Here is a 72,089-nt window from a genome sequence, read left to right as displayed (position 1 = left end):
AATTTTTGTGCAATGGTATTTTCTATACATTTTTTTTTCTGATATGCAATGCAGGACGAAATCCGCTTTTTAATGTTTATATTTTTATGCATCTAAATAATAAATATTAGGACCTAATAAAATTCGTTTATGCCCATGTGATATTATTTTGCTTCACTGCGTCCACCCATATATAATATCTTTGCAGCATATACAGAAGGCTAAGTTATTAAACGTTAATAATCGGACTGGCGTAGGTGAAGTGAGAAGAGACGAGTGTTACTTTTGTGATTTTTACAGGATTCTGGCAATCAAGTCAAATATTAAAAATATTCTGGGAGCTAACATCCTGCGATTCAAAAAAGTAAAGTCTTATGGGTTTTGAAATATAAAGAATATGGGATACTACGAGACGTGTCAAAGAACCCAATGCCGCTTTAGAGGTGGAGCTAGAAGAGCCGGTGTTTTATTTCATAATGCGGAGCCACATTCCCTCACTGAGGACGTTTCTTTAGTGATGGACGGGTAAATTTGATGCGTGGGAGTGCACCAGAATGAGGTTTTACTCCTGGATTGGTGGGAAATCCTAAAAAAATAACTTCTTAGAAATATGGGTTATATGTGGTAGGGGAGAAGGAATAGGTGCCTACTCTCTGCTTGCTTAGTTGCTGCTTGGCGTAATTCTAAACATAGTAACCACAGGATTTTCCCAAAGGTGACTATCACCATGGCAGGTAAGTAGATGCGGAGTGGAAAAGGTGCCCAAGCAAAACTAAGTCGGATGCCATGGAAAAAACAACTTTGGCTAGCCATGAGTTTCTAGGAATAATTCTTGTGATAAGAGGAAGTTGAGTCAATGAACATTATAACGGGGCGAACATTATGATTCTTAGTTGAAAGAGAAAGCAAAATTTGTATTGTAATATTTTCCTTTTGTTAAACAATGTCATTGGTCTATAAGGTTTAAAATATTAAATGATATAATTAGAAATATATTATAGCATTTCCTACCGAACATAATTGCTTTGACATTAACATTGAGAGTGCAGTTCTCGATGTAGCGACGATGAAATTCTTGGCCCTGCCACGGTGCGTTAAATCCAATGACGTAACTTTTTCATTAGAAGCATATAAAATGTAAACTATCAACACTATGCAAACAAAATTAAATATCTAGATGAAGAATAAAAAATATGCTATTGAAAATTTCAAAATGATCCATCGGAATGGAAAATTTTTACACCAATTTTAAAACCACGAGCACCGCTAAGGTACAGCGAATCCATATGAGGGTTAACGACCTCTGGCGACTACTATCACATGCCTCATGAGTGTGGAGACATACAGATTGGTGAAACTGGAAGAACTATTGAAACCACAATGTCAGAGCACAAACGTTACATAAGACTTAGATACCCTGAGGGATCTACAGTAGCCAACCACTGTATCGCATACAATCATGCCATTCTGATTAATGAAGCCATATTTGTCATTTATGCAGATGGATATTGGGATTGTCTAAACAAAGAGGTGATTGGAATAGGACTCTCAAAGAATAGAATTAATAGAGATGCAAGGTTTCAACCAGAGCAAAACATAATGAAAGGAATGGGAGGCATCACCTTTCTATGGGAAAATTAGCAGGATTTTACAACAAGGACCTAATCAGGCGAAAAAGATTCGTGTTTAGGCTTTCTGACATAGCAAAGACTTTTACCTTGAAAGTAGACAAAATGAAGTTCACCACTGGAGTACTCAATGGAATGAAACACTTTTCTGTCAGAAGAGTAGTGACGTTGTACAAAAAAGATTGACTTACATAAAAATAGATAAAGATCTCAATGGTTTCGCGATATACTGGGCAACTGGAAAAGTTGCACAACAGAAACTCGCACATTTGAGGGTGACTTCCGAAACAAATGCATACATACAATCAACGAAATCCTAATTTTGTCATACAACTAAGAATTTTACTCAAATAAAGGCCATGCTGCTCCTAGATGAGAATAAAACTTACCACAATATTGGCTCTGGGTAATTGGCAGTCTTGCACAGGAATGTATATTTCAGTCATTTGAACGGAGCATGGAAACTGTGAAGTTTCTTCAATCGTCTCTCGAATACATTCTTTTGTGCCAGCAGAAGATCCCGCATTGTCATTGGCTGCCTCCTCTTCTTTGATGATCTGTGCAGAAAGTAAAATTTTGAGGCTGTATATCTCAGATTGGACTGGATAAAAATCCACGATTTTTACACATTATGTAGTCCTTTGTGATAGCAAAGTGAAGTAAAATATTCGACAGTGAAAGGGACATCCATCCTGCTCTTAAGAAACTCTATGAGGAAAACATGTCAATCCTTAATAGAACAAATAACAAAAAAAAGGAAACCAGTGGTGAGGGCTTGCCTCCCATTCATCTACACTACATCCAGTAAATTATCAAGAATTCTAGGAATAAATCGAATAGACAATCAATAAGCCACCTTGGAAACTAATGATGTCTAAGAAAAAAGACAATGACAAACATGGAATAGGGAATACTTAAACAGCAACTTCAAGTACTGTACTTTAGCATAGAAGAAGGGCTCACCTTAGTTATGAAAACATGGAAATATTAGATAAGGTTGTTAATGGGTTGAGCAGTGATGAAATGGATAAAGATATTTGTGCTGTGTGTCTGGAAGGAAACAAAACAAAGCTGCTACAAAAAACTTCAAGGACACTGTACATCGTCCATGGCAAATTGTTTATAGTGATGTAATGGAGCCTATTTTACCCATATAACAGTGTTAATATTGAGGGCTAGAAAAGCCCAAATATGTTGTTTACGTGGTCTCCCCTTGTGAGTAAAATTCCAAGGCTTCTTCAATAGGGTAGTATCCTTCATCAAAGAAAATGTAAGGCATTGATTGTGATTCATTACCCACCATTAGTGTACTCATAATATGTATAAAAACTATTTGGTTTTAAAAATTCCTGTTTAGAAAAATGTTCACGGTCAATTTTAACCTCAATTGAAAAAGGCCAGATTGGCAGCCATGCAGTGCCACTCCGCATGACGTCACAGGGACCTAGATGCTATTCGAGTAGATAGGAGTTTTACATTGTCTGAGATTACCAATGCATATTCGGTTTAAAAAATCCCTGTTTAGACAAATGTTCACGGTCAATTTTAACCTCATTTGAAACGTATGCATGTGGCTCAGAGCTCAGGGAAACCTCTCTTACTAATCACCTATTAAATTGCCTACGGTCGGAAAGTTTCCTTCGTTTGATAGGTTATTAATAATCTTTAATCAAGCCAGATGCTACCAACTAGCAGCCTGCATCGTGGCACTGCTCATAGCCTCGCACAAAGATGGCCTCACTTGGTGGCAGCCAGAACCAACATGACGTCACACGGGCTTTTCCCAGCATTCATACTTATCCGTCACGTTTTCATGCACTTAAAAATTTCCACTTTTCATTTAACCCATTAAAGCCCGGAAGATTTTTACAAAATATTTTACTTTCGCCGTTTAAATTATGATTAGACATCATATCTAATGGAGGAAAAAATGTTTTAGAAAATCTCTAACATTTGCAAAGTACTTAATCCTATGCATATCTTAGCCTCCAGATATTCACAACCTCCTCGATCATATAGGATTTAAATGTTTCATTCATCTTTGAGCGTGTCAAGAGGTGTGCCTACGTGGCAGGATTATCACAAGTTGTGCGATGTGATGTAACAAAGGGTAATGAGATAATGTCGCAAAAGATTTGTCAAGACGCAACCAAAAGTTGCACTATGGGGCTCAGGCACATGCTATGCCCCTTTGTATTTGCTTTGGTTGCGATCCATGCAGCCATAAGGAAGCGCAAAGGGGGACATACAAATGATGGGAAGAGACGCACGGATAATCGGAAAACACGGATAACCCAAACTTTCACATCAATGTATTGTAATGTTCATAATTTACAGAAAACAAACAATGTATTATTATTGATGACAAAATTCTGTTATTTTAAAGTGCTTCCCTGACTCATTGAGAGCATTCTTCACCAGTTCACAATCTTTTAAGCGGTGATCATATGGTTGTACTTGTGTTTTTAATGCTCTATATAAGGCCTGGTTGCAAAAACCACACATCCATGATGTCTGATCAAGGAAACAGAAAAGTGGTTTGAAATAATGCTTCAAAACCACTGCTCGATGTCTGAAGTTACACTGTCAGGCACCACGCCACGTAGTCGCATCTGGCACAAGTTTAACTGTCTGCAATTGCAGCGGGACTTTTATCCACGATCATGAAGTACGGTCGTGTGCTGCAAGGCTTGGAAAAAAGGACTTTTCACGGACACTTGGAAAACAGGAGAGGAAAAATCACGGTACTCCCGTGATTGCAGCTAGCTCGCTATTGCTTCCATTTCGAAGGGGATTCTAACAGAAATAATATGCTTGGTGTATCCTAGTATTAATGAAGTTATTCCGATGATTTTGCATCCAATTTTATTTTTTTATAAAGGTCGCTGAAAATATTGAGCAAGAGTGAAAATCATGCACGGATAATCCACAACACAGATACTGCAGCCGGATAATCGGTAGTCTGCTATATTTGCAACCTCCTTGTACGCATTCCTTTTTCTGACACTCGACATGCCCCTTTTCCGTCCCTGTAATCATCTACAGAACTGCCTTTCAGCCAAACAAAAAGGATGGACGCTAATAGCAATTGTAACGCCATGCTTTTAATCAGGGAAGGACGGATCGAGGACTTTTTTCTGATTCCGATCGGATCCTTGATTTTCGGAGCCGGATCTTTCGGATAGGACATTTCTGATCTAAATGCATTTTATTTCATTAAATATTGAGCAATAGTGAAAATCATTCGTGGATAATCCGCAGCCGGATAATCGTTAGTCTGCTGTACTTAGTCAACTATAAAAACTATGTCGAATAGGGAGTATCCCAAACTCACCACCTTGGTTCCGGCATCACTGCATTCATCCCCTTCATCCGAATCGCTCTCCAGCATTGGACAGAAGCTCTCCTCCTCATCGTCTTCCTGAGATTGCTGCTTCTCAGGAAGATCGCCTTCGGATCCATCCGCCTCCGCACAACCTTTGAGGGCCTGTCAATGCACAAGGTATTCAGCATTTATTAAACTTCAACGAGTTCAAAAACCACACCAAAGGTTTTTTGGATTGCCTCACGGGTGAACCGGAATTGGAACTCCTTATTCGACCATTGGTGGATTGGCAGCGGTTTCTAGAACCATTTTCTGGATAGGTTTCTTCTCTGTGTTTGACTAATTTTAAAGCTTCATATCCTCCAGTTACCTCATGGTTACCTCATTATTTTCAACAAATCTCGGATTAATTATCAAAGTGACCCATTTATAAAACATTCGAGCATGATTTTGAGAGAATCTGTGGATTATAAGTGGAATTTGGATGAATGTTTTTTGAAAGAGGTGAAATATTCTAGCGGATATTTAGCATTGTTGCGTGTATAAGGTCAAAAGTATGTGTTACATTGGTGTATGAAAGAAGGTTTCATTGCCCAAAATCAAAGTCAAATTCATTGTTTTTTTTTCTGTAAAATTATAAATTTCTTATTATTTCTTTTTGGTGTAAGTAAAAATAAAATTATGCATTAAAATTGTATTTTTGCAGTAATTTTACATATTTTTCAAAAAATTCATCGTGCGCTGACCATGGGGTCCAACTACCGTTGTGCCTGCCTCACAAAAGAAGCTATAGAAATAAAGACGGAGGGAAATAAATTCAAATTACATTCTGAATACTTCATCAGCAATATCTCAAATTATCATCTCACCTGCCTCACATTAAAAATACTTTCTTCTGCTAACCTGCCATGTGAGTACAAAAGATTTATTTGGAAAATATACATTCATTCAACCTTCAACTCTTTCCAGATGGTGGAGTTTTTGCCTTAGCATTACTGCTACACTGAACCCAAAGAGGCTCTTCAGTCCCCTTCGTACAGAGCTTTTTTGCAGCTAATTCGTTAAGAAGGGTCGTTTGAGTGGAGTCGCAGAGTAGTGAAACCGGATTAGTGGAACTTAAATCATTATTGGGTCATTCCATGTCAGTTCATCCAGGCATGACACCCACCGACTCGTAATTTGATGAAACTTTAAAATTTTCATCCTTCCATGTAGGAACAAAACAGTGTAAAATATTTCTTGTCCATCTCTTATACTTCTTTTGCGACTATTTGAAGTTTGGGTGAAACTGCAGTTTTTCAATGAATGCGGTCTGGAGAGGCACTTGTATCTCCAGAGGGAAAAAATTTGTCTCAGCCATAGTTTTCATCAGATTCAATATGAAAATTTACAGGTTTACTATAGAAGTCATGAGGTTTCCAAAAACTATTTGAAAAATATCCTAAGAATGAAGAAACCTAAATGTAAAGACATATTATGCATTGAATAGGATAAAAACTGCATACTGTGAGAGACACAATATACTCCAGAACCAATGAACCAACAATGTATGTAGTCATAACAATGGCACAAGAGAACTTGGTCAAGGAAAAATACAACACTGTGATGTTTAGATGATTAAATAGTAGATCTAGACAATGATGACTTCGTAGCATACGCCCTAACAACTGTAGACTAAAAGTAGCATTGATAAGTAAGTCCAAAGCCATGGTTTTATTCCACCACAGTGTGATAAATGTTTGTTTGTCAACATTAAGGAAGCTAATGTGATTAATATTCTACTTTTTAATTTGCTCGATTTTTTACGTGACTTTTACAAATGATAGTACCTACAGAGGGAGATAATTTGTCTCAGCCATATTTTTCATCCGATTCACTATAAAAATGTACAGGTTTACCATAGATGTCATGAGGATTCCAAAACTAATTGAAAAATACCCTTAGGGATATAGGATATTCTCTAAACTCAAATGTTTCACAAGATTTTAGAAAATTATGCCTCAAAAATGTGGTTCTATAAAAAATCAAAGTTTGACCTGAGGCAATATTTGAATAAAGCTATATTATTTTTTCAAATACATATTCCTTAACCTCTTCCCTACGCAGGGCGTGATTTCACGGCCTGTATTTTTCGAAGCAAATGGCCATAGGCCGTGTTTTCACGGTTTCGCGGTCAAGAATGCCAAGTGGGTCCCAACCGTCATTAGGGTCCCTCGGCGCGAGAGGTCCGACCCTTTCCTATTGTCCGTGTGGGGATTACCTCGGCCCATTCCGGCTCTCAGTGTCCCACTCAAGGAAGGTGCTCATGGTCACTTATTTGTTTATAAGGTGGAATAACTAAAAACGTTCATGTTGCATTTATTGAAAATCAATGCGAGGAATAACATTCTGTATGTTCTGCTGATTGGTTCCAAATTTTAAACGGAATTCTAGCGTTCATATTAACGGAGTTGATCATCACCTAGAACAATTTTTGGAGACGCTAAGGTTAGATGTTTAATTGTTATTTTTATAACTTACTAGCAAGTTTATAGGAGCGAATTTGTAATGATTTACATCTAAAAATATACGTTACTCTGTAATTACATTCTAAGTGTACATTTGCGGTGAAATTCGACAGAATATCCGATTTAACTTCTATGAAAAAAAGCCCTCGTAATGTAATAAAATTTGATTCTCTCAGTTCTTTGTCGTGAGCCAAAATTACAGCGGCTATTTTTAATAACGTCTTACCAACCTTTAAATACAAAGGTATTATAAACGAATTTTGCTATAAATACTGATTAATGCATATCCTAAAAATTTGTAAATTTAATGCACCAATAGGGAATGTTTTACGTAGACACATGTTGTGAGAAGCATTCCATACCAATGCAGGAATAAGAACTGCTCTACCCAGGTAATTACTCTCATATTGTAAGTACTCTCATTGGTGTAAGTATTGTCCTACTGAAATATGTACGTGGAAGATGATAACCTCACTCTTCTCGGAAAAGCTCATTTGGCAATGATATAGTGCCGTTTTGCTGAAAACCCTAAAAATAACCGTAGAACTTCGTTTAAAAGTTCTACAGGCATTGCAAAATGAAAGGAATACATTGATGAACTGATATTTAATGCAACAGCAACAATTAAAAAAATTAAAATTGCACTGGCAATAAAAAACTGACCGCAAAAGTACGCCGGGATTAGCTGCCTTCGGGGAAAAGGGTCGAATTATATTTGCCCAGTTGCCGAGGAAAGGGTACCTGGTCAGTCCCAAGCCGAAAAAAAACTCCGTACAGGGCAAAAGCAAATTCCCGCGAAAGAGCTCGGCGCGAAAAGGTTAAAGTATGACCTATAAAAATAAAATTCATTGCTTTTTGCTTGTTTTGTTGTTAAAAAATTTTTTTTAAATAAATCCATTTCCACAACTCTGGCAGTCAGTGTTGGGTTCTACTTCAAGTGTGATGAAATGCTTGTGTTAACTGTTTTCTTTATCTAAGTAAATATTTATGACATGAATCTTGCACATAATAAGTTCCAACATTAAACCATTTTTATGTGCAGGTTGTTTTTCTCCCGATAAGAAAAATACACTTTTGAAACAGGATATTTTAAGGAATTCATAGCACTTAGCCATCATTGCTGGGGGTACCTTGATTTTTGCTTTATAGAACACATCAAAATACTGGATGCATGTGAATACAAGTTAATTTTCTCCATTTTGTATAGACAAAAACTTCACGAATATGTTTCACTCAATGAATGTTGTGCAACTTATAAGAATAATGAGAGAAGATACATAGTCTAAACTTGACAAGCATTTACTCTAACGAGGATTAGACATTAACTTGTTGCTGTATCTTCTTTGAAGAAAAGATACTTTTTAACTTCATAGTGGAGCGATTGGAATATGGCAGCAATGTAACCACATATTTTAGACCTGAACAGGGTTCATTGAACAGAAAGCGAAAATGAGCTGAGTAAGCCCTGCCACTTTCACCATTCGTACAATGTAGTTTTTCTCTCAGGATGCATCTATTGTTTGCCCTTTGTCTTCCTCAGTTGCCCTCCAACTTTGTCAGTGTGAACATCAAGTTTTTTTTCCAATAAGTTCTGTAGTTAATATTTGTGTCCATCTCTAGAAACCAGGTATGTAAACCTTAAGGAAAATATTTTGACAAAATTTGTTATTTCCATCTCAGTTAACAATCATTTTTCACTCTCATATATTGATTTATCATTCAGGCTGATGTCTTTATAATGGCCTAGTATCAAGATCTTGGTAACTGTAGTTGAGGAGAACTTACAATTAGTGGTATAGAGTGCCATAAACTTGCTAAACTAAGTGAATCTCCTAAAATTTGAAGAATTAATTACACTGGAAAGAGAAATGATTGAACACAGGCATGGAATAAGTTCTGGACTTCTTTAGAGTAATTGTGAGCACCAAAAAACCTAATTTTTAGAAAAAAATACACGGTATCAAAAAATTTGCTGTGATCCATTTAAATGTCATAGAAAAAAAGGAGTAAATCACTACAAACAGTAACACCAGCATTTTCATTCACGATAAGTAGCATACTAGAAACTGTTAAAAGAAATTCCGGGACAAAAGATACGTGATTCATGTAGAGAAAAAGTGGATAAATACATACACCATACATATTGAAGAAAACTGTGGTATTTAAGAGCTTATCCCAATTGCTGGCAGTGATGATAGCATTGTAGATTTCGACAAAGATTGATTGAAAGAAAAGTATTGGAGGAAATAAATTCATCGTTCAAGGAAATGGATGTGTCTCCTTTGAAACTCCATGCAGTTGCATCTCACAGCAAATCAATGTCTCCTAAAGGTAACTGAATGTTGCAACTTCTATTCTGAACAAAAAGGCTTGCAAACTATTGGATAAAGATTTCCTTCCAAACCATGATTCAAAAGTTGTTGATAAAGCAAGTGATACGGATGTGCTAGTGGGGTTACTAAAAGAAAAACTGGTGACAGCAGGCAGTCAGGGAGAGATAATTCAGATACTAACACTAGCTCTTACTTTGTGGAGCACGAAAAAAGTAGCCACCGGATTTAATGTTAGTGAATATGGAATGCTATACCAGATCCAAGGAGGGGCAAAAACATAGAACAAACTACTGTGGACTCAGTTCAGTCATTTTACCAAAATGATGGGTATTCCTGCCTTATGCTAGGAATGAAAGATAAGATGAGTGTGTCCAAAAATGTCTAATAAATATCTAACAATTAGCAAAATATTAAATTCATAGTGGAAGAGTCTCAAGACTATGAACAACAGCAGCAGAAAATTGAGTCAAAGTATATAAAAATTAGTTCATGTCACTAACTTTTGACGTCTTTTGGTAATCCATTTGAATTGCAAAACGTACAACACCCCATACAAAAGTGGTAAAGAAGGACAAATCCCTAGACCTTGTTTTAAACTCCTGTTCACTTTCATCAAAATATCCAAATCTGATCTGATTCCTGTGAATATCAATCTCTCATAAGGAACAAGCTATGTTGTTAGACCATGCTAGCAGCTGCATCATGATGTCATGGTCATGCTATTAAACTGTTCCAAACTCAACAGTACTCCGCTTAACTCTCAATTCCTAATCACACATCTACTCTGTCATGAACAGAAGTGAAAACTTTGTTATATTATCAAGAGAACAATAACTGCTCACCAATGTGAAGACAGTTTGCTCACTTGCTTAGTAAACAAATTTGAAGTGTCACTTAAACAAAAAAAAACCATTCATTATTACGAATAATTAATTTTAAATGACTCACTCGTGAAATTGTTCTGTAGTTGGTCATTATTGATCAGGTGAGGGAGAATGGTTTCGGTTTCTGCTGAGAGGTGTTGAGAATATTCAACAAAGGAATGATATTGTGCAGTAGAAAAATAGAACTGTACAAGGCACTAGTGAACTCACCAATTCATCAGTGGCTAATGGATCTGATATATCAGTTGAAATTCCTGTTGGATCTGATGTGTACAGCACAGGATAATTCCCTTCACTGAGGTCACCTTCGTCCTCGTCTTTCACATGAAACTAGGAGAGAATAATGGGCTTCACTCAATAAAAGGAAAACAATAAGAACCTAATTCGATAATAAAAAAGCCTCTTTTGCTTGAAACCACTTCAGCTGGCCAATGTAGTTATAAGATTCTTGCCACTCACAGATCAAACTCCAGAATATCAACGTTCATCTAAGGAGGGGGAGTTATATCACAAAGGGCATGCGGTTTGAATGAGAGTTTTGGTCACTTAGAGCAGAGGTAAAACAGCTGGAACGACAGATCGAGGTCCCACTGTACATTGAATTGTCTTCATCTTTTGTTACTCAGTCTTATAAAGAGGTGCCACAAGAGTTAGAGCTCGATCCTTCATTGAAATGAAGGAGGAAGGTGGCTTTAAACAAAGAGAGGGCAATAATGAGACAGAGCCCAGTTATAGCTTAGACAAATGGCTTGAGCAGACATTTCACATAGTTATCAACAAGTCTACTCCATCAGATACTCTATCCGAGGATTTCCGGTGTTGTACAAGTGATATTGACAGAAAAATATTAGTGTGGTTCAGCTTTCTGCCTCATACATTAGAACTGGAAAAGACCTCAACTAACAATGGCATTACTGTGAGTAACTGCCCATAAATATACTCATTTTTATAACAGGCATACTCTCTTTCTTATTGCAACTGAGAAATTTGTATAACTGAAGGTGGTTCAAATCAGGTTTCAATGTGTACTAGAACATAACTTACCAACTCATTGTCCCTGGGCAGTACCAAGTCTGGCACAGGAAGGTATATTTCAGTGGTTTGGGATGAGCAAGTGAGCTTTGAATTGTTTTCAATCACATCTCGAGTGCAGCCCTTAGTCTCCACAGAAGGCCCCAAACTGTCATCACCTACCACTCGTTCTTCGAAACTCTGCAGAAAAAGTAATAGAAAAAACAATTATCTCCTTAAAAATACATATATGGGATGCTCTTAAGCAATATGAAGAAGGATGTTCAACATACTGTCCATGCTTTCATATAAAAATAGAGTGGTGTCTGCATGCCTGTTAATCAATCACTAAAAATCTATCTTTCCGAATGAAACAAATTCTCACAGGTAGATCCCTAATATCCTGAGTTACTGCAGTGCCTTTTTTAAATTAATCTGGGACCATAGTAGCTGGCCCTTCACTGCAAATTATACGATAGAGAATAGGGATCACTCAGCGGTATCATTTTCAATTTTTTTTCAATTTATACGAAATCAAAGTAGAGAATGAGGATACAAAATTTTTGCAGTTCAGAAAATGAAATGACCAAGTTTCTGATTCTTACACTTCTGATTCTTACACTTCTTATTCTTTCTTCTGAATTCATAATTGTCGTATAAGTGGCTTTTAAAAGGCCAAAATCACTATTTATTCTTTTCTGGAAAGAGAAGTAGAGGAAAAACATGTTGAACATATTTTCAATGTATTTATTATTTTCTAGACCTTCTGCTAACATTCAAGTACTAACTCTGGAAGAGAATACTCATTGAAATACTATGTCATGCAAAAGAAAAAAAAAACTCAAAATCATTTTCTCTTACATAATTATTTCATGAAACTTTTTTTAAATAAACCCTGATATTATTATCCATAAACTTGCAAAAACAATCATGCAACAACTATGTAATACGCTCTAAACAAAGTTCCTGCTGTTATTTAATAGATGGATATAGCACTGACAGATGGTCGATTTTGAAATATTAGTAGCATCATTACTCAAGCCTAGAAATTTGGTAAACAAGCTGCTCAACCACCATGATAAATTTGTCGGGGCAATGGATACTTAGTGTTGTGAGAAAATTTCTGGGTTTCAGCCAATTAACCATCATTTGCATGAGCAGTTGATTTCCTTCCGACATTAAAATAAAATGGGATAAAGTGCATCAAGAACCCTATTAATTTAACCAAGATGCTGATCTATGGGAGACAATGTGACATTATTGGTATCACTGCTTTAACGACGGTCATTTCAATGACGACAACTGTCCATGTGAAGGAAGACCAAATACCTTCAAAGAAACAGAATGGGAGACATTGATTGAGGAAGATCAATGCCAAACTCAAGAAGAGTATGCTTTGTAGTTGGAGTTACCCACCAAGCCATTTCCGAGCGATTGCATGAGTTGGGAATTTAATATTAAGCAAGATACTTGGGTTCCAAATGATTCAAAAGTGATACCACAGCAAAAACTGCTTGACCTAATGCCAAACTTAGAACATTAAACATTAAAACCTATTTGGAAACACTGTAAAACAAAGGCTGAACGCACCAGCCAAATTCCCCAGACATTGTACCATCTGAATATTATTTTTTCCGTTCCATACACCTCCTTCAAGTTGGTAGCCCCAAAAAAATTAAGAATGCAATAACCTTGCCAGGCATGCATTGCATATATGCATGCATGCAAAGGTTTTCCCATTCTATAGTATTGTGTAAGGTTACTCGGGAATTCCACTGGGTCAGATTCTCCAACTCCATCTAACAATCAGCCAAAGTTTCGGTGAACAAGTTGTCCATCGTCATCAGGGCACCTGGTACATAGAAAATTGAGCCGAGACAGAGTTGAAGAATCTGACCCAGTGTAATCCTGGGTAACCTTCTGCACACCATATCCTAGGCCAAGATTTTTAAGGCTGTTATATAGGATAATCATCTCCGTACCTACAAAATGCATTTCCCAACAATGGTAACAACAAAGGTACAGGTAACTTATTAATACTAAGGCCATATTTAAACTTAAACCACAGTATAATTTAATATAATATATAAAATATGCTTGTTAACCACAATACTAATAGAATACTTCCAAAAGTATCAATGCATTTTTAAAAACAGAATAGTGTTCATCTATAAAATTATTCAAAGAAACAAACAATTTCATTAAAGGCACGAACAGGAATGATTTTAGCCACATATTTTGGGATCTAGTTAATCAAAATTGATGTAAATATTAAAATTATATTCAAATATTGGAAAATAGTATTTACAAATTAACTTTACAGCTATAGAAAAGATATATCACATCAAAATTCCTAAATCTAATTTTACATTTTTAATGAAAATATTTTCATCGATAATTTTTGCGCACTAAAATTAATTTCTAATCCAATCTTGCCTTTGTGGCACAATATCTGCCACAACAAGCAGTAGAGAATATCGGGAATAATCCAAGAACGCCCAAAGCAGCATTCCGCGTTCGCCATAATATATAAGCAAGCGATATCCGCCAACAATCATTCAGTCAGTGAGTCTGTACTAGGGAGTAAGAATAATCGCTTCACAATAGAAACGACACAAGTGCGTCATTTAGCGTATGAAAGTACCTATTATTCAGCGTAGTAAATCGCTACACCTTCATTGTACCCACCATCCATTCATATAAGAAGCCTTCAAAATAAACAACCAATTTCTGAAATTTTGCTAAGATGTTTTTAGTTGTACATAACCCTAGCCTCATGAGATCATAGTTAAACCTAAAGAAGAGGTCACCAAAAAGAAATATAATATGTTTGCATGCACTCGGTACTATATTTAACAACCGATCCACAAACTATTTTCAAGTTCTCTCACCTTCCATTATTTAGCAGGATATGGTCAGAGAATTCTTTGTTCTTAAAAAAAGGAGTATGGTAGAGGAGTCATTCCATGTCAAATCAACCAATATTTTGACCAAATGACACCCAACGACTCGGATGTTCATGAATCATGCCATGGTCATACATCCTGGCTTAACTAGAGATTGTGTACAATTTTAGCCTCCAATTGTCAATTGTTAATGAAATATGAACAATTGAAATTTGGGAGTGACCCCCTGGAGTGCCGCAACGCGCAATCATGGTGATTTTTATTTTCATTCATAACTCCATTCCTGGGAGATGACAAGCCATGATTTTTTTTCTAAAGCTGAGTGTTCCATAATGATCCCACGATTATCATTAAATACTCACTCCATTAAGTCATTCATGCAGTGAATATTTCATCAACAATTGACAACTGGAGGCTAATATTGTACACAATTTCTAATTATACCAGAATATATGGCCAAGGCAACTTTCAAGAAAATCCGAATCGGTGGGTGTCATGGCCTGGTAGATTTGAAATGGAATGACCCAGAGCCAAGTGTGTGGATTGCCTTTCTACGTTGATAAATGGTTAATTTAAATCCCATTCTTCCCGAATATTATTGTCTAGTAAACACTAAGTTTTGCCAGAGGACATGTCTTCAGTCTATGACACTGAAAAACCAACTGCAACAGAAATAGCATCTTGCCAAGGGCTCACATATAGGGAAAAACCGTTTATGGGATATTGGACTTTTCCGTGTACCATGGACGAGGGCCTTCCATGTAACCTTTTATTGTAGATTAACAAAATGCATGCTAAATTATCTTTTGACCGTTAATCGAAGTACCTTTTTCGTTAGTATTCGATTTAATGGCCACCGGTAGTTCTACAACATTATATTTCTCGAATTGTGTCACCATGAAGTTAATCGATTACAATTTAGATTTTATCCTTAAAACTACAAACCATAACTATTTCATTCCGCAAAATTTATCTTTCTACATTCCTACTGTAGTCGACAAACACCGAAGAGTGTTACCTTAAATCTGCCATACCGATACTACGCCAGTCATCAAATAAGAAAAAAGGATAAGTACTCACCCTGCAACAATTACTCTGCAAACTTTTTCTAAGAACGGCGTCTGATTCTAAACAAATTTTTTTGAAGACGCTGAATTCAGTAAGTTTCTTCAAACACAGAGGACACATGGTAGTGGGCAGGCCATCTCCCACAGCAATCTGAGGTATTAATAAACAAATTATACGTCAACAGAAGTCGTAATTATCTTGGAAAAAAAACAAAATGAAGTAAGCACCAAAGAAGATCGATTGCATTTGATATGCCACTCACATGTATGCCGACTAAATCATATATGGCATCCTTTACAGCTATATTGCATGCCACATTCGAAGTGAATATGTTATTATAATAATCATGATTTTTCCTACAAAGTCTGCAATTCCTTCTAGAAGATTCCGTGAAAATCCCGCAGGTGCGACTCATATTTTCACTTCAAAATCTCATTCACTGTTTAAATCAGGTATATCGACAAAGACATCATCTGCTCACCGACAAAGATCTCAAAATCCCACAAGAAAACTACATTCACTACGTTGATGTTTGAAAATGAAAATGCTTATGATTATTATGCTTAACGAAAGGATCAACGACGCCAACAACAAACAACAATCGCCTTAGAGACATTTCACGACTCAATAGCATGGGCTGAGAATATTTTCATCAATTTATGACATGATTGTAAATCTTACGAACACAACATGCACGAAAGATCCATTAACAATGTTTATTTGATAATACAAGAACATGCAATCAAGCCTCAGTATAGAATCGATGATATCTAGTTGCCATTTTATCCGCAAATAGCACACCTATAGAACAGGCCAAACATCCGCGTTTCAAGATAATTTTCTTTCCATTTGAAAAAATAAAGAGGCAATTAATACATATTCTTCAGTTTTCTTCAATTTTTTGTTTAATTATAATTTATGTTTCATTAATATTCAATGCTTAGGCCAGAAGCTGAATTTAAGCCCGACTTCAACTTCCACATTGTCACAGTTAATGTAAGGCCTTTAGATATGAAAAAGGGGAACAAAATATCTTGAACGGTTAACTATAAACATTATTAAAATATTCATGTTTAAAATTATGATAGAGCTCAATTATTTATCACTCGTCGTTGCAAATACCTCATTCATCGATTGTAGGCCTACTGCGTACGTTATCCTCTAGTGCTAAAAAATACAACTAAAATTCGGTATCTGAGCTAAACCTTGCTTATTTGATCTATTATAATTTAGTGCGTCAATAAACATGGAATTCGTTGAAATATACGCTGATTACTCTGCTGCGATGTAATTTCTTTTTGAGGTCATATTTAAATGTGAGCTTAACACGCCCCTTATGTTAGTAATTCAAATGTATTTGCATTGGTGTACGCCATGGAAATGATCGTAATTTATTAGGAATTGAGAAATCACCGAGTGCTTTGTGGATGCTTTGGTTGAGGAGTGAACTGGTTTAGAGACTGTATTAGTTATTGCTGTAAAACCATGAGTGCTACCACTGGGAATTACTCAGAGTCTCTATACAGGAATTCCGAGGGCACCCCGTGCAGACTTTGCATGAAGAAAAATGATTATTATTATAACATATTCACTTCTATTGTAGCAAGCCAGATAACTGTAGAGGATGCCTTATATGATTTAGTCGACTTAAAAGTAAGTGGCGGGTTACATGTTATCCATTTCCTTACCTCTTGTTGTATTTCGTTCTATACATGTTTTCCACGGTACGTCTGAAATCTCTTGCAAATATTTTCATTCCTTTCTTAGGTTACTGTGGGAGATGGCCTGCCTGCCACTTTATGTCCACTGTGCTTGAAAAAGCTCATCGAATTCAACGATTTCAGAAATATTTGTCATAAATCGGACGCAGAACTGAGAACATTTTCGTCCAGAGATTACTTCAGGGTGAGTGCTTGTCATTTTTTTCATTGGAAGCCTCGTGTAACTTCCACATGATGTTAAATCATTCTCGCAAACACATATTAACTTGTTCGTGATTATGTATCGTGTAGCCCGGTTATGGTAGTTTCAATTTCATATCGACGAGAATGAAATATTTAGTAATATTATTGTAGTTATTGGGTGAACTGGTTATAACAATAATTGTAAAAAGTAGCTTAATTGCGTATTTGATGAATCACTTGCCACGACGGGCAAAGGATAATGCTTTATGACTGTGACAAACTGGTACATGCAACGTTTGCTTAAAATCACTGTGATTAGGGATCAAAAGTTAATGGAGCATTAAATTTGTTACTGAACAATTTGGTACTAAAGGCCCTTGTGCAATGATCGACTGAGCAGTGAAAAGGTTCCAATGTCCCAAATATTGTTTCAGAATTAGTCAATCCTGACGAGGCATTCGTTAACTCGCAGTTGGCAATGGTGATGAGTGGAGTCGTTTTTTATCCTTTTGGTATAACTAAGTGATTATAATTCAATCTAAGCCAAAAAGTGAATCATTTGAGTTCATCAATGACCAACTCAAAATAGATATGAACATGAAATTTTTCGTGGAATGTTTTCAGTGTATTTCTTTTGCTTTTTACCTCCTGTATGGTTTTAAATTCCAACACTTACATTTAAGATAATGTATAGAATCGTACTTGCGGACTTCAAGAAGTTTATTTACCATTTTTAAGTTTTAATACACGAAGATATATCCAATGGAATATTTCAACAAATTGATATAAAATGTTTAGAACAGGTTAGGAAAATTTAATTTACATACCTGGCTATTTAGTGTACTTGTTCGTTGCAATGTTACTATTTATATACAATCGTAATAACATATAATAGAAATTGGAAGAAAGAGATAGAAACATGAGTACAGGACGATGACACTGGCGTGGAGATGGAATGAAGGCCGAAAACACATGGAAAAAAGTTCACCTGAACCTGGAATCGAACCATGGACCTTCTGCATTCAGGGCAGATGCTCAGGCCACCAAGCTATCCAGGCTAATCTAATCTCCAGTGTTTTCGGTGGGGGTTTATACAACCAAATCCCCCTAGGTCTAGCCCCATGAGTTGGCCAAGAGATGGCTCTGGGTAGAGGTTCCGCCACGAACGAAGAATTCAACGCACACAGTAGGATAGATATAGCACGTGGGTTTTGGGGAACGCTGATCCCAAATTCCATTTCTTCTTCTGTCCGCCAATCTCTTGTATTTTTGGGAGTGAACCAACTATCCCAAGCATATTTCCCTTCGAATACTATCAAAGGAGGGGCTTTGATCTCATTTGCACTTTCCGCCATTAACAGTGATGCTTAAACGACCTAATAAACTAATAGTATGAGTCGAGGGAAATACACTCTTGCCAACAACTCTTGTCTTCCTTGGGTACGTAGAAAATGAAGTTTGGTCCAGATTCTATACATACATTCTGCTTTATTATTATGGTGCAATTTATGGATTGTCTTTCGCAACAAATGAAATTGAGCATTTATCACAAAAGGTCAGAAATCTTCTTCCTTGCATACTCTATCCTTTGAGGTTTTTTAATTGAAAGTTTGTGCCATGAAATTAGACCAAAAGAACAAATCTTCTGAAGGGAAGGTTTGTCGTCTTTGAAAGGCATTGAATACTATTTTTACAAGCATGATGAGCTACGATTTCCAAATCCACTTATCTAGACAACTTTAATCCATATTTATTCATACTAGCATATTTTCTCCCCATTCTTCCAATAATAAATTCGTCAAGTGCCTTCTTTAGGTCATCGCTGCTATAAGGCAGTCCCTTTTGTGTTTTTCTTACATAATTGTGCACCATTTCACCTTGCAATAATAATTTTTGCTCATATAATGACAGCAACCCCCATACGATGCACGAAATTATTGAATATATGCAACCAGATCTTATACACAGTGAAGGAAATACACAATATGTCTACTAAAAATGTGAGCTTGATTTTGGTTGGGCTACAGGAAAGGTCTCAAGCTTAACTTTGCATAAACAATTTCACCTGAATAGAACTTAGGTTATGACACTTAAAAAGATGCAATTGTTACGGTAAGAGCAAAGTGCGAGGTAATTATTTTATGAAAACTAACTAAAGAAAGCTTTCTTTATAAAAAAAATGTAAAAGTAAAAGTTGATATGTGGACTCTCATTAAACAACCTTGTTTTATAGTCCACAATGACTTGTAGTATTTGTACGATAAAGTTTAACTCAAGAATTGCGAGAGAGAGACTACAAATTTAAGCCATACTACAATCACCTTACCCCGTAAGGAAAGAATGATTGGGCATGGTGGAAAATGTGCGGCCTCCCCATCTAAACTAAATATAATGACCCGAGTTCTAAAATTTTAAGTAACCAAGAAAACTAATCCATGAAGAACAGAAAACAAGATGTAGTTCTTACCTAGCACCTGTGATACATTGATTCTGAAGGAACTGTGGTGTTACATGTCCTTACAACCAGCAACAACCACGAGATGAACTGAAGGGTATATTTTCTAAGAGTGTGGAACGAGAATTCGAGGGATAAATATTTTGAAGTAGTTGGCTCTGGTTCCATTAGAATATGTGGAATATGTTGTATGACCACCACATGCTTCGAGAAAGGAAATACGATCTTCTTGAGGGAGGTCGCACTTACACCACCTCACCTTACTAGTAATTGTCCATATAAATGAACCCATGAATGTACACTTGAATGAATGTACACATAAATGTACTTTACCTGTGAAAATTGTCACCCTAAATTTCTGTTTTAAGAACTTGCTTGTAACTTTAAAAGGAGGGGTTAAGATACTTTGCATGACCTTGATATTCCAGGGGTAACATGAGTTTGCTGTGAATTGCACGATTTGAAGGCCTTCACAATGATGCTGTAATAAAGCCATAATAGTATGACCTGAATTTCACCAAGAATCTTCATGCCCAATGTTGATTCTAACAGCCATGTAGTTTATGGCTGATTGATCTGCAAACACATTTCAATTTTTATTTAATGGTATTGATTAGATTACAAAAATCCTGTTTCATCGAGATTATCAGCATTCCTTAATTGTTGACTTTGTAGTAGATGAGTGGTTTATCAGTGTTACTCTCTTTGCAGAGTATTGGAGGAGAGGGGGCAGTTCATGACAATTTGAGGTCTTCTAGTGAAACTAAGGACTGCGTTCGTGATGCGATTGTAGGCACTTCAGAGGTAGTATGCTCAGTCCAACCAAATGAAATATTCATTCGTGTGCCAGACATCCAACTGCCCTCAGCCGATATGTTGGTAAGTTATCTTCTCATATATGTTAAAACCTGTGTTGGAAGATTAATTATTTTAGCTTTTGTTATATTGATATATACTTTGTGTGATGAAAATAGGTTTGCCTAGCATAAGTATATGCATTTCTATTGGGAGTCTTCTTTATCATTCTGACCATAAGTTGTATGATAGAAGGTAAAATGCTTATCCATTTACTCATATTTCAATTTAAGTTGCACAATACGGCCAATGTTAAATGGTCTTGGTTTAAAATATAAGCGGCTTTCCAGTTAACTCTCGAGCGATGAAACTCATTATAAGCCGATTTTAAATGAAGTGTGTCTCATTGATCCGAAAAGGGAATGGAGCATAGGTGGATCTAGGGGGGGGGGGGGGAATGTGGGCACCCTCCCCAAACCCTTAAAAATATGCAAGATTTGTCATACGATCCCATTATAATTGCGTCTTTTTTTCTAGTACGAGCTATTCTTGATCCTCCCCCCAGAACAAAATCCTGGATATGAATTGTGCCCTCTCCAGAAAGAAATCCTGGATCCACTCCTGGATTGGAGGGTCGTAAAGGAAACCATTAGGTAGTCCTCTTTTGGGACTGCAAGGATGATAAAGGTTTTTTTATGTACATGGCTGTGAAATAGCCGCAATTAATTCATCCTATGGTACACAGAATTTAAATTATGCTGTCTGAAATGCATCTCTCACTTACCATGGCACTTTTTGGTACAATGTCGGTAGTGTTCAGTGGGAGTGTCTGTTTCAGTTACAAATATTAAACCGAAAGAATTTTTTGTGGTATACCCTGATTTCGTTTTAAGAAAAAAAGTATTTCATGAGGCTCTCAACTGGTTGTGGGTTCATTAAAGTCTTTTCTCCCGCGTTTTGCTTTTTTTTTGTTTTGTTTCATGAGCTCGTAGTCTACCATAGTAACAAAATGCAATATGAACTGGCTAACTCCCATCATGATGGATTATGTCAGACAGAATGGCTTTAATTTGAGATAAGCGTTACAAATTTAAATTTGTCTTTAATTATCAGCTAATTCTAGCAGCAAGAAGTGATGATGATGCTGTTGGTGCATTTGCAAAAGTATCCGTGCACAGGAACCCACCTACTGTCTGTAAAAAAAAGCAAGATACCTGAGTTTGAGGGGCTCTATGGTCTAAATGTGATAATCAAATTGAATGCAAAAAAATTATGAAAGAGAATTTATTTCTATCTTGAGTAATTTACTTCAAAAATCCCACCCTATGGTTTTTCCTGTACTTAATTTTTTCTAAATATAATACCTGCTTTTTTGTTTGTAAAATCAAGTTGCCCAACATTGAGCACCTGGTTTTCCCACAGTTTTCTATACAGTAACGTGGAATTTTGAGAGAGGAAAGCCATATCTTTTGTTGAAAATTTGCTGGAAAAAATTTTTTATACCAGAAAAATTGATAGATTTGTTGTAAACAATACAAATCTTTGCAAACATCGTAACTAATGGATCGATTGAAGATTGAATGGTGCTGATATATGCTGTAATATGATTTTAATACTAGTTTTGATTGCACTTACATTGAATATTGCTAATAAAGACAATATTGCTAAATATTTATCAAAATGTTTCTACACATGTACCAGCAGCTCCATCGTGGGAGAGGGTGGAGAAAAGAGGTGCATGGTTGCCACCGACTTGGCCAAAGCAGCAAGTGGGCGATTCATATACTATCAGGGTACAATGCATCGATATGGCAATTGTGCACGGCTTTGAGAGGCTTTCTCTTTCCTGTTGTTTTGTTTTGGTCTTCCTCACTAGGCAGAGCAAAACCGACAACCAGAGAGCAAAAAAAGAATAATAACCAAACTGTATTGAATATATTGCTGCCAATTAGTGTGTATGATATACACACTTACATTCATTACTAGAGCACGGAAAAAAGTCTCCAATTTTTAAAAAAACGTCGCCTAAAATGTCATCAATATTTTTTTTTTAATCTCTTTAAAATTCTGAGTTTTTTCCATGAGAAAGTGGTTGAATTTAATTGAATTGTTGGAGAAAAGAGGGTAGAGATGCGGATTCGTGGGTTTACGAGTTATTTTATGGACTTTTAAGACAGGAGATCACCATAATTTACAAAATAGTTTTTTTAATTCAGAATAACACATTCTTTGATGATCAGCAATTTTTTAAGAATATAGTTGACCCCTGTAATTTTTCTAGCTGATCCATATCTATCTTTATTCTGAAATAGGGAAATTAAAGGCTATGGATTACAGATTTTATTTATTAATTGTATGATATAAAATAAAGGAAAAAACGTATTTTCATTCACTTTGAGTTGCATTGCCAAAAAATTATTTAATGAAGTAGTGACAGATGAGGATTTTTCTATGTTTTCCATGGTAAATGTTGTGTGACGTTCGTTCAAAATAAGTTTATACATCGGAAACGATCGCTCAACTTCACATGTTGTAATAGGAGTATATCGCAGCATAGCCACTTCACTTAAGGTGAGTTTTTGTAAAACATTAGATGTCTGCCCCTTGACCTCTCCATTGAGAATCAGAGCTATATCAGACATTAACTTGAAGCTTTCGTTTTTATCCAAAACTTTGCACAATTTTCCAAAAACACTTACGGCTTGTTCACCCTTTACACATTCAAGTCTCTTCTTCACATCCATTACTGTCTCACCGAATCAATGAGGCTCAGGATGGAAGACTCTTTGATTTTTGGAAAACCCAAAGGATGCTGAAATACATATCATTTCCAGTGGGAGTGTGCTATCTTCTAAGAGTTCTCGAGCATTTTTTATAGATTCTGCATCGTCTTCAGGGTCAATATTCTCTATAACCTGGAGTAAAAAATTAAAATACAGTCTTCCTCTTTAATTTAGAACGTGCAGTTGTAGTTGTTTTTAAGTGAGCAAAATTGCAGGAATTCAGTTTCATATAGTGAAATTGATTCATCAGTCATAATAATAACTGCAAATAATTACTAACATTCTTAATTTTCTCGAATTGTTGTGCATTGAACACGCAAGCTTCTAGCCATGCTCCAAATTTCGTGAGGACTGGATCCGGAGACAATGGCAGATCACAGCAAAATGTTTTGTATATTTCCATGCGCGATGGTGCTTTCAAAAATACCTATGAAAATATTAAATATTAGTTCTGCAGTAATATATTGGAAAATTTATTTTTAGTTTTATTAACGGCAAGTACCTACCTTATTATTGGCAGAGACCCACTTATTTGCAGTGGGAAATCTTTTGCGAATTTCTTCGCATACTCTGTGAAGAGCATGCACTGTCCTTCTTAAATAGTTTTCCGTGTACGATGTGAATAGCGGGTGTCTTGATTTGTGAGTAGGAATGTTCAATGCCACAAATATCTCGCACAAGTCCAAAGCAAACTCATCGCAGGTGGCTGCAAACGATAGTTGGCTCTGTCGTAAACTCTGCAAGCTTACGGTCTCCTTTAATTTCACTTGAGATACATGCGATGAGCTGTCAATGTGCTGTTTCGCATGTGAATTTTTGTCCGATGATATCTTGAAAAATAATGAGAAAGATAAATTATTACGAGAATTACTTTTAAAGTTAATTATTCAGCATATCTCAAAATAGGTCTTTGTAATTTTATAAAGAATTATAATTAAAAACACACAGAATGTACAGTTAAAGATTTATCTCACAATTTTGACTTATTCGAGAATGCCAAAAAATTCTTAAGATAATAATTATAATTATTCAATTCGTCAGATTCAAAAGTTGTATTGATACTCACGGTTTTTTTTCTCAAGCATTGCAGTAAATAGTATTACTCAGTACTTGCATAGTGAAGCATACGCAGTCAGCTTGGCTTCTGAAGATGCCTGCCCTTTCATCTTGTACATTTTCTTGGGCTGGGCTGCACAAACGAGTGGACAATGGTCTTGCGACGCTTGGGGACCTCAGCAAATGACTTAAAATTTACGTGGCTTACTCGAATATATAGAATTGTGTTTATACAATGTTTACATTAACCAGTCCTTGTTAAGCCTTCATTTTTCCTCTTCGACCGAGTGCCAAGACCGCATTGTTAGCCTCTCTACAATGTAGGCTCATTTCGTAACCATCTACACTCAACGTGAAACATTCACTTCGTCGGAAATTCTAGATAACCTTTCACATATTTTTACCATTTTTCCAGAAATCTCCTGCAAAAAAGCAGAGTGCCAGTGCATACAGTGTCGCTCTGTCCCCTTGTGAGCAGACCACCCGGGTTCAAATAAGTTGGTTCATAATGTCCCTTAGTGAAGTCTTTGGACACCCTTAGCAAAAAAAAGGGTGAGTTGGCCCAGGTAAAGAAACAATATGTGAATTTAACATGCAATTGGATAAGTACGTGGTGAGCTCTACCCTCACATATCCAAACCACCTTCGAGTTGAAGCACTGCATGGGTTTACTTCATGAACGGTGTATTGATTGAAAGAATTTATTGCAGTTTCCGGAGCTATTAATAAAATTCCGTATTAGCAATTGTTAATAGCTTACATTTTACGGTATATCTGCTCCGTGTAGTATTCACCAGATAAGGAACAAGATTTGTCCGACACAAAAATGAACAAGTGTGGTCAGGACAGCCAAATATTAACTTAGGCAGGTATTTCAATATTAAGTCCTTGAAAAGTCACTTTTAATCGAAAAAGTCCTGCCACAGCAAAAAAGTCTCTAAGAAAGTCATTAAAAACGGTTTTATTCGATGAGATTGGTGAAGATTTGTATTTAAAACCACAAAAGTCCCACTTCTACAAAAAGTCGAAAGACTTTTTTTCCATGCTCTATTCGTTACTTTCATTCCACTGCAAACAATAGTACCAATAAATTTTCAATGGGCTAATTGGTTTCAAAGTAAAAAGAGATGATAGTTCCATTGTTTTAAAGAAATCCATTAATTTTCGTCAAGTAAACAATTTTTATTTAATAATAGTTCATAATAGATCTGGCTTTCTTGCATCAAAATTCTTAGTTATTGGAATGAAGAAATACAGGAATATGTAGACTGCAAAGTTGGGCAGCTTGATTTTACCCTCGAAAAATGGTGGGTACATATTTAGAAAAAATTTGTACAGGAAGTATTATGGGGTGGAAATTTTTTTGACATAAATTACCAAAGTAGAAATATGTTTTCTTTCATATGCTGTTTGTTACATTGAAATTAATTGCGTCATTTATGCGATAGATGCCCTGAAAATTGGGTGTCTTGCATTTTTTTACAGACAATGTGGGGTTCGAACATTTAACCCCTGGGTTGGTGACAATTACTGGGTGTACTACTACTCCTTACTTTCTCCCATGGTCATTTATACCCTAAATGGTATTTCGCCTCGCCAACTGTATGCCCTCCAATTTCTTTTATCTTCTGCCTCCTCCTTGCTGACTCCCATTCTCTATATCAATCAATATCTAATCCTTCCATCTTTCTTTTCGGTCTTCCTGGAGGTTGTCTTCCATCAGGGTTTCTTTTTCCCAGACTTGTTTTACTAGGGCCTCTAGCTGTCTTTGTATTGCGTGCCCTGCTCATCACAATCTGCAGCTCTTAAGTTTCAGCAACTATGTTTGGCAAGTTGAAATGTTGCCGTAGTTCCCTGATATGTTTTATTTTCCAGATTTCATTTTGTCTTATAGGTCCAAAAATCTGCTCTAAAAACTTCATTTTAAAAGATTCAAAATAAAAGTTTTTCTGCTCTTTTGTCAATAAGCCTTGATTCTGCTCTATATAGAAGGATCGGTCTTATTGTGGTTTCATACATTTAAAGTTTGGTTCTGATGGATAAAGGTTTTGATGTAAGGAGTCTGTTGAGGAATTACATACTTCTACTACACTAAATATTATTAAAAATATGTAATTATTATTTGGACTTTATTGAGTGTTGTGCTGCATTCTTTTTCAGTGTCATGTACAAGTGGAGAATAAAGAATCTCAAAGAGAAGAGAATAATAAAATGCTTCATGGAACAACTCCGGATGGAATTGAAAGTGATGCAATAGACCCTTTGGCAACTGATGACTTGGCAAGTGAACACTCTTTCCTTGTTAACACCTTCCGTGCTCATGACGCAACATCTAAATCATAGCAGCCACTACCAAGTGGCTGATGACGTAAGGTTATGTCATGATTCCCTTTTGTGTTATTTACCGCCCTGAGCACCAGCCACCGGTGTTAGGGTATGGGAGATGGTCATTCTCCACTCTTTGCCTATTTGCCGTGCGGTATGCTTCACTAAAAATTATCTATTTTAATTTTAAATTATTAGGACTAATTGTGAGTTGTGCTGCAATCTTTTTCAGTGCCATGTAAAAGTGGACAATAAAGAATCTCAAAAAGAAGAGAATAATGAAATGCTGCTTGGAAGAGCTCCAGATGGAATTGAAAGTGATGCCATAGACCCATTGGCAATGGATGACTTGGTAAGTGAACACTCTTTTCTTGTTAAGCACAGTTTAGTTATGTTACAAATCCATTCCTCAGTGGAGCACTACTCGTATGACTGAGCAAAAAAACACAAACTTTTTCCTCACTTGATCAAGTTTGAACAAGTATTGTAGGGATTTGTCTTTCATTAAAAAAATGCTCAAAATGAGTGATTCATTAGGATTAACAGAATAGGTGCGTTCAAGCACAATAGAAGCCCTCCTAGGCTCAATTGGAGAGAAAAGAGCTATCATGTCAGAAATTTCATTGAAGTTGGTCATAAAAATCTCAGGCATAGTTGCATTTGACTAGGATGAGTATTTTGTGATAAAAGAGGAGGTTTTATTTTTATCATTATTATTAATTGTATTTTGTGGAGTGACACCCAGCATTCTCTTCTAGTTTCATGTAAAAGAGGAGAGCATAGACCCCCTAAGAGAAGAGAATGGTGAAGTGCTGCATGGGACAGCTCCCGATGGAATTAAAAGTGATGCTATAGACCCATTGGCAATTGATGACTTGGTGAGTCAACACTCTTTCCTTGTTCAGCCCAGTGTTTTTATGATGTAAATCCCTTCCTCTGTGGAACATTGGAACATTCCCAGCCTCACTTAGGAGAAACGACCAACCTTTTTCCTGACTTTATAAACAGTGAATAACTTCAAAAGAGTGTGTTGTGAATTTATGAATTATTCTAAATGTATCACTCATTGTAATGAGCACAATGGGTTCAATGAACTGCACCAGTTACTCGCATTTACTCACTAAGTGAGTGAGTGTTCTGACTTCATGGCACAGTTGGCCTTATACTGAGAGTAGAAACACCTTGCTCACTTTGGATCAGCATGGAGCAGAAGGGAGGAAAACAAGCAAGGGTCAAGATACCTACTCTTGCAGCAAGTATGCTCTCACATGGTGGTCATGATGTCATGATCACTGAGCAAGGTGCAGCTGAATACAACTGGGGATTTGAATCATGATCCCCATATGTAATGGTTCAAAATGAACAAAATAATTCAATTTGAAATATTAATCCTAATCAAGTTCAATCAATCACAAAATCCATACCTACTACATTAGGATTTCGGTGAACATAAATTGCGACCCCAACATGTATTGCTCCCCGCAATGTAGGAAACGCAATCATTTAATCATTCAATTTGAGTGATTTATCCTAATCAAGTTCAGCTTGTTTTATTTGGTTGTTTAGCCAGAGAATTGGATTTTGCAGCCACTAGCAGCGTCCACCAAACATAACTCTTTCCTAATGATGATTTTGTCACGGTCTCCACGGCGAGGTCAGCTGACCTAAAATTTTATTTTTCTGTTATTCTACGATCGACAAAATGCACTAAAAACCGGTTTGGGCCTACAACTCTCCTCTCCTCTCCCTCCTCTTCTTCCCTCCCTGGAATTTCCTGGATAGCCAACCTGCGCGAGGCTTGCATGGTGACATGTCTTTTTGCATTCAGGCGTTGCCTAAAAAGGTCCTCTCCTATGAACCACCCGATCCACCCCCATCAGTAAGTTCAGTCCCATGCCCACTCATCGATTTCCTTGCGTCAATCTGCTCACGCCCAATCGTTTTCAGGCTGAGAGTTTTATTTCTTGCATGATGCTTCCCACCATGTGGCAGTGGAGAGGAAATTCCTCATGTACCAATTTATGGTGCCAGCTGCAGTTTTATTTTGTATTATGACAGGAGTCATATTTTGTTTTATTTGTTTCACAATCTTACAAGTGATGTAAGGTGATAATGTTTGGAGAGAGTGACCTTTGGGGGATATTCAAGAGGAAACCAACCTTAAAAACCATAAATTTTTGAATTGTGCCAATTATTATTTTAATCTTCAAATGACTCTGAAGTGTTATTAAATCCATAGGTAAAATATTCCTGTGTCTGTTTAAATCCAACATGCCGAAAGACAGCGTGATGTACCGTAACTTGGTGGTGCATCCTGTGCACCTGGCACCCTATTCATAAAAAAGTACTCTCAACTAAAGTTTTGAGAACCACAACCATCTCTACCATTGGTGGTGTGTTCACCTGTGCAGAGTAATGCCTGCGCAGCAGACTGCGTTAGTATGTAACTGGCTTTTCCTTCATTGTGGGGTGCAATGGATGTTGGGGTCGCAATTTATGTTCACCAAAATCAGAATGTAGTAGGTATGGATTTTGTGATAACTGAGTAAGGTTTTATTCAGTTTAATGAGAAGGCAGATAAACTATTGGGCTGTATATTGTTGGCCAAAAATTTAGTTGACCTTCCCTGAAGCAGTAGGAATCATTAATCAGGTAATTTTTTACTTCTACAGACATCTGTTAATTCAGGTTTCGGTTGTGATCAGTTTTATTTCTTGCGCAAATTGGTCTAAATGTGTATCAATTTAATGGCAATTCTCTTTCTATTAGAGTGGCACGGGAATATACACATCCTCTTCAGTAAAAATGGATAAGAGCGGTGATGATGAAGAAGAATATGATTGTACTCATATGGCCAGTAATGACCTGATGCCACATGCCTCTGCTGATCAGGTGTGAACTATTTGTTGCATGTTCTAAATTGAATTGTACGTAAATTTTATCACCATCGTATGTCAGCATTCCTGAGGTTGGTTTCACACAGTACTCTGATACACAAGTCTTTATCTGCATACCTTTTATGTGTTAATGTATTTCTTCTCTTTAACACTTTTAATATCCTGGTCTATGAAACAAATTTAGGACCATCCATTACCTTTCTCCATGTCCACCTGTGCTTAGAATATGATCTTTATCTGGCTATCGAATCTCATGATATGGCCAATTAATTGTCCCATCTTCCTTTTAGGGGTTTCAGAAAGTTCGTTTTTTCTTCCTCCATCCTCTCTTTCTGATAACATTCACAGTTCATCTGATTTATCATCATCACGTATAAATTTATTATCACTTAATCTTGCTTGCCTACGTTATTTTAAATTACTGAAATGGATGATAATGAACTAAATGATAGCCTTAAATGCACTTAATTTTTTTCTCTGATATTGCCAATGTATGTATTTTGTAAATCTTAATGCCTACGTAGTGGAATTTTTATCTCATGAAAAGGATCTCCGTACGCAATATATCATTATTAATAACGTGGTATTTGGTGGTAACAACACCTTGGTCTATTGCTCTGTGGATTATTTCAGAGATTTTGTATTGAAAAAAAAAGATGCGTTAGACCTATAACAAAGATACCTTTGTGACAAACTTGCAAATGTAATTTACAGAATATAAAATTCCTAGCACTACTTTCCTCAAGGCTGTGTGTGGTATAGTATGCAGATGAGTGCTGAAATGCTGAAATTGAAGTTTCTTCCTGTGACTAACTCGTAATGATTATAATTTTTATATTTCTGTATCTCTGTCTTTTATAATTCTGGTTGTAGATTCTCTTGCTGCCCCAGACTTCAATGGCCTCTGGAGGCAAAGAGGTGGATGATGAGGGCAGGGGAGTCGTCCTGACAGGCCTCGACTGGAAGCTTATTGAGGCCAAGAAGGGACCATCTCCTGAGGAAGGTGACACTGCAAAGGTATTCTTGAAATATTCTTGGTAATCATAAAAATCTATTAATTAATATTAAGAAATAATATATGAAGTGATGATTGTTAGAAATAACAAACTTTAAGTTTAGTAAATGAAAGAAACTTTGACTGTGTAACTGTACCTGTTGACAACCTGAAGAGATAATGAGAGTAAGGGTGCCTTCACAGCTCTGTGTATGTCAGCTTAATGAGAGCTCCAGTCCCATTCACAAATTCTGCCATTCACAGCTTTTTGTTGCAAAAATAAATGATAGGTGAGAAGCATCGGCTCCTAAAAATTGGCACAGGTGCATCTAACCTTTTTATTTTAAGCTAATCGCATGACACACATTTTGTTTTGTGCATTTTTGCACAATATCATTCGCCATGTGATGATGTGACCTGCAATGGACTCAACAGCTTGCTTGGCAAAGTGGAACACACAGCTGCTCCCGAGAGCCATTGGCAACAATATCATTCATGTAGATATTCTTCTGAGGTATCAGTTGCATTGGTAGAAAATAGGGCGATCATGGAATTGTTAGTCATGAATTTAATGATGGTGCTTGTTCATTTTTATGGCATTTCAGTTTAATTCCCTCACCTGGATTTTTTAAAATAACAAATTACATACACTCAGTGAACATGATTAATGTGAAAAGTTATCAGAAACGTTTATTTATGTTGCACATTGATCAAATAGCTTGGCCCAGCCATGCTTTCGAAATAGCTTCTATTGAGCAGATTGTATGATAGGCACCATTGTATGATGTGAATTGGTATTAAACGGCCGTAGGCACCAGCCAACAGCTCTCATGCTGTATTTATCTGGTGATACCCATGCTGGGTACTTATAATGTTAATCTATTCTACACAATGAATTACCTTCTTGGAAGCCAAATTCTAAAGTGATTTATTATGCTGAAAAAAAGATGATATAGTTTTAGTTGGTTTTTTTGAGGAGTGTTCATATTACAAAATAGGTAAGTACCTCAGAGTGACTTTGTGGCTCTTATTGCCAAGGTCAAGGAGAGAAATGTATATCTTATCTGAAAAATGTTGATCGTTTTGACTGAAAGATATAAATCATTTTCTAATGAGGTTTTGTGTGCTCTATGTTGCATAAGTCTGATGGGACACACTATTAATTTACTAGGCCACGAGGGCCACATTCCAAGTTGATGTTTTCGATGCCAACGTCTACTGAAGAATCCCGTGGCGTATTTCTTATTTACGAACAGTTGAAGGCAACTTTGATGGGCAGTACAGCGCTGCAATGCTCCTAGTGGCGTCTCACAGAGCTAGGCGAGTGTGAATCGCGCGCTACTTGCAGCGAGTGCATGGGACAGATGAATGCCCTCCGCAGGCTATATTTTGGAGACCCTTGTATTAATTGATTGATCAATCATTTGATTAATTGAATAGGTGCCCCTAGTTATTCGGTTAATTGGTGGACCAGAGTATTGAGGAGCCCACCATCTCAGACCTATCCAAGGGACTCAACTTCGCTCCAGCTCCGAGGTACATACCATATTGTGATACTATTGCTGGTGTCGAACTTGCCGTAAGAAAACTTCCCGTTGACCTAGCGGAAGAGGTGAGGGCTGAAATTTCCATGGCCCTGAAGAGGGCCAAATTACCGAAAGCAAACATCAGCAGAAGCGAGCAAGCCGCCATTCGTGCGCTACAGAGGAACAAGGCGATCAAAGTTTTGCCAGCTGACAAGGTAAACGCTACCGTCCTGATGAACTCTGAAGATAACCACCAAAAGATACTGGATATTCTACGGGACCAGGCATACAGGAAAATTCACCGCGATCCCACAGACTGCGTCACCCGGAAAACGATCGCATTGATCAAGAGTTGCGGCCTCCCCACGGACACCGCCAAGAATCTGCATCCTCCAGCACCCGCACCTCCAAGACTTTACGGCCTGCCAAAGATCCACAAGGATGGCGTGCCTCTGAGGCCAATCGTGAGCGCCATTGGATCACCCACCTATTACCTGGCGAAATTTCTCACGAACATCTTATCACCGCATGTAGGCAACTGTGATCACCACATCAAGAATTCATCAGAGTTCGTGAAGGCCCTTGCAGATTTTCAACTTAGTGAAGACGACATAGTGATAAGTCTTGACGTAGTGTCTCTGTTCACCACTGAGTGTCTCTACGGGATACGCTGAGACTGCTGGAGTCCAAGTTTGAAAGTGACACGGTGAAACTTTTTCATCACGCATTAACGACTACATATTACAAGTACGACGGAGAATGCTACGAGCAAGCCGATGGAGTCGCCATGGGATCACCACTCTCCCCGCTAATTGCAAACTTCTTCATGGAGGACTTCGAGGAAAAGGCTCTCGCCACCGCCTCCCTGCGGCCGAAATGTTTTTTTCCGGTACGTTGATGATACTTTCATCGTTTGGCCACACGGACCGGATACGCTCAACCAATTTTTAGATCATATGAATACCCAGCACCCCAATATAGAGTTCACCATGGAGACGGAAAAAGACAACAGGATAACCTTCCTTGACATAATCATCTATCGGAAGGGAAATGGAAGATTAGGACATAGCGTGTATCGGAAGCCGGCCCACACCGACCTCTATCTTAACGGTCGAAGTCATCACCATCCTTCCCATAAGGCAGCAGTCATGTCCACCCTTATCCATCGGGCTGAATCAATTTGTGACTCAGAGAGTCTCCCCAAGGAGTTACTTCATCTGAAGAAGACCTTCCGGCAGAATGGCCACCACGGAAGAGACATTTCCAAGGCCCTGACAAGCGCCTTCACCAACCACAACACCGCCACCTAAGAAGAAGGAGAAAAACCAATAGCATTTGCTGGCGTTCCTTTCGTCTCGACCGTCTCATGCAAAATAGCTAGAATACTCTAGAGGTATGATATTAATACCTATTTTCGCCCACCTGCAAAACTTAGAAACCAACTAGTGACGGCCAAGGACCCCTGCGGCCTCATGACACCAGGGGTCTACCAGATTCCATGCGAATGCGGCCAGGTGTAGGTCGGTGAGACAGGAAGGACTATCGCCACCAGGATGAAGGAACACCAGCGGCATTTCAGGCTCGGCCAACCCGAAAAATCCGCCGTGTCTGAGCACAGCATATCACACGACCATGCCATTCGCTGGGAGAACACGAAGGTCCTGTGCCGTGTGGACAGATTCTGGGAAAGGCTGACCAAGGAAGCTATTTTATTTCGGACGACGACTAACACCATGAACCGTGATGCTGGTTACGCCCTAAGCAATTCCTGGAAACCGGTGGTTAAATACGTCAGCGAAGCCCGGGAAAAAAGGCGGGAAAAGGCGGACCAATCACGAGTCACCTGATCTGGAGCTCATACTATATAAGTGGGATCACTCAACGCAAAGACAAGCCCTGATGACGATGGACGACTCGGCCATCGAAACGTCGGCAGAGATGGAGAGCCTTAACCGGTGGCAATCCCGAATAAAGTCCAACGCTACAGCTTAAGGATTGGAGAATGTATCTTATTAAATCGGGGAATGAGAAATTAATCTCTTTTCCTTTGTTTGTTAATGTTCGAAATATATTTTTTTTTCATTTTTATAGCTTGTGGACTACAGAGTGGAATTCAGCAAGTGGTGGGTTAATGAATTCAAGGCTGTTAAGTTTCCTTCTCAGGTTACTGTATTTGGATATTACATAGATCGTGAAACGAAGAAGTTGCCAGAGCCGGCAGAAATATAATTTCAGCTTGGCTAAATCGTCGGTTAAATTCCGAAAGCACTTTTTCTTTAAGAAATGTCGATACTTTCCCAGGCTCATTCCTAACAAAATGAAATACGTAATATGAAGCCATAGTTTAAATTTAAAAAAAATTAATTGTTGATTCTTTCTGATTCTTGATTATTTTTAGTAATTTTATTAAAGTACATTAATCATTCAATTAATTGGTTACTTATTGTTGTTTGATTAATCGAAAGAGAAAAATCAATTATTTGGGTTAAACGATTAATCGTTGCCATCCTTATCTCTATAGCTTTTTACTTTCATCTAAAATGCTTGTATAGTACCTTCCTTTTCAATAACCCAAATGTCTGTGCTGGAAAAGGTTTTTGTTAATGGGGTAATCTCGCAGGTTATTTATAAATTTTTGCAATGCTATTTTTCAATACTGTGTAATTGTTTACTAGCCTGCATGATTGTACTCTAATTATCTCAGTATTGATGAAGCAATCAGAGTTTATTTTTAGAAAGTTAGATACTGCAAGGTAGTGGACTTTACTTAAATTATTATTTGATCATTCTTTTTTTAAATCCCTCTTCAGTTATTTTGTCCCTGGAAGCTTCTAGGTATCTCGATGTTGTTTTCTAACTTTCCAGTCTTTCAAAAAAGCATCTAATGCAATAGTTAAAGGATGGCGTCAACCCAACAAGAAGCCGTTTAAGGTCATGTGATATGGTGCTTTGACAAAAGCATCAACCCTTTCCTACCAGTGCCTACAATACGAAAATGTTTTCCATGCTACAAGCAGATTAAGAATATTTGACGTTTGTCTGTGCTAAGCTCCTTGTTGGGGTGGAGTTTCCTCGGTATTTAAAACATGGTATGTGTTTTTTCCTAAAATTTACTCTTACAAATTAATTACTAATTTTTTTATAGCATTGTCGAATTTAAACAAATTTTTAGTGTTAATGACAACAAAGTTAGTAAACTAAAGGTACTAAGACTTTTTTCCGATTTCTATCATTTTTAATGATAGAATTTCATTTAAAAGTTTTTTATGCATAAAACAGAACAAAGAATTCATTTGAAAGTACAAAAAAAGTGTAATATGGGGAGGGTGGGGCATAATTGCCGAGGAGTGGCCCAAATGTCTCGGTAAGTGGAGTGACAGGCTGGGCCTGAATGCATCCGACAATGGCTGCATCAGCAGTCACTTCCCTTCCCAGTCATCTGCTTTGAAAATTCCATGACAGCTATATCCAATGTCAGATATTCCGTGTATGATATTGCCCGTTGGGTCAACCAGACGGTTGGCACAAAAAGGTTAATTAGTTTTCAATGGCATTTGTGGAGTTACCTGAGAGTTTTGTCTTTTCTGTTTGGAGTAGTTAAAAAATCTCTTGTTTAGTGAGAGGTAAAAGGAAGACGAGCAAATTGCATGTAGTTCCCTACTATGCAAGTGCTAAATTAAGTATTCCAAGAATCGAAGGTAACTAGGTGAGTGTTCAGAAAGAAGGTCTCAGATTTCAATAAAACATTATAGTGCTCTAGTGTGTCGTGTGCTGACCACAAACCTACTCCCACATGGGGTTATATAACCAATGTTTGAACAAAAAACACTGTTTAACATTTACAGGGAAACGTTTAGCCATGTAAACTGCACCTCTGATAAATTGTGTTGTGCTCCAATGGTCTTAGTGGCCGGCTACGATGCATGCTGCTCTTCCATTGTTTGACTTTGAGAGCAAATAGACAGTTATTCCTTCAGAGTAAAGATGGGAGATCCGCTGTCTATTGCATTGTGTGGCTGCAAATTAAAAACACACAAAGCCATCATCCCGCAATTGTATCGTAACATTAGTCATGCTACGAGGAACTGCTGTCTTCCATGTACCTAAGGAATACTTGCACTTGTGTTCATTTTAATCGAATTGAAAACATTCCGTGCAATGTATTGCGTTTTCTTGTTTTTGAAATGATAGTTTCAACCATTTTCCCCAAAAAAATAAAAATTTGTGTTTTTTGACATAATTCGCGATATTTTTTGAGTTTAAAAGCCATTTCCCCAGTCACTTTGTGGTATTTTGTAACTTTCTCTATAAGGACACTTTTTTGCTAAATCTACAAAATTTGAAACCGCGAAATTTTCCTATCCCTACTTATTAATTGTCCATGCAGAGTAAATGAACCTTCATATCTTCCCATTGAAGCTGTACTACCTTTATTGTATAAGGAGTATATCCACAGATTTCTCTTTTTTGTTTACTCAGAATGGTTTTCCATTTTATCTTGCCTGAGTTAGGTATTTTTATTTGTCAAAATTTTAAAACTATTATATTGGTCTCTAAACTAAATTACAAGCCAAAATACACTTAAGTTATCCTCCATTATTGACCCTATTAATTTTCCATGAATGTGTGTTATTACATTTGTGCTGTGGACTCTCATAGAAATTTCTCCCTTAAAATGAGTTTCTGTTTTGAATAAGGTTATATCTGGAGTTTTACATCTCCAGAAACCATTGCCTTGAGGATCTGCAAGTAGCTTTTGCGAGGATTTTGTAATGAAATTAAGAAGAAATAGGAGCATAGTGAAGTGGTAAATTTAACAACATAATTATACATTCCTAACATTAATTACCTTGAGGTAGCTTGCAGGGTAGTGAAGAATATATCCATTTAAAACTAACTTTAATTTTATTCGTGTGAGGAATTCTCGAAAGATTTTCCATTTTTCTGTATCTCAATGATGATGATTGGGGTTTATTTTGCAGCTCAATACTTTATCTGCTTCCCAAGACGAAAAGGTGGAAGCTCAGTGCAGGGGAGCCATGGTGGCAGACCTGGACTGGACGCTGGTCGGGACAAAGGAGGAACCATCTCCCAAGGAGAATGCCCAGGTACGTGTGGAATTTAATTAATTGTTGAAGGATAAATTGGGTAAAAATGTCAATCATAGAAACTGCTAGGACATTTTGATTTTTACACAGCTTTAAAGGTAACCCATTTGATTCAAAGTTACTAATTGCTCGAATATGTTTTCTCATCTTAATAAAGCTGTTTTTTTCCTATTTATGTTGTACCTTTTTGTTTTAGTTTTCTTTCCTTATATTTTACTATATAAAATCCTGGGACGGATAAACTAAACCTTATTAGCCCTCCAGTGGGGACGTGGGGCTCCTCGGTGGCCCATAGTGTTTCATGTGGTTGCTGTTATGTATTCAAATGATGACATAAAATACCTGTGATTTTCAGAAGCTACCCATTATTTTTGTGTCAAGTGCCTTATATAGATACTTGTTAGTAACTGGTTATCGTTCAATAGCGCACAAAAGGAAGGGGAAATGTATTGGCCACTAGCTAACAGTGAGTGGCACGTTTATGCTACTTTTATTGGTACCTCAGCAAGTGGCCTACTTGTTTGCCTTCATCACAAGGGAGGGGGGTGAGATGCAAATGACCTAAAGCTGTAGCTTTATAAGAGACCAAGCTCCACTTTTTTCCCTGTGTTGAATAACAGAGAGCCGTATTACTGCAATGCAGGAGTCTGGATTCCTAGTGGTACTGTTTATTGGAAGTATAGCGACCCTTCTTCAGATTCCATTCATCTTACAAGGGGAGATAATGAAACTTGCTCTGCCTTTTTCAATGCCGTATTTTTTATGGCCTTCGGAATGGTGAACACATCCCTGAACTAGTAGTGGTTCTGTTGAATGGGCATTAGATTGGCTGTACTTAATTAATTTTCATGTGGTTCTTTTCACAAGCCACGTATACTTCCAAAATATGGCACTACTCAGCATACGGGTCAGGTGGGGTAGTGGTTGCGATTATGGCTACCACTCAGGGGACCAGGGCTCGGGGCTTTGTCATGGCTATATATTTTGTTGTCGTCATTGTGACCATACCGCATCATCTTTTTCATTAATTTTAATTGCAACCAACATAGACATGAGACTATATTTTTATCATCATAATGGTGTTTAGGTATTGAAGCAGTGTCATTTTCAACACAGAGAAGTGAAGGCTCCACTTGCTACTATTTATCCTCAAAAACATACCGAAAGATAAATGGGGGCCTATAACAGTGGCTTTTTTTTAAGAAATGACATTTGTTGGTGGGCCTTTTGTTATTGTAATGGAAGGGCCATGAAATATTTTGGGAAGCGGCGAGCACAAGACACATTTGGTGTAATTGTTTGTTGCTTTTAACCCTCTAGCGGGTGCGACTGTTATTTCTACCCAACCAGGAGAATGGCATACTTTGCCCACGTTATGTGCATACATGATAACACTCGAATTTTGTTTAAATTAAACTTTATTTCTATAAAGTAGTTAAATCTTGTACATTTATAGGTGATACAGATGTATACAGGTGGTACACGGCTGGTCGCGCGGCATAATTTATACGCCATGTGTGATGGGTTCCTCTTCCTTATCTTAAAAAATTAGCTTCAATACCTCAAACTTTGAAAACTCACAATATAGACAGTTAAAGCACATTGTAGGAATACGCGAGACCATTCTATTCCAGAATATATGTACAATGTTGAAATCCTTGGTTTTCGAGGATTGACGTATTTTTTTATGCCAGCACGCCTGGTCCTGGGCCATCAACTTTTATTTCACCCTATTTATTAGTTGAAATTATATTTTGGAATGGTTCTTTTAGCACATAGGTACTGTTAGTAAACTCTCTTTGGAGTAAAGTGAATTATAAGTGTTTGAGAAATATGGCATTTTATAATCCTTTTTTGTTCTTATTAATTATGTCTGTACGCATGTTGTTAATCGCTGGGAGCTTGTAATTGCATGTGCTCTCCCAGGAGTGATTTTAATTTTTAATGAGGAAGTTGATTAGTATAAGCAATGAAAAAATTAATATTTTGGTGCACACCAACCCTTGTTAGTGTAGTCCTCGTATCTCCTTGTTTAAAATGACACTGCTTAAATACCTAAACGCTATTATGATGATAAAAAAATAGTCTCATGTCTATGCTCGTTGCAATAGGGTTGTTCACCAATTTTTTTACGGTCTTAAATAAAAGTACACATGGAGGGGATACCGGCGGCAGTTTCAGCGCTTTTCTATTAAAAATTTAACCCTTAAAAGGCTAAGCAAAAAGTGTGGAATAGGCGGGTCAGCTCAAACGCTCCGAAAGCGTACGATGGTTGCCGTAGGCATGGTGACGGCTGGTATATTACTGGCTATCCAAAATCGGTGCGTGTGCAAGAGGCCTTTCAGTAATCTTCACAAGAATAAATATTGACAACAATTCGCAATTCTATGTTACAATGCAGACGAATCTGAGAGGAACATAATTGATTATTTTAAGATATTAGTTCCCTTTAGTCACCATAATTTTTATAGGCTAGAAATTATCAAAAGCCTTTCAAACTTAAAATAAACGAGCATTGTGTGCCAGGGATTGTTGATATAATATGAAATGTATCCCTCGTGAACCACTTCAGTGTTTACTAGGGTATAAATCAAATAAAAATGGAAGCCAGCCAAGGCCAAATAAATGGTAACAAAATTAAGTATTTGATACAAAATATACTCATAAGTACAATTAATATATTTTACAGTGTTATCATAGTTAATTTACATTAACTTTAACCTCGCACGCTTGACTCCTTGAATTTCCAGAGTGCTAAAAATGTCATCATTAGATATAAATTCTGCGTATTTAGATTTTTTCTTGCCTTGACCACTATTTATTGAAAATGAAAAATGAGTATCTGGCACTTAGCTCATATTATGCGCAGTATTAGAATTAGCCCTCACAAAACCACAATCCGAAGGCATTTCTCACCACGGCATCCACAAATTCAAGTACGGCTTGGCTAACGGCGTTCACTGAAAGCATGCAGTCAGCAAAGTAGCTGTGTGTGATTTCAGAGCCATTGGAGGCTGACTTCCCGTGGAAACTGGCCATTTCAAAAGCGCACAAATTTCAACCGAGCACAAAAGAAATTGTAACGTACCTATTGCAGAAATTTTTTCACCAATATGAATTTTTAGCCAAAACTCACGGTTAGCATCTACTTGAATGGGTAATTTCGTTTGAGGTAAATACCCCTATTAAAAGTATTGAAAAAGGTGGTGACGTATGATCACGATGAAGACAACCAAATATATAGCCATGATGAAGCCCTGGTCCCCTGTGTGGTAGCCTGAAACGCTACCACTACCCCACCTGACCCGTCTGCTAAGAGGTGAGATATTATGGAACTATAGGCAGCTTGTGAAAAGTACCGCATGAAAATTAATTAATTGCAGCCAAACTAAGGCCCATACAACAGAACCACTACTAGTTCAGAGATGTGTTTACCATTCCGAAGGCCATAAAAAATACGGCATTGAAAAAGGCGGAGCAAGGTTCATGGTCTCCCCTTGTTAGCTAGGCTTACGCACGAGTATTTACAGGCAGTCTTACCTATTCGATTCAAAGTTACTTATAACTGAAAGAAGTACATATTCTTATCTCAGAATAAGTCATTTTTTCCACTTTATTTTGTATTTAATTGTTGTAGTTTTCTTGCCTTATATTTTTCTATGTTAAATCTTGGTACCAATAAATAAAATATCAATATGATATTTATTTTACTATAAAATATCATGCGACCAATAAATCATGCCTCATGAAGATGTTTATTTTACAATATGAAATCCGAGGACTGATAATTCATAGCTCATTAAGAAAATCAGGTGTCACATATCAATCAAACTCTGTGATGTTGTAGTGCATAGGGAGCTGTCCACAAATCTCCTCCCATATTGGGTTTTATAACCAATGGTTTTAAAAGTGGAATGCAGTTCAACATTTATATATCTAATTTATTCCCCTAGAAATTGTCTCCTTACAAGTAGCAGCGGTAGTGTGGTGGTTATGGTGTTTGGCTACTATCTGGAGGCACTAGGTTCAACATTCACATGCAGCACATTTTTCATCATTTGTTTCTAATTGTCATGGTGCAAAATTTTACAAATGCCTGCTGTTCATCATTATTTCCATGATTATCACTGAAACATTTAGTTTTCTGTGTGGAAATCTCTTTCTGCAATATAGCAGCATCAGGTTATATCCCATTTTTTACACAGATGCCTAGTTTTCATTGCGTTATTTTGGTTCATTCGTTGCGAAAGAAACCTTAATTATTATATGGTATCACAGGAACTAAATTACATCCATTGCAGAGTTATCTTTTGAAGATAATATAACAATGCAGGCGGAACATAAAGAAAAGTCCGTTTACATGTTGAAAAAAAAATGGAATAAAATTTGATTCCCTGAAGTGTTGAAAATATTTTTATTTTGCGAGGAAAAAATTTATGAGGAATTCCAAATTTTGATGTAATGTGGTTTATAAAAAAGTTAAAATCAATACTTTCAAAAAAGACCTTAATCTCTATTCATGCATGATTAATATCTTGATTACTTCCAGCCTACTTTAAGTGTGGATGAGGACCCATTTGAGAGTTCAACTACTGCCCATGAGTCTGCATTTGGTGAGTACTCTTACAGGTTGCAAATAACTCTATACTTGGAGGGATTGATGTTAATGTGGAGGATGTATATGTTTATGCTTTTATTTAGCCAACTTTTACTGTGACTTGAGCAATTATTGAGAATTTGACAGTAGCCCATGAGTCTGCAATGGAAGCAGTGGGTGAGTGCTTTCAAGGGGTACAAATAGATGTATACAGATAAGGCTTAGGCTACTTTCAGGTGGCAAGGCGCCGTGCTTTCATATAACCTAATGTATGTACGGATGCCTTCAAACGAGTCAAATGACACGGTGTTCTCTGCTGCGCCCATTTCTATCTGGCCAGGCACTGCACCATCAACAGCATCAACTGGTCGTGAAATTCAGACCGCTTTCAGATGAGAAAACTCTGGATTTCCTTGTGCCATGCGGAGAATGTAGGAATGTGGAAAGTGGTCTCTTCTGAAATCGGCCTTATTGTGACTGATTCTGAAGGATGAAGAACCTGAATTAGTTATCCATACATATTTCCTGTTGTCTTTATTTTAAGTGGTAATGAGATAGGGGAGAATTATTATATTTACTTACTTTTTCGTAGTCATCTGAATCGTTTTTAATGGTCTTCTCTAACAAAATATTTTTGCTTCACTTAAATTGTTGGGTATGTAACTGACCAATGGCTAAGAATTTTTTCTTCATTTTCTCCATTTGGCATTTTTGACAGTTAAAGGGTCATATCAAATGAATAAAAATAATACTGCCTTGCTTCAACCAAGCTTGGAGACTAGTTTATTGAAAGAAAAAAAATTTACTCATAGTAACCACACACCTTTTTTCCAGAAATGCCGGTGAATAGCGGTGCGAATGCTGAAAATTATATATGGAACTTGGTCAAATGAGGGCAAAAATTAGCTCTGCTTTTGGACCATTTTGAATTCGTGGGAAAATTAGCAATTTCACCCTTTTGTCCTTGGGATTAGCAAAGGTGCTTTGTTAGGTTTCACTGACAACTAGGCATGAAGCTTCCTTGGAGGAGAAAATATGGTTGACATAATATTAAATTGATAGGTATGCTCCAGAAACGAAATCAGTATGGCTAAGAAACAGCCGAATTCTTCATATCAATCAAATAATTCTACATTCAATCTGCATAATTCCCTGAAAGGCGTGTGGTAGGGGGTCTTAGGCCTTCCCCTGTTCTTACATAAAAAGGATATGCTCTATGGGAATTAGGACCATCATCTATTAAAGTCCTTTACGGCTCGGGGGAAAAATGAATTCCCATATCTACCCTTTCCGCAAAACAACTCTTTTAATTTATCGCTTCTATCGGACCTGAAAATATAGTGGGGCTCTAGTATTTTGTCCTATGTGTTGCTTTTAAAGAAATCCATTCTCAACTGTTCAAGAAATCTAAGCCTAGCGTGTGGCCTTTGAGTCTCCAGTGGCTCCCAGTCCAATTCACATAACATCTGGGTAATGCTTTCTGTACAAAGGTAGCGGTTTTTGGCGAACCACACAGCCTTCCTTAGTATTTTTTTTCAGCTCGCTGATTAAGTCTTTCTTTGCTGGATCCCATACGCTCGTTGCTTTATCGAGGTGCGGTCGGACGAGTGCAAAATAGCACCTATATTTAACTATCTCATCTGAAAATCTTCCCACAATACGCTTGACAAATCCTAATTTCTTCAGGGCTATGCCACAAATATATCTTATGTGTGTTCCCCACAATAGGTTCAAAGTTATCGTAACTCCCAGGTAGGGCACTTCGTATGTTGCCACTATGTTAACACCATCCACTGCATAAACATGGTTATAGTTGTACGAATTCCACAAGAAATTTACCGTCATGCATTTGCTCAGATTAAGTTCGAGTGCCATCTCTTGGCTCCACAAATTAACGTTGTTTCAGTCCAATGATAGAATTTCATTGTCAGAGTGATCACTAATTTCGCGATAGATGATGGGGTCGTCAGCAAATAAACCTATTTTACTGCTAATGCGGGAGCAGAGTTCATCAATGTATATAATGAACAACAGGGAAGAAAAATCTATTGTACCCTTAGCCAAAATAATTGCTGAAAGAGAAAGGTCTTTATATGCTGGTGCAAAAAAAAAGAAATAAGAGGTGAATTCTGAGAGAAATTTTCCCTTGCAAAAGCAGAGCAGTGAATTCATCTCTCTTTAGTTCCCAGAAGAATTGACGATAATGTCATACTGACCCAAAATAATAAATTAGTCCTTATTCTTTATAAAATGTATTATGATTATGCCATTGATGCTGAAAGGGAAAGCCAAAATAAATCTGATACGCTTACATCCTACAACAACTAAAATTGACGTTGATGTAGTGAACGTCCAATTCTGTGCAAAAACTATACTGCAGGACGTAATACAAAATGGCAGCCTTTGGTCATTTTATTTACTAATTATTGATTTTTTCTGCTTTCATTGCCCTTGGCATTTTAAAGGTTCATTAAATATCTTCTCAAGTTATTAGGAGTGGTTTTCTGCAGAAGATAGCTTGGGAAATGATTAAACTACGTATAATGAAAAAGAGTGGAAATGCTATTGTCCCAACACAAATAAGAGCTCAGACTTTCGTGCCATACTTGGAATATCTGCCCCCAGTGCCGCTCCAAACCATTGCTTATCTCATGACAGTTGGGTATATTTCACTCAAGGGAGTTTCTTTTGGCTGTTTATTCATTGGTTTTATCTTTAAATTTTTAATTACCTCTATGAAAACTAATCCAGGAAAATTTCAAAATAATTTTTCGTACTACTCATCTGTAGTACCACAAAATTTAATGTGATTGCCATTGTTAGGAACCTTTTTAATTTAGAAAATATTCACCAATCATTAAATATTCGATTTAAAAGAAAAATATTTTTCCCTTTTTTAAGGACCAATTATGAAAGGGGTCTAATTTTATTCTTTTTCTGCAATTGGAAGTTGTATGTGTGGTGCGCATGTGTGTGCTTAATTATTTGTATACGTATCATTTTAACCCATGATTTCGTCTTTTTTGTTCTACTACACCCCTGTTGCCCTCGTCATTTTTATGCTATGTGTTCTTTTCCCCTCCATTCATTTACATCGAGTCTCTATTCAAGTCCAACTTGAGCAGCTATTGTACCACCTGTTTGTGCATTTTTCCGTCCATTCAACGGATTTTATATAGAAGATGTTTTAGTCTTAAATTTCATATTTGACTGTGTTAGTTGCTATTTGAAATTTTCTTCTAGGGGTCCTGGCTGCCGAGCAAACAACATCCACTTCATATCTGCTTGCAGAAGGAAATCTAAGGAATCATTCAATTGATGAATGCATTGGTCCCACACCTTTGGTGACACAGATTGATTCCAAGGCTGGATCATCCCATGAAGAGATAGAGAAAAATCTGATAGATGAAGACTTGGAAAAATGTGGTGCTTCTGACTCTGATAAGATATCAAGTTGCTCAATTCCTGATGACAGACAATGTAATACCAAAGACATTGAATCACTTAAAAGCAGCAGAGGTGGACCCGCAATGGCTGTTGTTGGGGAGAGAAGTGGTTGTGTTGCACCAAATACCTCGCATAACCTTAGGTTTATCAGAATAAGTAGAAATGACAGAAGTGGCTGTGAGACCATCATGGGAGGCAACAACGAGGTACTTAATTGCTTGATCGAAAATCCATGGAATAGTTACAGTTCAAACGAAGATTCATATAATTGTTTTAACTGCAGAGATGTGTTCAATAACAGAAAGGAGCTAATGAAACACATGAAAATTCATTTTGTTGCTCGTAATTTTGATGCTGCAGCGGAATCATCAATCGAAGATGAGTCTCTGGAAGCACTTCCATCAAGCGGACACAGCATTTCTTGCGAGCCTACCATCTCAAAGGCTTTAAGTGGGCTGGATAGGAAAAGACTAGAGCCTATGCCAAAAGAAAATGTGCTCATCAAGGAAACCAGTGGAGGAAAAGGGGATGGGAAAAACATAAGACGATTGACGAAAAGTTTCACAGTAGGAGAGAAATCAACTTCACAGCGTTTATCTTCAGAGTCAACTAGCATTAAAAATGTACGCAATCACGTGGGTCCGAGAGAGGAAGAGAGACCATATTCATGCAGCGAGTGCACTGAGTCCTTCACTCAGAAAAGGGACTTCACCCTACACAAACTTACACACGCAGGAGGAAAAACGTATTCTTGTAGCACTTGCAGCAAGTCTTTCACTCATAGAGGTCATTTCAAGAGTCACGTACTGACACACGCAGTAGAAACGCCTTTTATATGTAAGGTCTGCAGCAAGCCCTTCTATAGGAAAAAAAATCTCTACGCTCATGTACGTACTCACAGAGGAGAAAGTCCCTATTCATGCAACGAGTGTGAAAAGTCTTTCTGGAATAAGAGGGACTTAGTTAGACACGTACGCACGCACACGGGAGAGAAACCCCACTCGTGCAGAATCTGCCAGAAATCTTTCACTCGGAAGGGTAATCTCAAAAGTCACATGCAAACACACACGGGAGAGAGGCCTTTTTCATGCAATGAGTGTGAAAAGTCTTTCCCGATTAAGAACCACTTAGTTAGACATATTCGTACGCACACGGGGGATAAACCGTATTCTTGTAGCATTTGCCGCATGTGTTTCAATCAGAAGAGTATTCTCGACAGTCACTTGCGAACACATACCGGAGAGAAGCCTTTTATATGTAAGGTGTGCAGTAAGTCCTTCTCTAGGAAAGGCAGTCTCTACGCTCACGTACGTACTCACACAGGAGAAAGGCCTTTTTCATGCAACGAGTGTGAAAAGTCTTTCTCGATTAAGAGCAACTTACTTAGACATGTACGCACGCACACGGGAGAGAAACTGTTTTCTTGCAACGAGTGTGAAAAGTCTTTCTCGATTAAGAGCAACTTAGTTTGACATGTACTATGGGGGAAAAAGTATCCCAACAAAGTTTGTGCCGCTACCATCGCTTCGCAGGAGAATGGCTTCCCTTTCTAACAGTATATAATCCTTGGAAAGAGACGAGGGAAATTCAAATACGGTCTTTTTTCAGCCACCAAGGTCGTGACGGTGAATTTGCCTGCCTCGAACCGAGGCTCGAACGTATTTCGTACTCCTCTCTACAATGATGGCGCATTTGATATCCCTAGGAATAGTGCCTTACTTTTACCCGCTATCTCGCTCTAACCCTCATTTCCCTTCCTTCTTCGCTCCTACTCCGGCACTCGTGATAAAATTCACTGAAAGCCCATCTCCACTTCCTCATTTTCTCGTCTCTGAAAATTTACAGGATAAATATTCGCAAGACGTAATCTGCAAGGCAGCAATGGCGAGGAGCGATTTTGAGCATCAGGAATTACCCTAAATACACTGGTCAACAAAAAACTTTTTTCTATCCTAGAGATGTTGTTGGATGATCCTTGAGGTGCTTTTCGTCCTGTTTCCAAATCATGGCTCAGATATTTTCTATCACGTCTACTTTCTTTAGGACAACCGAACTAAATAAGGGTTCAAGAATATTTAATCAAATAAATCGTGATTTTAAAAATGTGAAAAATAGGTACTTTCGTAGGATTTTCTTATATATTTAGCAAATGGTAAGTTCTTATTCAGTGTCAATCAGTAATCTGATAACATGTTGCTGAAATTTCCTTGGTTCTATTTTTCCAAATGTAAAATATCTTGATCGAAACCCTCTCTTTGTTCATCTCTAAAAGCGCTTAGGTTTGGTGGAAAAGGGCAGGGTTTGAGTCAAGAAAATAGATTTTAAAATTCATATTGCAGCCCATATTTTGGTACAATTTAATTATATAAACATAGCCACCAGATCATGATAATTTTCTGCCATGATATTTCTTAAAAAATGTCACGATACATTTTTAAATGCGTTCCACGCGCTTTTCTCCATTGATCCGTCTTCCTACTGAAATTCTGTATCCTTCAATTCCTAATCTGTGGCCCAATACATATTTCTTATTTGATCTCACTTAATTGAACGACTTTTTGTTTCAAGTAAGTAAAACCAGCACCATATTTGTCCATGGCTTACACAAAATTTAAAAAAAGTCGCTATTTAATAGGAGGAGGAAAAAGAATATATTTTTGGATCAACCAAAGGCTGAAAAAGGACATTTTTGGATCCAGGGACGAGTTCTTTACGTTCCGGACACATTGTTTTCAAGCAACAATTTTTTCTGTCCCTGATATCCCATTCGCTGATGAAGCAAAACATTTCGTATAGCCAAGCTGTAATCCTAGTAAAATTGCAATTACTTTAAGTGGCCACAAATTTTCCATGTATATTTTTGGTAGTGATTTTTTTCTAAAAGTAACTGCGTATTCTCGTAAGATTCTTTCATTTCAGTTTCATGAGTTAACAGTATTGATGGGAGCTCATTGCCATTATGTAAGAGATTATCCTTTAAAATAACCTAGGAGGAATAAATGAGCAAACGCTAATCATCTGTGTTTAATTCGAAATTAAGAGTATCCATAACAGAGAGAACATCATTGCAAAAAGCAAATCTGTTTTGGTGAAGAAACCATTTCAAATTCGTCATGGCGAGAGCGGGACATCAAAAGTTTCGTATTTGGATCCAACAATTTTCAACCCTTAAATTGTGATCCTAATATTTTACCCTGCTTTCAAGATAAAATTTAAATCGTGCAGTACATCATTTAAATTCTCTTGCGTCATAAAATGAGGTCCAGCAGATTTACTCGGTCCAAAACTTGGGTTCTTCGAGTTTCCGAATCCGTCATTATCACGTTTTTTATTACTTTCTGAATATTTGCTGCGATTAGCATACTCCATTGGTTTCGGCACTTGTAAATTTTCGGAGTGAGAGAACGGTAGTATCGCCGATTCAAAGTTGTCTGGATTTTTTACAGTGTGTTTTGACTTCGTCGTAATTCCTTTCATTTTTTTCATCAAAAATAAGTCTGAACAATGACCTGCCAAATTATGGGGACGGCAAATTCCTTATGACATTTTCCCTTCTACCAACTATTAAGAAGCTCTACATTGGTGCCACACAACACATGGGGATCGCATTCTTTATCTTGGCCACCCAAAAGGCAGTCTATATAAAGTTTATAGCCCTGTCTGAAAAATGGGGTAATTTTCCACCTTTGAGCCTTAAAAGTTATTTCACTGTTTATGTAATAAAAGTCATTAGGATGGTTCACGCACTATCTATGCCTACATTCTGATTAAAGCTAAGCCACTTCTCAGCGATTACGTTGTAATAAGCTGTAATTTCTTGCGAGCAACAAATAACAAATGTCTATCTTCTATTATCATCAGAGAAATCGAACATCTTCTCGCTCCTACAGCTGGTCACATGCTGATGAGAAGTTGCAGCTGAAGCAGCCAGAATAGGAACGCATGACATCATAGGACAACATATTTTGGCAGGAAATTTTTATTTACACTTTCTCATACACACTCACTTTCTCAGGATACATAAATGAATTAAATTTCCTTTTTCGTAAAAGCAAAAACATACATTAAGCTGTCCTAAAGAAACTAAATGTGATAAAAAGAATCTAAGCACAGAATCGGAATCAGCGCGAAAAATACGCCTTGGACAATTATCACTTTAAAAGGTTTTAGTGCGTCAATTGCGATTGAAAATATCCACAATGATATGCACATGATTGATACAAATTTAATAGGCGCACAATTTTCCAAGTAAAATTCCATAAATTGCAAAACAAAATTAACATATTATTTTTTCCTCGCCAGTGGCAAAAAAAAACTTTATTTTCTGCAATTTGATACCTCACTTTCTTTTTAATGTATTGGGAAGCCAGTTTCGTAAAATTAAAACTGCATGCTATTTTGGTGTCAAATTACTTTTGACAATAGATAAGAGTCACATAAAATATCTAAATTAATGTGGACGAAAAATATACTCCAATGAATTCACACTTCACTTGGGACAATGTCTCTCCTTTTCTTAAATTCGAAATCTTAGCAGCAGTTTGATGTATTATATGTCAGCATCAACATCTCCGGTTGTAAACTTAGGAGCTACCCGGTCACTTCTCAGGTGGAGGTCTTCTCTGACGCGTTCTGGCAATGTGCACGGCAGTCCTTCCGGAAAAGCTAAAACTTCTTCAAAACCAACTGCATTCAAATGCGTGGCCCATTGAATATTCTCGTTGATTGCCTTCTTTACGTTAAGGGAAAGCTTGCTATGACCCATAGTGATTTTTGTCGTTTCGATGAGATATGCGAAGGAAAATTCAGAGGAGCGTTTCCAATGCGCGCACATGATTCCGTCGAATGCGCCTCAAATTCTACGGAGTTCATCGCCAGTCATGCTCTGAGTTGCGGGAGACTCGGTAGTGGGTCGCATTTTTGGACGACGAAGGTAAGAAATGGTTTGCCTTGTTTGAACTTCCCTCACTGACCAAAGAATAACAACCCACTGGAAAGGAAACCCACTACCCCTTGATGCGATAGTGGTGGCACAAACTTTGCCGGGATACTTTTTTCCCCCATAGTACATCTCCTTCACCACTATCTTCCAACTCATGTGGGGAACATATGAATAAATCACTATCAACATTTACAAAATCTTCAAATGTTGAATTTGTGTCAACTATTTTGTTGATTTTATCGTACTATGTTGGTTCATTCTCAAATATCTCACTGTCTTCTTGTTTGTTACCACCCGTAATCCCAGCCTTGATGAAGAATTTCTCAAAAATTGAGGATATTAACTCCTTCCACGAAAGGCACAGCCTGTGCATGGTCTGAAGGATGTTCCGTGAGCACTTTTAATGTCATTTTCACTATTCACTCTCCATAAAAAATAAATCACTAGCTGTTTTCGATAATGCCTTTTGACCAAAGAAATAATTCTCTAGTCTAAGGGTTGTAATTTACTAGTAGTGTTTGGAGGGAAGTACAAAAGTTTCATATGTCTTAACGTAATTCCTTCATCCTCTTATTTCACTGCCCGCATTTTTTTTATTTGTGCAGCTTAAATATACAGTTTCTTCTGTTTTTCCTCAGTTGTATAAAATAGATGTCAGGGTGAATGATGGTATTCCAAAGGTCACTGCTACATTTTTCTTCTGCCTGCCCTCGTCGATGGCTCAGAAAATTCCCCGGAATGTGGTAATGTCAAGCAGCCGCCTTGTTTTACTTGTCGAATCCATCATTAGCTTATAATTAAGTAATTTTCGTATGTTTTCATATTTTATGGCAAATAATTGTAAATACGCCATATAATATATTTTAGAAAATTGATTTATCATTCTTATAACATATGACTTGCTAAATATTATAAAAAAATAAAAATGTGACTTTTGCGAAAAAAAAGAAATTGAGCGTAATTTTGAAATTTTCATTGAATTCCCTCTCTCCATAATACAATGCTCGTAGCGTTCCGTAGAAAAACTCCGTTTAGGGCACAATGAAACGCGAAGTCTGCGAAACGACGTGATTTCCTAGTGAGAATGCTGGGCGGACTACTTCAGAATGCGGCGGCGACGGTAAAAAATTTCATGACAACGTGTGCCAAAAACCAATCTCTCGGCGAGGAATGAGAAAAGGACTTCCGGTACCCGGACAGAAGAAGGTCGGAAGGGGATTCGGCGTCCGGGCAAGAGCGCGGATGGGCTGGTCCTTTAGTTGGCCCTGAAATATTCAAATGATAGATCACGTCATAACAGATATCACTTTTCGTCGCGGCGTTAACATTCACGGCCGTTTGTCGCGTACGTTAATATTCTGTTGATATACGGCCAGTGATTTCCTTTTTGTTTGCTTATTAACGGAACGTGAATTTGACGAAATTCATTAAAAAACATTATTCAGGTAGAGTGGGAACCCTGTATGGGCTTGCATCATTTTATAGGTATGATTCAATTATGTAGGGTTTAACTAGGAGTCTAAGAAATACCCCACCTGACCTAACTCACATGTTAAGCAGCCAAGTGTTATTGACACGATTTTAGGAGTGTGCACGTAAATTGGGAAATAGTGTCCGCCTCGATGTCTTTACTGAACTCCTACTTCTCTTCCTTTGCTAACGTAAGATTTAAGGTGAACTCACTATCTCCAAAGTTGCACCATCATTTACGATTTCACACAAGATGCACCCTTCTCAGAAGCACTGATTTTTTTGCTGCTTTCCTTAAAATAAGTAGTTTTATTGGCATAATTTTGGCTGTAGTTCATATTAATGAATTCCAAACAGCCACATTCAGTAATCTGTTGAATCCAACATTGGTCTATAATTAATAAAACAATTTTTGTATGTTTCCATGTTTGCAAAAGTAAAAATATACAATGTGTAGTAACTGAAAGACATTTAATTTGTGCTACAGTATAATATGATATGAGACCGCTTCTAATATCCATCTAGACTTCTTTTTTATCAAAGAAACTGGACATGATTTGTACGTGAGTAGGGCCATTATGGTGGATAATTTAAATCACGAATTCATAATTTAAATCAATGTCACAAAAACCAGATAAGTGATATGTCCAACCGTGGTATCCATTTGAGCCAATTTTGTTTTAATTCATGTAAAGTCACTGGCGATGAGAAATTTCCAATGAAGATTAATAAGTTATCAGGGTGAGAGAAGTGGACAGAAGGGGTATACAAGAAAGATTAGCAGGGGTGGTGTGAGGTAATTGGGGCCCTTGACTGGGCCTCTCACCGGGGGGGGGGCTTTCACAGCTTATGAAATTTATGTACGAGGGATGTTTTTAACCTACGATGGGTCGTAAACAGAAGGCAAAGTTATTGATTAAAAATTGTTTCATTCCAAAATATTTAGCACACTTTTGGTGTCCTTTCGACATAATCACCTGGACGATTTAGGAATCGGTCGTGTTGGTGGACTAGCTTTGTTGGTGGACCTTCTTCATAGGATGTTGCCGTGAATGACTTCCAATGAATTTTGCCTTTACCTTGAAGCTCTTCGCCTGCTTGAAAATAGTTGCCTACTAGCTACATCTTCATTTCATTTTATAGATGGAATTAACGCTTCACTAGATCGACATTGCAGAGTGGTTGATCGATAATATCCTGTTGAAATTGCTCAAGGAGCAGTTGGGCAGCGTCAGCACTGAGATAATGGGCGTAGTCATGGATCAGAACACTTCCAAAAGTCAGCATGCATCTTCTTTTCTTTTGAATTGATGTTTATGCAATGGTTCAAATTTTTTCACACCCAATCCATATTGCATTAAAAATTTTATTTTATCAGGTAAAGGTCAAGACATGTCAATACCATACCCATTCGGCAAGTTCTATGGCTGTATCTCCGCAGTGCATCTTTGGCAGGAGAATGAATTGTGGCTATGCAAGTTATACAATTGCTACTACTTTTGACAGGGTTCAATCGTGAAAACCTTAAAACCGTGAATTAGCCGTGAATTTGGTCTACAGTGAAAAAACCTGGAAATAGCCGTGAATTTCGTCATAAAGTCGTAGAATTCTCTCAAACTTGATTGTAGAACTACGATAGAGAGATTGAAAGAAAAATCCATATTTCGACCATGTTTCAAGGCAGAGTCATGAGTCTTTTTGCGTTTGTTACATTTTTAGGTAATGTGTGGTTGATAATTGTTACTTGAATAACATTTCTGCCAAAAATGATTGCTCATGACCTGAGGGTGTGGTGTAGAAGACAGGCAGTTGCCCTATCTTTACGGTACCTGCCTGTCACTCGTCACCTGTTTCTGTTGAACGATTGGATATTGACAAAACACCACCCTTGTATAATGTTCTTTTATCTAAAAAGTGAATCAGCTCGGTGAAATTCGCCCTGGGATCTTAAATAACCTTTTCAAATGACCATATCCAAAAGAGTACGGTTCTCTTTTTTCATCTGACACCTTTATTTCATAATTTCTTTGTAGTCGCTTTACACCATGTTGTTAATGAAATGGTTAATCAAAACACAGAATTTTTGTAATTCTAAAAAAAACTTAGGCTCAGGTTTTCAGTCTCATTTTATTAGACCTTTCATATTCGCTTTACAATTGACGCGAGTGTTGTGGGGGCCCTTGGTGATTGCCTACCTGGCCAGACTGCTTTCAAAGATAATTAAAAGACCAATATCTAAGAAGACCCCTCAAGCGTGCACAGCATATGCATCCTCGCTATTCCGTCCCTATACGGTGCTTTAATCACAGGCATTTAAACCACCCTGGATGCTTTATTTTAGAGGCACTTAAGATTTTGTGCAGACATGAGGTAAATATTTTTTGCTTCATTATCACAAAAAAATTCAAAAAAGTATGTATTATATAAGCTATTGTTAAAATATTATAAGATGGAATACGTACTTCAAAATTTTCAGAGCCATCAACTTTTTCCTGTTCCCCTTATATGGTGGTTAATAGCTTACTTGTATGTGATACTGCTCAAAATAGGGTTCAAAGCAAAGTTCCTGGGCAGTTTTTGCATCTATATCTTGTCTCTTTTCTCTTTGCGTTTTTTGTGCACGCAATACACTTTCTTCTTCCAACTTTTAATGTCTCAGTTTGCAGTTTTGTTGAACAAATTGCTGCCCGGTCAGTTGCGATCATTCCGTTTTGATATTTGAGAGCCGTCCTTTGCTCTCTTCTAAATTCTGTCCGTGATACTTAGCAATTATTTTGTTCACTTAGCTCATTCTGAATGCTAGGTGATCTTTGTTATTACCAACCTTACAGTATAAAATGTAAGCATTTCAACAGCTGTATTAACTAAGTAGTTGAATAATTTCTTGTACCACACTTTTGTCCTTTTTCTTTCCAGCAACAACGATTCTAATAGTTTAACTTTTAAATTTACACCGCCCATATATTTATTATATTCTGTTACACGCATAGGTTTATTTATGCATTCTAGCCCGCCCTTTCGACTTCCAGGTTGCATTTGTTTTTGAATTTTTTGTAGTCAGCTATGCAACATTGTGTTTATCCTTCCACTTTAAAGCAACCAATTTCTCACACTTTGCACTAACAACTACTCCTTTCTTTAGTTTCTTTTTGAGGTTTACTTGCATACCTTTGTGTGATTTTCATGGTTCCAACAACATCTGTTGTCCTCTGTACTAACCTCTGGAAAAGATCGGGACTACTGTAAAAATTGTCCATATAAACACATCTACCAGAGTCTAATAGTTTCTCACACAAGCTTAGTATGACTATTGGAAAAAGATGCATCCTTTGTTATTTTACAGCCCAATTTTGTCCCTGAGCCACAGTAAATATTAAAATTCCGTAAATATCTTGCATTGTCACAAAGTTCAAACAATTTTATCCTAAACCCGGAAGCTTTCATGGGAATATACTGTTCCCATGACAGTCTACCTTTCCACATTAACATAGACTCATCTACACTGATTTCCTTACTTGGTATATGTACTTTTTGGAACTAATTTTTCAAGTATTCACTAATTGGTAAAATTTTATACAGTTTTGGATCCTATTTTACAACTTCCTTGTTGGTATAACCTACACAATGGAGAAATTTGGTGAGCAATTGATATCTTTGCTCACTCATAACATTGGGAAAAAAAGGAGTCTCTAATAAATTATTTCTGCAAAAATACATTCTGAGGCTTGGTTTCTGAATTATTCCCATCAACATCAGTAAACCTAAATACACACTTATTTTTCCCGTAGTTGTGGGGACCCACCTTTGGAAGTGCCATTTTTTTGCTTCGTAATTTTCTTTTTCTCACAAGCAAAAAACTGTTCTGCGTAGCTGTTTGTCTCAGTCACTATGATTGAAATTATTTCATCATCAAAAAATAACTCAAAATATGGCAGGGGATCATCTATACGTGGAACAGGCAGTATTTGTTTTCCAACTAATTCACATGCAAAAGGTTGACGAGGGTCACCACTTTCAATCTCTTGCCAATTATTTGCTTGAAGATTCTCAGAAAAAATGAGAAGGTCCATCACTCTTTTCGGAACTAGAATCCAGAGAGTATCCAAATGAAATTTCCTAAGTAGTATCTGAGCATTCTGCACTCCCTTCTTCCAAAGCGTCAAGCATTTGCTCATCGAACAACTCACGCGAGCAAGAAGCCATGGTCAACTAAAGAGGGGTACAGATGTGGAGTGGATTCAAGGCTGAAAAAAAATATAAAAAAATAACCAAAGCAAGCTTAGGGGTGAAAACACCCCAACCCTTTGCCTCAAACGTTGTAAATATGATGCCAAGATGTGGGGATGCTGGCCCGCCTTTGAGGCTCCGAGAGGCATTGAGTGATCCATGCCTTCACTATCATTGCCTCAATGAAAGAGAAAGGAAACGATGAGGCAGAGAAGCAGATGATAATGAACCAGAGACGAAAGCATTCAGCATCCCCACACGTCACACACAATCGCTAAGAAAGCACATAAACCAGAGCTTGAGTGGAAGGATATCTTTCATTAGCATCCACCAGACGCTGATCCTAGAGGAAGCGTTTCTTTCGTGACATCAGCTAGAAAAAAATACGAGAACGCAAACACAGACCACACAGGGGCACAGAACGATAGCAGGCAGATGTGCCTCACATATATACTCACTAAAAGTACATATATGGAAGCTTAAGAGATAGGAATACCTAATGAAACTTTCAGACGCATAGGGTGTGTCGCGCATGCTTGAGGCATGGCAATCGGACGACACAAACGCTATGTCGCATACGCTGAGAGAACGACCACCGAGATTTATAGTCACGCATGAGGGGTAAGAGTCACTTCTGGCGTCCCTCAGGGTAGTGTCATTGGCCCACTCCTATTCCTTCTCTATATAAACAACAATGGCGAAGTAGTTCACAGGAAGTTACGATTATTTGCAGACGACGCTTTAGTTTACAGAGGAATCCGTTCCAGCAAAGATATAGATGAACTAACGAATGACCTTGCTGCTATCCAAGCTTGGTGAAATGCTTGGCAGTTAGAATTAAATTTGGAAAAATGCGTCTTAATGAATTTCTGGAAGAAGAACAACCCCCTACAACGTAGCTTTACAATTCGGGGTACCCAATTAGAGACTGTTGAATCCGTGAAATGTCTAGAAGTTAGACTCAATAATGATCTATTGTGGAATAAACGTATTCGAGAGATAACCAGTCTAGCTAATCGTAAAATGGGTTTTGTTAAAAGAATATTAGGAAAGTGTGACGACAAAATAAGAGATTAGCTACTTTTGCCTCGTTAGACCCCATTTAGAATACGCTGCCAGTGTTTGGGACCATCATGAAAAAGGCTTAATAACAGAATTAAAACGCATGCAAAGAAGAGCTGCCAGGTATGTGAGAGGTCGTTACGAAAGTTTGTTAGTTTATGGAACGTTTTTTGGACGGTGTGATGTGCATGTAGGAGCCCAAATGCATGCTGCATGCTGGTGATTCATCACCCCCTGCCAAACACCCTAGGGGTGGCTCGCAGGGTATTGGGTCGCGAGCCGTTGCGTCGACGCAACGGCTCGCGAGCCAATCAGAATCTCCGTCTTTGAAAATTTATGGCGTCATATATGCCAGCTCGCTGCGTTGTCACAGAAAAATCTGTATCTGAAAAAATAGCATTATTAGTGATAACTTAAATAAAACGTAAGACACACCTGTATCTGCGTACTACAAATTTTATAAAAGAGGATCTTTTATGGATGAGCGCGTGATTTAGTCCACGGATATGCGGATATTAAACAATGGTTTAAGCTGTTATTACCAGATAACTAAAGTAAGAAATGAAGTCATGCTTTTGCTGTGGCTGGACTCGTCATTTACAGCAAGACATCAAATTGTAACTGTGTAATGAGATATACTGAAGAGTAATAAGTAATAGTGTATCAAATAGCTTTTCCATGCAATCTCTGTTAGCTGAAATTAATAAAAACGGAATGCCTACTCTTGTACAAATTAAAACTGCTTTATCTAAATGTTTCAAAACTAAATATTTCATGAATGTGTGCGTGACTGAAGACACGATCGTAAAGAAATAAAATATAGTTTTTTTCCGTTGTCACGAGACGGCTCAATTTGCCATCGATGCCATCTCTCTGATCTATTTCAATTCCTTTGCACGTTCGGTGGGAGACAAGAGTAAGTGGTCACGCACACAGAAATCCGTCTAGAGAAGGCGATCGCGAATTTTCAAGGAAGATCAAAAGTGGTTAGAGTAGGATATATGTGGTGGACAGAAGGAGAATGCAAATACGATAAGAGATAAACACGATGGAGATAAAAGGGGCGACGGCACATTCTTGAAAGATTGAGTCTTGTGAAAGGGGGCCTCCACCACTTCAAGGCAGTGGTGAAGCGATGGCGAGGGTCCGGAACCCCCATAAATATGAGAACACAATTATTCTCCTTCATAAAAGGAAAAAATATTAGGTGGTAGTGTATGAGGTGCGTGGGCAGTGCAGAGAAGGCGTGGCGGCGGACGGGTGATGCCGCAGCACCTTGATGGTATGTAGGGAGGGGAAGCAGTGGGAAAATGGGTCAAGGAATTTTGAGACCCTTCCATGACTCGTGCGTTTGAAAGAAAGAGAACTTCCGAAGAGAGATTTTTGTTTCACACAGATTTCATTTGATCACAAAATTCTTGATATACACAGAAACACATAGGATTCATACTTCTAATGCCAGCGTAAATGAATTAGCGAAACTTATCAGAATAATGCGAACAATAGGGTACAAACGAAATAAAAATTGAAATATTTTCTTTCCTATTAGTTCGTAATTGAACGTCATACAAGCTTTCCATGCACTCGCAAATCTCCATTGAATAAGTACTCATTAATTAAACATTGCATGTATTTGACGATAGGAATATTAAAATAAATATAAAAAATACTCTCCCTTTTCTTACAATACTACGCAAAATCATACACACGTTTGCAGTCACATATTACACAAAGAAGGAAATGGGCAATGAAACAACAAAATATAAACGGAAAGAACTTTTAAGAATTATGGTTCAAAATGGCGAGTTTTACGGCTTCCTGAGGGATATTTGATTAATCCTAACACTATTCTATACGTAATACTGATCCAAAAAAGAAAAATGGATTTAACTTCAAAATTTCTCTTAGCTCGGGGGGTTTATCCCCTCAAAACCCCCCCTCGCTGCGCCGCTGATTGCCACAGTGGTATCATTTTATCTATTATTCATTTAGTGTTCATTTGAGTTTGTCTCCACTTGAATTATCACCAAATATTGAACTAAAAGCCTTGGGCGTCAGTGGTTCATATTATGTTATTTAGAAAGAAAAATGAATCCGAGACACTGATTGAATGGAAAAATTTCTCCCACAGGGTAAATACGATCCCGAATAAGTCATTTTTCAAGTTGGCAACTTCAAAAATCAAGGAGGAATCATCCTCTGTGGATAATGATTTCATAGTTGAAGCGAACATCCTCTGCACACTCCGGAGGTAGTGGATGGAGCTGTAAATACACTGACAAGAGGCCAGTGGGCACAGGCTGAACGCCAGGAAAGCGTTTACCCTTCAGCAACCAATGGGTGAGTCTGGTTGATTAAAATCCCGCTTTTATAAATAAAAATGGCCCCGAAATAATATTAAAGAAGTAGTATGCATTTTTTCGTTCAGAAGTATGTAGTCTTGCGCTCGAAGACCTGGAAGAAGTGGTTCCAATGCGTCCAGACCCGAATCCAGGAGAGCAGGAGCCGCAGAGCCAAGACTGATGCACCCCATCAACTGCTGATGCGTCAGAGACAAACAGCCAGGATGACTGGTACGTAGTAATATGGCGTTGTGTTGTCAAATCTTGGCAATTCACAACGTAAGGCCTAACACATGGCACTCCTTTCGTCTGTCCCGACCAGGTGAGGGAAAAACGACACAAAATGAGAATAATTACCACCACGAGAAACAATTGTATCAAAAAAATACATCTTATGTTAATTATCAACTATTATATGATAGTGAAAAAATTTAACATAACAAGTATTTCGAATGTAGCCATCAACAGCTAATAATCTGAAAAACGAACTTCAATCAATACAAATACTAAGTACGAATGGCGTGTCCGTCTGCACCAAGAATAAGTTGAGAATCGCCGTTGGAGTAGTTCGAGCGATGATTCTGCGTCTAAAGCTTATATCTACATCTACATAATGCCCTGCAAGCCGCCTAAAAGGCGTGTGGCAGGGGATGTTAGGACACCAGCTGTATACACATGAACAATGATGTGCTCTAACGAAGTTGGGACTAGCGTTTATTAAAGTCCTTTATGGTTCGGGGAAAATAGAATTCTCATATTTATCCGTTGAGCAAAATATCTCTCTGAAATTATCGCTTCTATAGGATTTGGAAGCATAGAGTGGCTCTAATATTATGTTTTCTGTGTCGCTCTTACAGATATTCATTCTCAATTGCTCAAGCAATCTAAGCCTAGCGTGCAGCCTCCGAGTCACAAGCGGCTCCCAGCCTAGTTCTCTTAACATCTGAGTAACGCAGTCTGTACGCCCGTAGCGGTTTTTGACGACTTGCACAGCCTTCCTTAGTATTTTATACAGTTCTGGTATTAAGTCTTTCGGCACATTATCCCATACGCTCGTTACATAATGAAGGTGCGGTCGGACGAGTGCGAGGTAGAACCTTTCTTTTACTTTCACATCCGAAAATATTCCCACAATGCGCTTGACAAATCCTAACTTCTTCAGGGGTATTCCGAAAATATTCCTTACATGTGTTCCCCACGAGAGGTTCGAGATTATCGTAACTCCCGATATGCGAGAGTGAGTTCGGAACGAGACACAATGCGAGAGTAGATGGGAAAATAGACCGAAGGAGGGAGACTTTTTCGAGGCTGAGGGAAACCCCCATAAATCCCGGTCGGCCCTGACAGTCCAATTTTCCCTGGAAGCGCCCGTGTTGACAGGAAAACTCTGGAACAGTTCTCGTCGTCCAAGCAGGGGTAACGGGTAACAGCGTAGCGCCAGGTTTCCTCTCCTCTATCTTCTGGATGGAGACAAAGCCAAGTGGTGTGATCAACAGGTCAGGCCAGCCAATGTAGTCAAGGAGTGGAAAGACATGGTAGGATGAGGCATTGGAGGGAGAGAGAGTTTTGATAGGTGAAAAGTGGAGGACTTCTCACTCCAGGCTGCAATTTATGCCTCAGCTCCAACTTCCCCTGGATATCAAGAGGTAGATAGCAGGTATTCATCTGCCATAGTTACTGTATAAGTCTTGATCTCCTGGTATGGCTAGTTCGGATTGCAGGTTCGGAGAGCGGAGTTCGGAAACAGAGTTCCAAGACGGAGAGCCTCCGAGTCTTTGAGTCGAAGGCCTTTGTGCGAAAACCAATTGGGCGAAAACCGTTCGAAAAAAAATTTGCACATAAGTTCGGCAGATGTTTGGAGGATTTCGGAGGAATTTTAGTTCCAGAAATTGCGGAGGTGGTAAACTGAAAAATGTCACATCCTCCTTCACCGGATATCCCTCATTTTCTTAATTTGAGGTTGGCGGTGTTAAAAATTACTCCATTACTTAATTCATGAGGCGGGTGAACAACATGGTGTTCACTACAGGAAATCTGTAAAACCCACAATAAAAAAATGGAAAACAATTTATAACTAATAAAGTTAAAAACAATTATTAAAATAAATTAAAATAAGGATAAAATGATCCTTGCCCTCTTTCTGAATTCTAAGCGATTCATCACCGTCAAAATATTATATAAAGCTGTAGCAGAGAATTTAAAATCATTTGAAATCATTAAGAAAAGCAAAACAAGTTACGATCTGAAAATAAATTACAAATAAAATCCTCCTCAACGGGGTCTCTAACTGACACGGCCACCGATTTACCTGCACGTTTGCTCCACTAGGCCACCTCAAGTTCTACCATGATCGGCATAATAAGTCGTAAAATTCAAACCAACTTTGATGACTGGGGCAGGTGCACAGTAAAGGCACACGAAATAATCATTACTTCCTACATAAATCGAAACAAAATGATAAATTTGCAACTGAATTCTCCTTCTGTATACACAAATCTTCACGCGCAAATGAAGTCATTGTGGATCGAAGCCATTATCAACCAAAGTGGTAAGGGAAACTATGCCTCGAGAAGCAGAAGTGGTGTCACAAATTTTGTCGTAAAACTTTTGAAAGAGACTTTACATGCGCCCTAAACTATGGGTGGTACGGCAAAACTCGGAGTTTCATTTCAGATCCATTAACTAATGTGAAAATTAAAAAAAACGAACATGGATGGGTTGCAATTGTGATATTGATTATAATATATATCAAAATTGGTAACAACTGAACTTGTACGGCACCAACGGGACGCACAAAGCAAAAGTCGCAGAAGGAGCTCATCCAACCACTCGGCTACGCCTCTGTCTGTGATCAGGCGAAGACTCAAGAGAATTCAGGGGACGTGAAATATTTGAGTGCGAATATCTCTCGGACCCGGGCCTGTGTGGAATAAAGCCGCGAAGCTTTGATCTCATTGCCTGTATAGTTTCTGAAAATAACATCGTCATTCATATCCGGAACATCACTCTCGCAATTTCTCCTTGATAGTTTTCTTTGCCACATTTTCGATTTTGAATAATTGTCGCTCATTTATAGCATTTTCTATTAGCTAAGACCAGCATTTCTCGCTTCCCTTGAGCTTACATGTCTCTTTGTCTCTTCGGATCTTTGCGGAAGTTACCATTGTACCATTTCGTATCGGCATTCAAACACTTGAACCTACTTGGTGTCGTATTATTCACGGCCTCTTGCATGATGTTAACTCATTTGTTCCACGCGTCCAACCCCAAGGTTAAGAGGGGTGACTTTGAAATTAGTGGTGGCAGTATGGTAAGTGGAGGAGGCGACCGACAGCTGAGGTCATTTGCGCCATGAGGGAGGGGTATGGATGGATGGGTGGAGAGAAACCCGGCGTTGGCATTCAGGGGCGAAGCTAGGAATTAAGACTGGGGGGGTGGGGTTTAGGTGCAACTAATACCGGGGTGTGTGAGGGTATGGAATACCCACTAGGATAAGCGGTAGGTGCGAGATTAATAACACTGGACAGCATGAAAATCGGCCCTGACACCATTCCTGCTGATTATAAATGCTCAAATGACCTCCTAAATCCGAATATGAAATCCGTTTTTCTCCATCGCCCACCATTTTCGGGGGAGCTCCCCCTCCAATTTTTAACTCTTTTCGGTCATTTGGAGGAATATAAAGGATTATTTTCGCATTAAAATTTTTTCCAGGGGTTTTGAGCGGTGAAAAATCATAAAACAGTAATAAATTTGGTAAATATGTAGATTTGGGGTGAATTTGTCTCCGAAAATTGTGTTAAAACGCATAAAAAATTATCAATATTGCCATTTTTCGCAAATTTCCACGTTGTTTTCTTTTAATTTTACCTTATTTCGCATTTTTTTAAATGTCCAGCTTCCATTTCACATCATCCCCCCGAATGATAAAAAATATGTAACAAAAAGAGACAGCAGTAACAAATAAAATATTTCGCTGCATAGCATAGCAACAGTAAATAAAATAAGTAGCAATAGCTCGAAATATTCACTTCACTACGCTGGCCTTCGCAGTACCTCTCCTACTCAGGCTTGGACGGTATTCTCTTGCTCTTGAGAAAAAATGGGACTTTTATCTGGAATTAAGTTTTCCTCGTCATTCTTTGAATAAGTGGAAAGGAATACATCTTTACCGATTGACGGGCGTCGGAGAACTCTGTTATTACTTACGCAACGATTAATGCCGATCAGCTTAACTAATTCATATTTAACGTGTTTGCTCAGATATTTTTATGATGAAGCACCGGGAATATCAAAGCTGCCATGTATCATATGTCGTGGATATTATATTAAAACATCAACCCGAGTCGATAGATGTAAACAAAAGTCTGCCATGTTCAGAGTGAACGACTCGTGATATCTAGCTCTCTGAAAAGAGCTGAGATCACTCAAAAAGAGCCAAGCTACCAACTTTTTAAAATCTCTCCGAGGAATTACCTTCGATCTTTCCTGCTTCATTAAATGCTACAATGTGTTTGGGGGAACATAATGAATATTAATTTCACTTAAATGGAAGCGGTCAAATTGAAGACTGAAAAGGATGCCTGAAAAGGATATATAGCCTTGTATTTTTCAGGAGTCAACTGCTTCTTCGGCTCATTGATGCCCTTGAATTTTGGAGCTGTGTTGCCAGTTATGCTCCTTTCCATTATCTTTTCACCGACCAGCATAGCACACGTTCTTACAGTATTTTATCTCTGGATCTTCACCTTTCTTGCCAAGCACCGGTCTAGCCTTGCAAACTCCCCAGGCCTTACATGTGATCCATACACCATAACCAACATGGATCGAAATAAAATTGCAACACCATCAGTATGTTAATTGCCAGTCAGAGTAAAGTTTAAAAGTGATGGTACATGGAGTCAATTTTAGGAAGAGACTTAAATATTCAAGTCTACAGAGTGCAACTTTTCCTTGAATAATTTGAAGTTTCATTGTTACTTGGCGATAGCTTTTAACTAAAGAAAATAATTTTTTTGAATACCAGCATCTCCATAATACAGTCCGCCTCCCATTCCAATTCCATAATCATGCATTATTATTCAAATTATGCACTATTCCGTATTACAAAATAATCAAAACTTTATCAAGGTTTTCATTGCAATTGCACAAAGCACACACCTGTAACTGACTAAGAAAACTTTAAGTGGAAAAGTAAGGGTTAAATATTCCATATCATTGTTTGTGCTGAGTGAATGCATGTCAAACACTTGCTCCGAAGTCACCTCTCCAATGCTAACTTTAGTAAACACACAACTTCAGAGGCGAGTAAAGATAACTGGTAAAATCTCATATCCAGGCTCCCCTCGAGGGATAAGAACACTCCATGGTATTTAAACGATGCAAAAAAACAACTGCCACTTACTTCACCAATAAAAGAGCACTGAATTTTACTTACCATGCCATCATTTTCCTGCAAGAATGGAGGCCACTGTTGCACATCATTACTGCCTGGAAAATGAATTAACATTACCGTACTGCATACTAACATAGGTATTACATGATATCATTACGCATATTCATTGCACACACTAACATACAATGTGGCTCAGCAGCAACCGCTGCTACTTTCTTTGGGGGTTCTGCGGAAGCACTTGAAGCCAGCAGTGGCTCCCCTTGCGATCAAGTAGGAGAGTTCACAATGCCAGCAGCTGCTGTCTCTCCTGGTTCCTTTCCTTTACTAGGGTTGCAGTTCAAATCTGGCGGAATGGTGTGATCAACAATTGAAAAACCCATAAAGGCATCATATAAGTAATTCCAAGTAAAAAGATCATACATACCACCTTATCCCCAGAGCTTGCTCAGGTCTTTTTAGGCATTCCTTTGGGGATTTTGCTCATCACTTTCTCCTGGGGAAAACAAAATTTTTATGAGCTCCACGTAACTAACAAATAAATATAATTCAATCCCATGAGTAGTAGCAAATAAATTTAATACCTACCTAAATATCTAACATTTCTCAACTCCAAGTTTTCCCTTTTTAGAGCCTTGATCAGCATCAACGACTCTAGATTCCTCTCCTTCAACTGCTCAATTTCCGCATTCTTCTTGAGCAAATCTATTTTCGCAGAACTCCATTTTTTTCGTAATCTACCAATGGTCTCGGCAGAATCATCTTTGTAACTCTCGACCTCAATGCATCGTTGGCCCTTTACTTTCACGTCCATTGCTTTCACCCAATTCCTCTTTCTACTCTCCTGTGCAGCTGCCTTTTTCGCCTATTAAAATCACAGATAATCATGTCAAAAGACTGAAGTTACCTTAATTTTAAAATTAACAAATATCAACATACTTTTATTTTCCAGGGAAACAATTGCTAGAAACAAATGGTCAGAAATAGTTATGAATGACAATAAAATGTTTGAAATTATTAAGAAAGTGGTCAGACTTCCACTTTCCAACATAACAGAAGTTCATGTGTGTGTAATTTGTACTTACATTTGTACACTCCTTGCTCTTTGCTTTCCCAGACACATCGCTTTTAGCGGGCCGAGAAATATCCTCCAACGTAGTTTTTACCGGGTGTACTAGCTTCCTCTTTCCTCAGTTTTGACTCAGCCATTCCAATAGCTGACTCCTACTACACTAAGGTGCAGGATTTGCCCTCTCCAGTAATCCTCATCGTCCGTATCGGAGGCATCACTAGGCTTCCCGTCACATTGGTCGTACTCTCGCCACCTAATCTCTTATTCCCTCGCCTTATCGAAATCACTTTCCGTCTTCGGAAAAAAAATTTTAACGAGCGTGTGAGGCACCACTTTGTACTTTTTGTGTAGTTAAAAAAAGACATAAGCCCAAAATTCTTTACTGTTTTCCATCTCGTAAAAATTATAATCTGTGCCTTAACTACGACCCACAAGCTCACACGATGTACCGTTACAGTTGGTTACGGTTATACCACGCCACCACGCTTCCACCATGCGCGCACAAGGGGTCGTAATATTCGTGCGCGCGCACCATAGAAAACAACGTCCAAGCGAAACCAAATAACGCGAAGCCAAATTGCCAAATTGTACTTGTGGATTGCGTAACGTGTGAAGTCTGGGTAATTAAGCTACCTTGCCATGTTTAGACAACCTTATAAGAGGTACCTTGACCCTAATTCAAATGTAAAAGGCAGCTTAATCTGAAAATTAGGCGAAGTTCCGTGAAAACGGAAACGAGAGAGGAATGGTGTGCATCAAATCAGGTGTGGCTGAATTACGACCCTCAGCGAGATGATGAACAGGTACAAATCCTTTCTCCCTTTTATGTGCGTTCACTTCAGTTAATTGAATATAATAGGATAATTTCCTTCATCAAAGAAAACGAAAGGCATTGATTGCGATTCATTACCCACCATTAGTGTATTCATAATACACAAATTATTTGGTTTTTTAAATACCGGTTTAGACGAATGGCAAGGGTCAAATTTTATCCTCATTTGAAAAAGGCCACATTGGCGCCCATGCGATTCCACTCCGCATGACGTCACAGGGACCTAGTTTCTACACGAGAGGATAGGAGTTATACATCGTCTGAGGTTACCAATTCATGCATGAGGCACAGAGCTCAGGGAAACATGTCTTAATAATCACCTATTAAAACTTGCTAAGGTCGGAAAGTTTTCTTCGTTTGATAAGGTATTAATAAACCTTTTTTAAGCCAAGCGCTACCATTCAGCAAGGTACTCAGCTATCCACTAGCATCCTGCGACGTATCAGCGCTAAGCCACGCCTCAAGGTCACCTCACCGAGCGGGAGGGGGAACCAGAAATACGACGTACGGAGATATTTCCCGGCATTCATACTTTAACGTCGCGTTTTCGCGCGCTTGAAAATTTTCTCTTTTCATTTAATCGCGAAAAATAGATTTTGTCATTTAAAAATCTAAAAGCGCGAAATACGTACTCCAGGAGTAATAATCTTTCGATTAAGGCAATAAAAATATAATAGGAAACCACCCTATTGTATAGTTGGGTATAGTACTGTCGTTGAATTTAGAGGGAAATATGTTTTATGGGTGCCTGCTACCAATTTTTTTCGTTCTCTTTCTCATCAATTGTTACCAACTCAAGTACTATTAGCATTTAAGTGAGTACGTTATATATTCTTTCAGCCACACAGTCCAGCGAATTTGAACTATAGTTCTGGAGGAGAGCTTGCTGACGATGATGTTGCATGTGAACAGGAGAAGGCTGACGGCGATTTTCATGAAAGTGGTTTATGTGATAGCAGCTCTCTCAATGATTCTGGCAATTTCTATGAGATGAACTCTGCGGATTTTTCTGACAATGTGAGTGCATCTGGTGACGAATTTCCTGGTGAAAATTTAGAAAATTCCTCTGAGGCAAGTTCTCTGAATTTTTCTGATAGTGTACGTGCATTCGATGATGAGTTACTCGGTGAAAATTGAAGCAGTTCTTGTGACAGTGAGGTAATATCACCATTTTCCAGGCTTAAAAATTTCTTACACTCAACTTCTTCTATTCAGTTAAATGTAGCCGTCTCAGTTTCTGAAATTATCCTGTTGGTTTTATCTCTTGTAAATAAGCATTGTTTATCACTGACGGCCTCTTGTGATTTAATGAAAATGCTGAATGTGATCATGGGCACTAGTGTTTTTCCTGCTACTGAGTACATGTTCAAAAGCCTTTTCAATTCCAATTTTTCAATGACCATGCATTTCACTTGTGAATTTTGTGGTCATTATTTGGGTAAAAGTGGTGATGAAAATTTGGAAACTTGTATAAATTGTGAAGTTTTTAACTAAACTAAAGGGTACAGGTATGATCACTCATTTATCACATTGGATGTCAGAACCCAATTGCAGGAAATTGTGGTAAGTTGCAAGGATGATTTTATGTTTTTAACTAGTGCTGCACCAAGTGACATTTTGGTTGATATACAAAGTGGTTCATTGTGTGGAAAGAAAATTCGAAGGGAAGATGAACAGTTTCCCAGTTGGATGTCATTGACATTCAATGCTGATGGTGCTCAAGTTTTTAAGGATAGAACAACAGTCATACCCATTTATCTCATGATAAATGAACTGAAATGTAAGCAGCGTCGGAAAAATATGGTTCTGGCAGGTTTATGGTATGGGAAGGAAAAACCTCGTTTTGATGTCTTCATGGACTCTTTTGTTAATGAAATGAATGAGTTATATAGGGATGGAATTGACGTTCCATGTGATGGGGTGATGAAAACTGTGAGGTTTGTCACGTTGTGTTGTTGTGTGGACACAGTTGCACGTGCTCCACTGCAGGGTATTACTGGAGTAAATGGGTGCTAAATACTGTTGTAGTTGGTGCACACTAAAAGGTGAATGTGTTACGAAACGGTTAAGAACACTCATTGCGATGCCAACCCTGAGCCCCGAACTGAGGAAGGATTAAGCCTTTGCTATGAGCAAGTTATTCATTCTGGAGAAAAAGTTATGGGTAATCAGGCGATCTCTCCACTTTTAAATTTATCTTCATTTGATATGGTGTGGGGTTTTTTTCCTGACTATATGCATCAGATTTTGCTTGGTGTTGTGAAAAGATGCACTGAGAATTTCTTGACCCACAATGAAAGGGAATATTATGTTGGCTCAACCAGTAGCTTGAATACAATCGACAGTCGTATTACCTCAATGCATGTACCTCATTTTTTGAAACGCCAGCCAAAGTGCTTGAGTAATAGAAAGCACATGAAAGCAAAGGACTTTGAGATTTGGTTTCTATTCCTCAGTGTGCCAGTTCTAAATGGAATTTTATTGAAAAAGTACTTGTCTCATTGGAAGCTTCTTGTGCGTGCCATCAGCATTCTACTTCGAGATGAACTTCACACAGATGATGTAGATTCTGCGGAGTTAATGCTAACTGAATATATTGCGAAGCATGAAGAGTATTATGGAAAGTATGAGATGACAGACAATGTACATTAGCTTACTCACTTAGCTGATAGTGTAGGAAAGTGGGGGCCCTTATGGTCCCACACTGCTTTTCCTTTCGAGTCTGAGATAGGAAATTTGAAAAGGATATTGAAGGCTACCAAAGGAATCCCTCACCAGGTAGTTACAAATATAGACATTAATAGAGCCTGTTATATCATTACTGAGAATGCTGAAGGAATCTCAAATGAAGTGGCTGCCTTTTGCAACTTGAGTGACAAAATGGTATGTGTCAGTGGGAGAAGGTGCCGTGGAGGAGAAGTTGTCGTTGGCCCTAGCACCGATTATGTCTGATTTAGAGAAGGCCTTCCAGCAATGGTACAATATAGGGAGTACAAGAGGGTTATTCATGATGGGGTTCGGTATAGGGGAGACTGGGGCACAGTGGGACAGTTTTAGCATTTCATTTTTATTTCCCACATAATTATTGGAAAATGGAAGATTTTGGTGCCATTGCTTAAAGAGTATATTCCTCGACTTATTAAAAGATTCGCAAGTAAGGCAAGTAACTTAAAGTAGTTGAAATAGTCAAGTTTCTTCTTTGTTGAAAAGTGTCCCACTCTGCCCCAGGCTGGGGCAGAGTGGGACAGTGCACGGGGCAGAGTGGGACAGTGCACGGGGCAGAGTGGGACAGGCTTGCATTACTCAATAAAATACAAAGTTTAAATTAATTGAGGGTACAAATGAATTAATTAACATTAATAGGTGAAATATACATGCAAGCGAACTTTTTAATCAAGAAATTTTTATTCAAGATACATGTGCTGATAAAAAATATTAAGTCATGTAATTATAAACTTTAAAACACTGCATGCAATGTTTTTCATCAACATTTAATTACGCTAATGGCTGAAGTTCTGCCAACTGTCCTTGGTGGTAAATTTAGTCACTTTATTCTGAAACTGTAGCTATATCTTCCATTTCCAATCTTTTTTTTAGTTCTTTAATGTGAAAATCTTAAATTTTCTTGACATTTTATCGCTCATTTTTCAACATTTTCTTGTGACCAGGCTGTTCTTTCTCTCTTTCCTTTGATGATATTATTTTATTTATTATTGATGATATTTTCCAGTCTCTTTTTAAGTGGTGTGTCCGTAGGTATCTCCTATCTTTTCTTTTGTCTAGCATGTTTAGATATTAGCCTGCTAGATTTTGGACGTTATTCCTCAGGGGGGAAAACTCTGCTCTCTAAAACGAAGTTTCAACCCGGGTTGTCCTGGGCTTTCGAGATTTTACTCGGTTTCTAAGTGAAATTCTAAAGGTCCAACAAACTGATCTTTGACAGTTTCTTGGGCAAGGTCTTTGTCATTAAAAATACTTGGGTTAACAGGGCATATCCTGGTTGAACCGAAAGTAAAAATAATATGTATTATTAGATGTAAATGCTTTCTTATATGCTGTATTCAACGAAGTTGCAAATTGTTATTCTCTCTCCTGGGTGGTTTATAGGCCATTTGCGGTCATTTCAATATTTTTTCAAAAGGCCAAACAAACAGTTATATAATTGATTGCAGTGAGGTGACAAAGTAAAAAGTACCACCCATTCCTTTTTACTAACTCAATAGTATCGGCAGAAATATATGATTCGTGGTTATGTAAAACTAGCAATGCAGGGTTTTCTTTGAAAAATTTTGCATGATCGATGAAATATTTTAAAACCAGTAAAAATAAATTGATAGCCATCCATTCAGAAGGACATGCGGCACCTACTGATCCTATGGGACACTTCAACAGTATTTTTTGGAGGAATTTCACTCTAGACAACACAAGAAATGGAGGAATTGTATTAACCTGAACCTTTATAATATAGCACAATGACATCGAGGAGCCTCTTTCAGAGGAGGTAACTTCACCTACTTGTTTTCACCTTTGAGGGCTATCACTTTTCCCTGGAGTTGAACGGTAGTGGAACCACTTTCATCATGATTACACCTCCAGCGGAAAATACATGTTGACATAAAGAGCTGATAGATCGGAAAAAAATGCACTCACAACCGTCCTATAGAAGCCCACGTCTCTGGCCAGTGAGGTTGCTTCTGGTTTTCGAAGGCTAATCGAAGGATTCCACTTCAAAAAAACGTAAAATAAACCAACATCAGCGATGTCTTTCTGATCGCAAGATGGCGGGTATTTCTTTCTATTTCTCTGAGCTAACTCATATACTAATTTTTTCGTGCGCAGAGGAGACAGTCTGTGGTGCAGTCGTGCTGCAGTTTTAAGTCACAGTTTACTATGGTGGTAATTTATTTTATAAGCTATGAATCTCAAAAATTCAATTTATAAATAATTTGATTTAAATAGATAATACGTAATAAACAATCTTGCCTCAAAATTCTCTTTAAAAATCAAATTTTATTACCTGTTTTTCTTCCTTTCACGCAAATCACTGAATGTTCCCAGAGCAGGCTTGTAGAAAGGAGGAATGTGGCAGCAACTAATGTTTATGAGACTCTCTCTTCTCACTACCTCAAGCTCGCTTCTGGCCAAGACTGAACTGTTCCTTACAAAGAGCACATCTATATAACAGATGTGGAATCAGGAAATGTAGACAAATTGTCCATACG

At 37.8% G+C, this 72,089-nt stretch overlaps 3 protein-coding genes and 1 long non-coding RNA gene across 4 annotated transcripts in view; 2 read left to right on the top strand and 2 right to left on the bottom strand.

The window, feature by feature from the left end:
* Positions 1 to 11,032, bottom strand: part of LOC124172248 — a 17,652-nt gene extending 6,620 nt beyond the window's left edge. Inside the window, exons 1-3 of the mRNA XM_046551669.1 lie at positions 10,867 to 11,032; positions 4,942 to 5,094; positions 1,997 to 2,164 (exon numbers count right to left, since the gene is read on the bottom strand). Of these exons, the coding sequence (XP_046407625.1) occupies positions 1,997 to 2,164; positions 4,942 to 4,998 (225 nt within the window). The 5' untranslated portion in view covers positions 4,999 to 5,094; positions 10,867 to 11,032. The remainder of the gene's footprint in view (positions 1 to 1,996; positions 2,165 to 4,941; positions 5,095 to 10,866) is intronic.
* Positions 11,033 to 17,506: 6,474 nt separating this feature from the next.
* LOC124172573 lies at positions 17,507 to 30,336 on the top strand. Its single transcript, XM_046552013.1, has 6 exons — positions 17,507 to 17,546; positions 20,712 to 20,879; positions 26,795 to 26,914; positions 27,192 to 27,311; positions 27,718 to 27,837; positions 29,729 to 30,336. Exons 2-6 carry the CDS (start codon positions 20,874 to 20,876, stop codon positions 29,855 to 29,857), a joined length of 495 nt encoding a protein of 164 aa, XP_046407969.1. The 5' UTR covers positions 17,507 to 17,546; positions 20,712 to 20,873; the 3' UTR covers positions 29,858 to 30,336.
* A 398-nt stretch (positions 30,337 to 30,734) lies between these two features.
* LOC124172162 (zinc finger protein 260-like) lies at positions 30,735 to 47,044 on the top strand. The gene is made up of 4 exons (XM_046551577.1): positions 30,735 to 30,873; positions 37,359 to 37,484; positions 42,034 to 42,097; positions 45,325 to 47,044. The coding sequence occupies exons 1-4, from the start codon at positions 30,754 to 30,756 to the stop codon at positions 46,998 to 47,000; spliced, it is 1,986 nt and encodes a 661-aa protein (XP_046407533.1). The 5' UTR covers positions 30,735 to 30,753; the 3' UTR covers positions 47,001 to 47,044.
* Positions 47,045 to 59,660: 12,616 nt separating this feature from the next.
* Positions 59,661 to 66,960, bottom strand: LOC124172173. Its single transcript, XR_006868068.1, has 5 exons — positions 65,552 to 66,960; positions 65,391 to 65,459; positions 65,151 to 65,309; positions 65,009 to 65,061; positions 59,661 to 59,880 (listed from the first exon to the last, which is right to left on the bottom strand). It is a non-coding gene; the product is annotated as an uncharacterized LOC124172173 (long non-coding RNA).
* Between the last annotated feature and the right edge of the window lie 5,129 nt (positions 66,961 to 72,089).

The sequence above is a fragment of the Ischnura elegans genome, assembly GCF_921293095.1.
Source record: "Ischnura elegans chromosome 13 unlocalized genomic scaffold, ioIscEleg1.1 SUPER_13_unloc_1, whole genome shotgun sequence".
NCBI lineage: Eukaryota > Metazoa > Arthropoda > Insecta > Odonata > Coenagrionidae > Ischnura > Ischnura elegans.
Note: the sequence above shows the minus strand (reverse complement) of the source record. Positions and strands in the feature narration are given on the sequence as shown.

Bases quoted from the DNA above. Each gene is read 5' to 3' on its own strand.
- LOC124172162 (XM_046551577.1), top strand. From the start codon at position 30,754: ATGGCCTCTGGAGGCAAAGAGGTGGATGATGAGGGCAGGGGAGTCGTC. The intron at 37,485-42,033 runs GTACGTGTGGAA...GATTACTTCCAG, and splicing joins CTCCCAAGGAGAATGCCCAG to CCTACTTTAAGTGTGGATGA. The intron at 42,098-45,324 runs GTGAGTACTCTT...ATTTTCTTCTAG, and splicing joins TGCCCATGAGTCTGCATTTG to GGGTCCTGGCTGCCGAGCAA.
- LOC124172573 (XM_046552013.1), top strand. The intron at 26,915-27,191 runs GCAAGTGAACAC...AATCTTTTTCAG, and splicing joins CTTTGGCAACTGATGACTTG to TGCCATGTAAAAGTGGACAA. The intron at 27,838-29,728 runs GTGAGTCAACAC...TCTTTCTATTAG, and splicing joins CATTGGCAATTGATGACTTG to AGTGGCACGGGAATATACAC.